At 36.4% G+C, this 70,482-nt stretch overlaps 7 protein-coding genes across 12 annotated transcripts in view; 1 reads left to right on the forward strand and 6 right to left on the reverse strand.

The window, feature by feature from the left end:
* The window catches only part of LOC125468332 (26S proteasome regulatory subunit 7-like), a 3,215-nt gene extending 2,269 nt beyond the window's left edge, over nt 1–946 (reverse strand). Inside the window, exons 1-5 of the mRNA XM_048563974.1 lie at nt 772–946; nt 539–620; nt 344–435; nt 174–251; nt 1–44 (exon numbers count right to left, since the gene is read on the reverse strand). The exon at nt 1–44 is cut by the window's left edge and continues 18 nt beyond it. Coding sequence (XP_048419931.1) covers nt 1–44; nt 174–251; nt 344–435; nt 539–620; nt 772–855 — 380 coding nt within the window. The 5' untranslated portion in view covers nt 856–946. The remainder of the gene's footprint in view (nt 45–173; nt 252–343; nt 436–538; nt 621–771) is intronic.
* A 1,881-nt stretch (nt 947–2,827) lies between these two features.
* LOC125468333 lies at nt 2,828–6,679 on the reverse strand. 2 transcript variants are annotated; one of them, XM_048563976.1, is made up of 9 exons: nt 6,443–6,679; nt 5,781–6,003; nt 5,610–5,674; nt 5,404–5,502; nt 4,856–4,903; nt 4,310–4,379; nt 4,103–4,174; nt 3,786–3,911; nt 2,828–3,220 (listed from the first exon to the last, which is right to left on the reverse strand). In XM_048563976.1, exons 2-9 carry the CDS (start codon nt 6,000–6,002, stop codon nt 3,077–3,079), a joined length of 846 nt encoding a protein of 281 aa, XP_048419933.1. In that variant the 5' UTR covers nt 6,003; nt 6,443–6,679; the 3' UTR covers nt 2,828–3,076. The 2 variants fall into 2 exon arrangements, with proteins under 2 accessions (XP_048419933.1, XP_048419932.1); XM_048563975.1 differs by having other exon boundaries at nt 5,781–6,678.
* A 2,101-nt stretch (nt 6,680–8,780) lies between these two features.
* LOC125468330 (O-fucosyltransferase 36-like) lies at nt 8,781–12,106 on the reverse strand. The gene is made up of 3 exons (XM_048563971.1): nt 10,651–12,106; nt 9,301–9,550; nt 8,781–9,181 (listed from the first exon to the last, which is right to left on the reverse strand). The coding sequence occupies exons 1-3, from the start codon at nt 11,970–11,972 to the stop codon at nt 9,005–9,007; spliced, it is 1,749 nt and encodes a 582-aa protein (XP_048419928.1). The 5' UTR covers nt 11,973–12,106; the 3' UTR covers nt 8,781–9,004.
* Nucleotides 12,107–14,976: 2,870 nt separating this feature from the next.
* LOC125468317 lies at nt 14,977–19,632 on the reverse strand. 2 transcript variants are annotated; one of them, XM_048563928.1, is made up of 7 exons: nt 19,361–19,632; nt 18,070–18,502; nt 17,917–17,979; nt 17,206–17,243; nt 16,719–17,037; nt 16,296–16,609; nt 14,977–16,171 (listed from the first exon to the last, which is right to left on the reverse strand). In XM_048563928.1, the coding sequence occupies exons 4-7, from the start codon at nt 17,235–17,237 to the stop codon at nt 15,370–15,372; spliced, it is 1,467 nt and encodes a 488-aa protein (XP_048419885.1). In that variant the 5' UTR covers nt 17,238–17,243; nt 17,917–17,979; nt 18,070–18,502; nt 19,361–19,632; the 3' UTR covers nt 14,977–15,369. The 2 variants fall into 2 exon arrangements, with proteins under 2 accessions (XP_048419885.1, XP_048419884.1); XM_048563927.1 differs by having other exon boundaries at nt 17,927–17,979; nt 19,361–19,631.
* Nucleotides 19,633–30,276: 10,644 nt separating this feature from the next.
* On the forward strand, nt 30,277–31,806 carry LOC125480876 (RING-H2 finger protein ATL3-like). The gene has a single exon (XM_048592110.1). It carries the CDS (start codon nt 30,574–30,576, stop codon nt 31,435–31,437), a length of 864 nt encoding a protein of 287 aa, XP_048448067.1. The 5' UTR covers nt 30,277–30,573; the 3' UTR covers nt 31,438–31,806.
* A 1,150-nt stretch (nt 31,807–32,956) lies between these two features.
* Nucleotides 32,957–34,507, reverse strand: LOC125468338. 3 transcript variants are annotated; one of them, XM_048563984.1, is made up of 3 exons: nt 34,205–34,507; nt 33,958–34,051; nt 32,957–33,718 (listed from the first exon to the last, which is right to left on the reverse strand). In XM_048563984.1, the coding sequence occupies exons 2-3, from the start codon at nt 34,039–34,041 to the stop codon at nt 33,290–33,292; spliced, it is 513 nt and encodes a 170-aa protein (XP_048419941.1). In that variant the 5' UTR covers nt 34,042–34,051; nt 34,205–34,507; the 3' UTR covers nt 32,957–33,289. The 3 variants fall into 3 exon arrangements, with proteins under 3 accessions (XP_048419941.1, XP_048419940.1, XP_048419939.1); XM_048563983.1 differs by having other exon boundaries at nt 33,958–34,047; nt 34,216–34,506; XM_048563982.1 differs by having other exon boundaries at nt 34,216–34,506.
* A 2,432-nt stretch (nt 34,508–36,939) lies between these two features.
* Nucleotides 36,940–40,634, reverse strand: LOC125468340 (ubiquitin-conjugating enzyme E2 34-like). 2 transcript variants are annotated; one of them, XM_048563991.1, is made up of 10 exons: nt 40,460–40,634; nt 39,889–40,020; nt 39,452–39,506; nt 39,104–39,142; nt 38,923–38,986; nt 38,727–38,788; nt 38,608–38,647; nt 38,435–38,462; nt 37,921–38,012; nt 36,940–37,482 (listed from the first exon to the last, which is right to left on the reverse strand). In XM_048563991.1, exons 2-10 carry the CDS (start codon nt 39,943–39,945, stop codon nt 37,212–37,214), a joined length of 708 nt encoding a protein of 235 aa, XP_048419948.1. In that variant the 5' UTR covers nt 39,946–40,020; nt 40,460–40,634; the 3' UTR covers nt 36,940–37,211. The 2 variants fall into 2 exon arrangements, with proteins under 2 accessions (XP_048419948.1, XP_048419949.1); XM_048563992.1 differs by lacking the exon at nt 40,460–40,634 and adding an exon at nt 39,724–39,776 and having other exon boundaries at nt 39,889–39,954.
* Nucleotides 40,635–70,482: the final 29,848 nt, after the last annotated feature.

Genomic DNA, 70,482 nt, shown 5'->3' on the forward strand with positions numbered 1-70,482 from the left:
TCTATATCCGTTGGGGAAACCTTGTCACCCAGACCCACAACAAACTGAAAACAAATTACACAGCATTAAGAATGTAACAAGAAAATCAACAGATAAAAGATTGAAAAATAGAGCAAAAGTAAAAAAGAAATAAATAGCTGTATGGAAAAAATTGATGAAAAAAGAGGTTAGACCTTGGCAATTTGTTTGACATTAATGACGTATTTAGCATCCTCGGAATTGGGATTGATAATCTTTGTACATCTAGCCACCTGGTTTCAACAAATTAATCAATGCCTCCGTATCACATTATAACACAAATCAGTGAGTGTATGGTTGCGTGTGTAACCAAACCGAAACGAACCTGAAGAGGCTGTTCCTCCTGCATCATCTGCTTGTCGGAAACAAGATCATACTGGCTGGGTGCAGCCAACCCAGTGTCGGACTCCTTGATACCTGTAAAAGCAATCAAATTTAACTCGGCCCATCCACAAAGCTAACCACCCACAACTAGAACTTTCAAAATTCGGGGCACAAATCGAGCAAACAAGCTACATACCGCGCAAATCATTGACCCTTTTAGCCAAATCCTTTACTTCTTTCTCTGCTTGCTTAATGTGCTTCGAGTACGGCCCTAATCCCTGCATATCCCATTAAATCACCACAATCAATTAGCGCTAATCAACGAAATTACTCTACGGGAAATTTCAGGATTATTAATTAGGGTTTTCGCTGAATCTGAAATCGGTGGGATTGGGGTTTGTGGAAAAAGAATTGAGTTGAAGAACTTACATAGGTCTTCATGATGACGATGTCGTCCTCGTCGAGGGGTCTAGGGTTCTTCTCATCCTTGATGTCTTCTGGTTCTGGCGCCATCGGAGAGTTTAGAGAGAGAAACTAGAGTGAGAAAGAGTAGAAGTTTGGAGATTGGGACTGTGCTCTGGTAAATGTTTCGTATTTCAATCGACCTTTTCTTTTTGTTCAAGCTAGCTATATGCCCAAATACGATACTCTGGGTTTTGGTCACGTGATCTGCGCGTGCAAGGATTGGTGAAAGTTCAAATGTTACTCTTACCATGTAATTATACCTTATTTTTAGGGGTATGATATCTACATATCTCTTTTTACTTATTTCACACTTTTTTGGTTTTTGACCGTCGGATCGAATGAATTGAAGAAGATCAACGGACAGAAATTAACAAGGGGTGTGTGGATAACACACCCTTATTTTTATACCATCTCAAGTGACATCTAATGCGAACAGTTATATTATTTAAATTAATCAAAATTTTATTTAATTAAAAACAATTTAAAAAACCTTGTGTAAGAATAGCATTGTTCTTGAATGTTTATGTATGTGGGCTGCGCTTGGCTTGAGTAGGACTGGAATTTTTTGTCAAGTTACCTTCGCAACTAAATTGTCAATCGTACGATATCAATTTTGTGTCAATTGATAATGGCACGGTATTGTACAGAATCACAATTTTAGGCACAATATTGGTATTTGATACCATTGCCAATGATATTATCGTACCGTACAATTTTTCTCATTTAGTTTTTCATATTTGCCCCTTGATTCAATCTCACGTTTGTGGTATGTAACTTATTTTGACAAAAGTTCTAATGGAGTTAACGAAAATGATCATAGTTGTACGTTTTGACGAGTTACGGAACTAATAGTCATGGATTTTTAGTTGAATAACTATTACTTCAATTGAATTAAAGTTGGGAGACTATCACTACAATTTCCTCTCTATTTTTATACAATTAAATCCTAGCAGTAAATTTGTAATTCGAGTGGTTAAAATTGTTTACCTCTACAATTGAGACTTTGTGTTCGAATCCTCCTCTCCCAATATCGTTGAGGGACACAGAATCTTCCCGCTTTGTATATCTTCAGGTTTGACGACATTGAAAACTCTAAATTTTCATGCTACTTAATCGAATTTCTTCCTGCTCAATCTAATGGCCACCTTGTCACATCAAACATAAGCATAAATTGGTCAAGTGTTCAACACAAGCAAGGAGCAAGGTTCTAAAAAATGCTAGACGCTAGTCGGGCGGCAGGCTGGCACCTAGCACCTAGGCGGGGTCTAGGCGGGCATCTAGGCAGCCTAGGCGGATTTAGGTAAATTTCTTGTATATCTTGTAAATAAGTGCATATTGACACTTACAAAAATTAAACTTGTATGAAATCCATGGATAAGATAATAAAAGAAGAACAAAATGCAAAAAGAGTATCCAACAAGTCCAAAATTTAAAAACACATTAAGCATATATGTCATAGTACCATAGTGAGGAGTATTGTAGGATGACACATGTACAATAAGTTCACAATTTAAAACCACATGAAATGCAAAATAGGAGGAAAATAAGGAAATATAGTAATGTAGATAGGATTTTTTTTTTAATTTCAAAAAAAAAAAAAAAAAAAAACCTCCTAGCCACCTAGCCCGCCTAGAGCCCAACTGATTTATAAGAAAACGCCTCGAGTTACCACCGCCCAGCGCCTAGGCGCCACCTAGGCCCTTTTTTAGAACATTGGCAAGGAGCGCCTTTTTGGTTTTTGTTACAAATTTTTTTTTTTTTTTTGTAAAAGCAATACTGACGAAAATAAGAAAAGTAACTCAAAACATTGAGTCGCATAAAAAATACTCTTAACAAATTGAACTTCGTCCTCCATGTTTTTGTTATAAACTTTTAACTTTAATCAAAACTTAAATTACAAATGTTGATTAGGACAGTTGACCAATAAAGTGTGTCAAACTCCTGCACCAAGTTCGAATCCCCATTCTTGAGTGAAGAGTGTTGAAACTCTCACAATAAGAAAACAAAAGGCAAAAACAAGAAGTCTTAATTTACTTATTTTTTAGATATAAATAATAATATTTAATAAGTAAACAAAAGGATGAATTGGAAAGGCAAAACTTGATATGCGGGTGCATTTGGGATTGGGAGTCCTCTTATTTCAGCTGGACCACGGATGCTGTCCATCCTCATAGTTCAAAATTTCCTTGGACCTTTAGGCCAAATGTTCAACAAAGGAAGAAAAAGAAGAAGCTTCTTTCCCCAATAGAAAACAAATGCAACGATGTAACTACATCGAGTCCCGGTACTTTAGAACGTCATTTGTGTTCAAATCATAGATTTTGCAGATATCCAATATAGCACATTCTTTGAGACCCTCGCGCTCGCCTCCATGGCAAAGAAGCTCCTCAAGCTCTGTCGATGGCTGCAAAACCTATTTACATTGAGCAACCAAACAAGAAATTAGTAAAATAACAGAAAACTGAATGCTGGTATATTTGACAGAGATCAATGTGTGTGAAATTAGATATTATATGCATTTGCAAAGAGGTGTGTTTGTGTATGTACAAGCAAAGCTTGCATCTGCCTCCAGGAGGGCCTGAACATGCGTATCTCACGTTTGACATACCACGTGTCGATCAGATCTCATACGGAGAGGGTAACCAAAACTTACAAGTAATTGATGGACAGCATGATAGCTCAATTTGTGATTAAATGACCAGTAGAACTCACTAGACTCGTACAACTAATAAAAAACCGGAAGATAGGTCAACTTGTCATCCACAACAAACCCTAAAAGTCTCAATTGTGCAAATGTGATAAAGGCTCTTGGAAATTAGGTTTATCTAACACAAACTGCGTAGTTAAAGGGATGCAATAAAAAACCTAGAAAACTACAATAATTTAGACCAGTACAGGGTTCTTTTAGGACTGCTGTCACAGACCGTTGAAAATCAATCGCGTTGTCTGTAATTGCAGGAAATCATAAAATAACTTACATAAGGAGAATTGAATCTCTCTTTGCTTCCATGCTGAGAGTCAATATGCTCATTTTTATTTCCATCGGTAGTGGAACTTGGTGCCACAGAGCTATCTGAGACTAGCTTAAGGAGCCTCTCGCTTCCCTAGAACATCAACATAAACAAAACAACAAAGAATATATAGCATATTGAAATATAGCAATATATAATGGAACAATCAGGACGGAAGGGGTAGATACAAATTTCTTCAACTGAGTGCTAACTCATTTGCTAATTTATTTTACAAAAGAAATCAGACTACAAATAATTTCATGAAAACACTGTATGCAACGGACCTTGAGAGCTCGCCAATGAGAATAAGTACGGAATAAACACCAGAAGAAGGGAATATTAGGCAAAGGCAAAACCTGCATAGAAAATATCAAGAATGTGGATTTTGTTGATCTGGCAAAAGGAAATGTAAATTGAGAAGTGCAAAAGAATTAAAGGATCAACAGATTGAGTAAAATCAGAGTTGAAAACTCAAGTTAACACATACGTACAGCACATGCTGATGTCAGAGGAAGCAACGTAACCGAACCATATAAATACTTTCTGTGTATGATAGATCCCCTGATAATCAGATAAACTTCATATCAGTAAAGTTTGATCTCATCATAGATTAGTATAATACATCCAATGAAGATTAATGCCATCTTCAGTATCCCTTCAAGAAACAAGCACCAAATGTACCACAACGTAGGAGCTTTAGGCAAACTAGTTCCCTAAGGTTAAATATTCAACGCCAAATTTCATATCACTCACTCAATGTTACATCATGCAAAGAAACACAAATTTCTGTTTCTTCAAAATCTAGGGTTTAGTCATAAGAACTTTTTAAATAAAACAATAAACATTGAATGAAAGCTGCTACTTGATTTCTGTTGGGTCAAGGAACGACTCAATGCATCAGTTTGATTTCATATAGATTCAGTGTTTCGGTTCTTGGTAAATATGAAGGACAGGAGAGAAAATAATTGATACCGTCAAGAATTGTGACAACATTTAGATTCAAACTCTAATTATCAACTTTGAAAGCAAGAGAATACCTCATGGCAATATATCGTAACCTCCTACGCACAAGTCGTGCGTTTAAGCTGCAAAACCCTAACATATGATCAGCACACCAGAACTTAAAACGTGAAAGGATATCACACAAAGAAAAAGTATAAATAAAACTAGAAAATCGACTGTTTATTCTTTTCACATTTCAACCTAGCACGATGACATACTTCGACTGAAAATTACTAAGTGTGCATTGTCAAGAGTTGTGATGGGAATAGGTTCTAAGTTGAAATGCTTAGTTTTTATTCCCATGAGCCTATCTAATAGAAAAAAGCACCACATAACTTCTTTTAAGTCCTCTCTATCAACTTTAATTGAAACAAAATTTCAGATCATCATGGGCTGTTGCATTTGCCGTTAAAACTAAATGTGTTATCTTTACAAATAGCAACGAATGAATAAACTGAGCTATTCTATATGTTTGACTGTTGGTTTTGTTTTCCATAGAAATCTAACAGAAAGTGGAGGAAGAAGTTAAAAACGACAGCCATTTTAAAAAGCAGGTTTGCAAGTGAGAGAAACAGAAATAAACCTGGAAGGGTATTTAACTTCAACACCTGTGACCTCATTAGAGATCGATTTTAGGAAAATCTCAGACGGCTTAACACGAGACAACAGCTTCAATCCCAATCTACACCATTAAAAGCTTTCTCAAGTTAAAAATACAGAAACAACCTTGAGTGGTGATATGAAATGAAATCACCAAAATATTTTGAGTGAGTTTGTAGTTTCATTTACCCATGAATCTTGTTCTTAAAACTTCCTCGAGGCGACTTCTCCAGACCGATCCAAGCTATGTTCATCTACTCACCGAAACACAAAACCATTATTTCCAAACAGATATAAGACAACCCAATTCAAAAATAAAGCAGCAAGATTTACAATAGGAAAATGGGTTTTGCTATGGACCTTGGTAGAGACAAAATCGACAAGGAGCTCAGCGTTGACAGCTAAAGGATTGGCAATGGCCTTGTCATTGGCATTGGAATTGTACTTCTTCCAGAGGTCTTTGAGAGTTGAAGGAGTCTGAGAGGGAGGGGAAGATGCAGAGTCTGAAACCAGAGGCTCAACGGATCTGCTGAAGCACCAGTTCCTCCCTCTAACCGGAAAAACTATCACTCTCGCTCTCATCCTTCCCAATTCCCACAAAGAATATGAACCCTAATTCTTGTACAGATATTGTTTTCGTGATCATTCAGCACATTAAAATTACCAAAAAGAGTTTTTTTTTTTTTTTTTTTAAATAACAAAAAATTGAATCTTTGATTTGGGTTTTTTTTTTTTGATTCAAATAAATCAATGGAATTGGTATATTCCAAGAAGGAGACGAAGAATCATTGAATCTTCATTTTCGACAGGGATTAAATGGTACTAATATTAAAATTAATTCAAAATTTTGTTTTAATCACAGACCAAATCAACGAAGTACAGGAACAGAAACACAAATATTTCAAATCAAATCGACAAATTAAACAATAAATCATACGATGATGCAATTCTGCAATGTAAGAGTTATAGGATTGAAAGTTTTGAGAAAAAAGAAAAGAAAGGAAAACCTAAATACAACCAACCAGCTGGGAAGCGACGAGCACCAAATACTGAGTCACGAGTCACGGACAGTGGAAGGAAGCGTACGGATGGTACAGGGAGGCGGAGGAGGGAGAAGTGGCGCCATGGTTGCGTGCGTGTTGGTGAAAATTGTGAGTTTTGTGATTGTGATTTGTGAGTGGGAGGGGAATTAGAATGGAAGGTTTTACTTCCTTTTTTTCCACGTGGACTATGGAATTTAGTCATTTTGCTATTATTCGGCCTAGTGTGTCGCTCCTGGGTTGATCCGTATTTTTGCGACATGTCTGCTTTATATAGAATATCGAGAATCGGACATAAAATGTTTACTTTATATAGAATTTTGAGAATCTGACTGTTTACTTACGAGAAAAGATATTTCGTTAAATTTATTCACTTTTTTCACATTCATGTTCACATGTGAGAAAGTAGGAAAATGTATGCGATCGTATCTTAAAATCCTTAATTAAATGAAAGTAATTGATCCAATTCTTCAATTCATTTTACTTTTCTGTTCATAGTAAGTAAGCACGCTATGAGATCACATGTATGTAATCGAAAAATATGTGTTTTTTTTAAACTACTTCGGATGTGCTTTATGAATAATTAATTGTTAAATAAAATTGTTAAACGTTTGATAAACTGGATTTTTAAAAGAGTTGTGAGTATGAAAAAAATGTAGGCGTTTGATAGATTTTAATATAAAAGTGATATAATTGTATATAATGACAAAAATAGACATGATGGTGTAGGCGAGGACGACGATAATTGGGTTTAGGGAAATGGTTGTGATGGTGGTGGTGCCAATAACGAGGTGTGGTAGTTGGGCTGCAGAGGTAACAATGGTGGTAGGGGTGGCGACAACAGTGATGGTGGCGATTGTGGTTGTGGTGGTAGTGGTGACTATTGTGTTTGTAGTGTGGTGGTGACAGTGGCAATGGTGGCAACAGTGGCAGTTGTGGTTGTGGTGATAGTTATAGTGGTGGCGCAATTGTAGTGTGATGCTAGTAATGACAATGGTGGTGTAAGAGGTTATGTTTTGTAGTGGTAGGTGGTGGTGGTCACTTTGTTCTCCAATTTTTGGACAAATAATGCCATTTTTTAAATTAATGAGCGTAATACAAAAAAAATATTCATTAAAGACTCAACTTCGCTTTTTATTAAACCAACTTTTAAAAGCAACCTACAATCTATTTTAAAAAGTTGTTGTCTGGAGGCCATTGCTTTTAAAATAAATAGGATATTTTACTTTTACCAAACATTTTTTTATTGCTTAACTTTACCGTGAAACAATTTTGGTGAAAAAAAAAAAAAACCAACTGGGCCTTAATTCTCTATTCTTTAGTTCTCCAATTCGTTTTACTTTCTCATTCATGTAAGTGAGAATGCTACGAGATTAATCTAGTTTCCAATTACCTCACATTTACAACATATGTCGTATTAAATTTATGCAAGTCCCCAAAAATCCAAATAGTAATTGATTATGAGAGCTTATACCATCTTCAAATAAGATGTCAAAAATACCACATAAACATATAATAGTAACAAATAATGTACTATTTTACTTCAACTACACAACTTTTACTATTTTTGCTTGAAAAAAAAACATAAATAAAACAATGAATTTTAGCATATCGAAAGATACTAGCAATATATTAAATTACCAAGTTAACTATCAAATCAAAATTTGATGTTTTGAATGTAACGATTCTTTTGGAGATGCCTTTATTGTACCCGCATTCTTTCACTTCCTCAATTTATAACTTTTCTCTCGTCCCAATAATTAAACATGTCGTATTTGTCTTTGCTTACTAATTACCACCTCACTCAACTATCCCTGCTTTTTATTTTATTTTCCAATTTGCAACTGTTTCGGATTCCAAATCCAATTCCAAAAATTCCAAATTCCAAATTCTAATTCGAGTGTTTTAATGCCGTTTCATCTCAAATTGGCACTTTTTTTTGGTTTTGGTCAGGCATCCATGATTTTGATACCAACTGATGCTATGTCATAATTAATCACATCTATTTGGTGTCACAAGTTTCTTTTAAACAAAGTTAATGCTTGGTAACAACGAAAATTCGACAAATTGGTCAGTGTAGTGTGCATGGTATGCTTCGGAGATAAATCAACAGTGGCATATAAATAAAAATGGGTGTGTTTAATACCCCCAACAGTTTCAAGAATTTTTCGACTAGGAATCAATGTACGTTTAGATCTAAATGTTTTTAGATGAAACAATAATATATGATGATGTGAAATTTTCGCAGTTTCAATACTTCATTTGCAAACAACACGTGCATAAAAAAAGATACGAAGTACTTAAAACTAACAAAAGACTGGGAGCAAAACCGTTCGCAATGACAATCTAGAATTCATAAAGCCGACCCCACTTAGTGGGATAAAGCTTGGTTGTTCTTGTTGTTGTAGATGCCGCTATCATACACTAATATACATTTCAATTAATTTCAGGTTAAACCTACCACAAACAGGAAAGCATACGACGTAGGCAGGTTAAACCACAAAGAATATCAACAATCACCAAACAATGAATATACTATTTTTTTCATTCATTCTCTGCTATGAAGTTCGGATCTTCACCTTGGCAGAGGTATTCATCACACAACGACGCTGATCCCCAATCCTTCCGGAGCCTCAAGATATCCTCTGTGAAGGTGGATCCAGATGCTCCAATGAAGACACTTGACATTGCACATATGGTCTTATCCAGCATAGCTTCTACCTACAAAACATAATAAAGGCATATAAGTTACACGGATCTTAAGCAGTCACGATCATCTGTATAATAACAGACTGCATACTAATGCGACAATCGAATGTTAAAATGGTAGCATACTCTACCTGAGCATCGCCCTCGATTCCTTGTCTGTATAATAAAGCATCCCATTTTTCAGCTGAATTTCGTGCGGGACGTTTAACAAGTGGTACGGTCTTTCCATTCACCACAACTAGTGACTGCAACAAACCAGTTTCACTTTCAGCGGCGTCTGTCGAAAGGTACACGACTGGTGCATTGGCCCTTTCTGCCACCCGAATGATGCAATCCGCAGCTTGGGGAATGGGGTAAAAGCAACTTGGCTGTTTATTATTGCTGGAAATAAGCAAGGAATTTAGAGGCAGTAAACAAATACATCCCAACAAAAAATGCTAATGGCGTGCACCCCAATCGTTTAATGCCACAACTCACAAGACGCAAATCCGATAGGTAAAAAGCACACCGTAATCAGACCATATACTGACGCTTTGAAGTCATTGTAAATTAACAAGTGACAACCAAAGCCCGCACATCGATCTCCCTAAAATGATCAATTGTTTCATCGTGAAGTCCAGTTATAGCCACGGTTTTGCACTTTTTGATGCCTGGAGATCAGACATTTAAAGTAGGAAGCTCGTTTAGATTTAGCCATTCCAAAACAGTCTGGGAATGTTTATCCAATATCACAGCTACCTCTAAGTCTTAGTTTGGTACTGAGATGATTCTCAAAAAAGTGGCGATCAAAAAAAGTTGGGAGCTATTTTATGTTTGGTAAACATTCAACTTCAGCATTTTTTTCACAGTTTTGGGTGAAAAAAAAAGCCAAAAACACAAAGCTGTAAAACCCAGCCTTAAAAAACCAGCTTTTTTTTTACATCTGTTTTACATAAAAATTTATCAAACACTATAATAATGCTTTTTTTATTTTTTCAAAAGCACTTTTACAATGGTTTACCAAACACTCAGCTGTTTTATTTCACAGCTGATTATTCTCACAGCAAAAGCAGTTTTTTTTTAAAGCACAACGATACCAAACCAGTCTTAAGTAAACCAAAATGTTTGCTTATATATGAACTCTTAAGTCCTCGTTTGTTAAGAGGACTTGCTTGGGTAGGACTACTCACTATAAGGTATATTAAAGAAATAAATGAATGATAACTTCCCTATTTTGTCCAAGTTCAAGGTTACGAAAAGTTACCCCCTTTACAAAAAGTCACCATTTTTTTGGATTAATAGAGATAATTTTTATCCGTGAGTAACTTTCGAACCTTCACAAAATAAGGAAAATAAGGAAGAAGACATCCATTTCTTCCTTAAAACGCCTTCAATATAGTGAAAAGTCCACCCAAACCAATCCTCTCTATCAAACAAGGCCTAAGTTTCTAACTCTATCTACATTTTATGGTTGAAAAACAATCAAGTGAAAGAGAATGTACCAGAACTTCAAAAACCCATGTCGCCGAAAATGAAGAGCCACGAAGTTCTTCCCAAGGAATGTCTGAATGAAACGCTGGGCAGTAAGCATTATAAGCCTACTCGGTTCGATCAGAGTCTTGCATTTGTGAGCAAGAGGACCCCTAGGCTGCATCACCCACTCCTGCTCCAAATCAGCAAAGAAAACATCCCCAATTGCAATAACATCATCATTACTCGAAAATTTCGACTGAACATCTTGCACAGTCCTCTTGGTTGGCTTCTTCACGTCCTCAACCCAAGCCGACTCGAGCTTATTCATCGACACCCCAGCTCCCTTCAGCTTCTTAACATGCTCATCGTCGACATAGCAAGGGTTCGGATGCGAAAAATAGCAGATAAACTTATCAATGTGGACGTGATTCTTCTTCTTCTCATCCAATTCTTCAAATGTAACCACAACCGTTCTGCCCAAGCATTTGTTAATGTGCTCAATGTCCAGCACCCTACTGAACTGGTAATCCACTTTGGGGCTGGGAATCACCAGAACCCGGTTCAGCAATGCGGCGAAGAACATGTGTTTCTCCAAGCAGATCAAATGGTTTGACATTTGGCCCGAAACGCAAATGGCGAAAAGATACTTGTTGGAGTAGGGTTTCCATTCAATCGTTCTTCTCTGGGAGAATTGCTGGTCCACAGCTCGACAGCGATCGCCGAGACTCGGGTTTTCAAAATCTCCGAAATCCCGGAAATCGGGCTCCGTGGAGTTTCCGGTACGGTGGGGAGATAGGAGGACTTGCTGGATGTCTCTATTGAGTGAAATCTGACGGAGGACGGCGGATTTGAAATCGTCGAGGAGCGGGATTTGGGCTGGATCGGAGTGATTGGAAGTGGAATTAGTGGGATTGCGGAGTGTTTGGTTCCAGAGATTGAAAAGGCTTACCTGCTGCTGCTTGAGCAAGTAGAGGGCGCGGAGCTCGGATTCCAGGAGCTTACCGGAGGCGGAGTCGTAGGGGGAGGAGGAGAAGTTTCCGGTGGTGAAGAGGAGGGATTTCATGTCGGTAACGAAGAAGAGGATGACGACGAAGGTAGGGACGAAGATGGCGAGGAGGACGAAGGATCGCTTGTTGAAGAGGTCGCCGAGTTTGAGGGAGGTGAAATGGCGTCGTAATTGGTGGTGGAAGTAGTGGCCGTTGTTGCTGTTGTTGTCGATGTCGTCGTCGGCAATGCGGAATGCGGCGGCGACGGCATCGGATCGAGGGGTGTGAAGCTTTCTGTCGTTTTGCTCGATTAGGTTTTGGCGATCGTCGTCGTCGTCCGAGGACGAAGAAGATGTTCTCTCCATTTCGGTTGGTGCTTTTGGCTTTTCGGAGAAGTGGCAATATGGAATGTCTGTGGCCGTGCGACAGTTGGAGCGGCGGTTGGGAAAGGCGCTTTCTTCTCGGCTGTTTGCTTGTGTGTGTTCGCGTGAGACTATCGGACGAGAGAGTGAGAGAGAGAGAGAGAGATGGGGGGAGAGTGGTGGAGTGAATGAAACGCAGAGCAGAGGGGGAAGGCGGAATCCCAGTGGTGGAGGAATGTGGGACGGAGCTGTCAATGGAGGGTGTCGGTGGACGAAAGTGACAACGTAGCGGCCCACCGTGCAGGTTGAGGTTGGTTTGGTCTACAGCCCATTCAATCAGCTCTCTATTTCTGCTGTGAGTTTCGTTGGTAGTTTGGTAGGCGAGTGTTTATTTATTTGCCTATAGAAAATGGTAAAAAAGTTTGAGATTTTACTTTAAAATTAATTGGTAAGTACATTAAAGGTCCTTTTTTCCATTTTATTCTCAACACACATCTTCATCTATGACAACTTTTTCAGTCAAACATGTGAACAACATAAGCGAAGTGACATGGAGGTGGAGTATGTATGGTCTTTGAGCTTCACATGTGGACGGGTTATGTGGAGCACATGTGGGGCAACTTTGAGCTTCACATGTGGGTAAACTACTTTGATACACATGGGTTATGTGGAGCACATATCGTCTTTGGGCTTCACATGCAAGGTAACTTGCTTTAATATTACGAATAAAACCGAGATTTCACTATAAAACTAATCGCTAAGATAGAAAGTAACACAACTTACAAATTAATGCATTGTCACTTTTCAAATCAACGTGAAATTCATCATCAATAAAAACGCTATTTGATAATAGAAAATATATACTTTTATCTCGTTGAAGCGTGTGAAGAAACATATTTTTTGTGCTTTTTCAAAAACACTTTCAATTGTCTCTCAAAAAAATCACTTGAGTTTGAGTTCTAATAAAAGAGTGTTGGATGCAATTTCAACGAGGCCCACCTTATGTAACTTATCACAGAAGAAATTGAGGATGGCAGTTTGCTTGTTAATAATTGTTTGAAATGTACATCACAAATCACATCAATTGCTAATATGCTAGTGGGATCGGGAAGGTGTGATAAACAACGCGTTCAGAGTCAAATCATTTCTAGTGGGATCCAAGGAAATAGTAAGCTCCAGCATTTTCTACAAGTTTCAATAATTTAAAAGACTCTGACACGTCTCACTAAGAGGACATGTGGCGGCCCATATAAATGCCGTGTGTCAAATGCTTCATTTGTTCATCACTCGCTCATTTGTAGAAAAATAATGAAGCAGCAGCAGGGAAGACTAGTGTTCAAATGGTGGTCAAGAGCTGGAGGCATTACTGGCCCTAGTGCACCAGGTTGCCCAAACAAGGCGGAGCTGCCGCGTTTTATGACGGTCAAAGCGCCCAACCGCGCCGCCGTTCATGGACATAGGTTGCCTATCCCTCGCGTCATTGATGTACGCTATGCTCCGTTTTCATGTTCTTTGTCTAACGAGAATTCATTCTTTAATGCATATATTTTCTTTTACGATTTGATATTTCATTTTAAAATTAATTGACAAATTATATTATTTTTTAATATATCGTGTTATGCTATGTTTCTTTAATAATGAGTTGACGTCCTGCACATAATTTCTATTTTATTTATTTATTTATCAGTTTTCTTGATATCCAAGTGAAAATGGAATAATAGGAAAATTACTATATAAGTCATTATAGGTTAACTTTTAGTGTGGACAAGTTTTCACATCCTCACACGTATTATTGTGTTTTAAAATTAAAATGTTAATCGTGAACAAATTGAGTGACGTGAAGTTCGTAATTGGACTTTATATATAGGTTAACCTACTCTCAAAGAAAGTTTAGAAAGTTTGAGGTTTTATCTTAAAATCAATTAGAACAAATTGACTGACGTAAAGTCCATGGTTAGACTGCACATCTAGGTTACCCTACTCTCCAAAAAAGTTTAGAAAGTTCGAGGTTTTATCTCAAAATCAATTAGAACAAATATAGGCTTCCCATATAGGTTAACCTACTATTAAAGAAAGTTTAGAAAGTTTGAAGTTTAATCTCGCAATCAATTAGCAAATGTGACGGTGCATAGCTCAACTCCTTATAATCTCTTTTAAGATCCTTTGACTTCCAATCTTTAACAATCCTTCATAGCCTCACATGTCTGTCTTACATATATATTATAGCACGAGACATGTCATGAAAGTTTTAATGAGCATATAACAGCATATTTATGGCACCTCTATCATAGCAGAGATGCTTTAAATATTCTGAGAATCCACAACCCTTGCGATGTTTCATGTCCGATGGGGAGTCTTTGTTTGTGGTTTGTAGGAGGAACAAGTACAGAAGGTGATAGAGAAGGGGAAAGAGGAGAAAGAAGAAAAGAGGCGGGAGGTGGAGAAGGCCGTCGACTCCAAACTCAACGGCAGCCGCTGCGAAGGCGACGCCTGACCTCCTGAGACTAGTGCTTCTAGTTCTAGTTAGTTAATCTACCATCAGCCTCATAAACCGTTGGTGTTTCATGTTGTATGTTACTTATATATGCTTTTATTTGTCTGTGTGGACAACTTATTATCCAACATAATGCGCCAAAGATGATTCTGTTGGATACGTACGATGAGGAATTGGATAGGATTAGGAGGAGGTAAGATTAATCTTACTCTTTCAATAATTATTAAATAATATTGATATTTTTATACTAAAGAAAGGGGGAATTCAAGTCACACAATAGATAGCCTAATTTGGTATCGAATTCGCTATTCACGAGATTCGAACCTAAGCTAAGACCCCTCACTTCCAAGTGAAGAGGAATACCACTAGATCGTAGTATTGGATGACAATAATTGAATTATATACTTCAAAAAGGGAAAAAGTAACTGTCATGACAATTCTGCATGGATGGGAACTTATCCAGCCTTCTACCATGAGGAAACGGATGGAGTTGCTTAAAATTAAAACGAGGAGTAGTTTATCAAATTTTCACCATGCGGTAAAAACAAAAGGCTGCGCAAGGCAGTAAAAAACACACCATATTACAGACTAAAAATGTGTAAAATTCGTAACCTAGTTTCAGTATATAAAATAAGATTACAGAAGCAATTCCTTGTTGGTACTGACAGAATTGAGAGAGCAGCCCCCTGAAACTCTAATACTTGTTTCAGCATCATATATAACAATCATCGTCAATGAATAAGTACTAGCTCTACGCGAGGACAGCGGTAGCCAAATTTAACGACTCTGACCGATGAACACCAACTGCTGCTTGGTAGAAGCCGATGTGACCAAATTCAGCACAAAACTTGAGAATCTTGAGGAACAACAGTTGCACTACAGTTTGTTGTGATTCCTCTCTTAGCACTAAGCTTCTTCTCCTACTTCAACAAGCCTCCCGCGAATCCACTTTTTAGTAGCGGCGGACGCTGGTTTACAAGGCGTTTCCTCTTCTCTGGACTGAACTTTGGTCCCGTTGAGTTGAAGGTTCTTGCTGCATTCACTGTCCCCATTTGGTTGCAATTCGTTGGGTTCATTGCTCCGATCCAATTGCTTTATTAGGTCCTCAAAACCAAACGGAGGCAAACCATATCCACTGGTGCTCGGTGGGGGAAGGTCCTCTTCACTATTTAGCATATCCTCCAATGGGGCAGGGTCCTCGAGAGCGTTCAGCATATCCTGCAATGGGGAAAGGTCCTCCTCAGCATCTAGCATATCCTCCGATGTGAAGTTGCCAAAGCTGGAGTCCTCGTTTGTACTCGATAAGGTTTTCGTGCCATTTATCTTTACATTACCTGCTTCAGTACGACCTGCAACCGCAGTGCATGGTTCCTCCTCACCCTCACTAATCACTTCGTATGATGCAAATATAGGTTCTTCATTCCCATGGGAGGACAAAGTTTGGGTGCCATTTACACTTCCATTATCTGCTTCAGCCCCAACCCCAGTATATGTCTCCTTTTCATCCCGACTAATCGCTTCATTTGACGCAACTGAAGGGTCTTCATTCTCGGAGGAAGAAATCTGTGCCGTCCCTATAGATTCAATAAACTGAATTGCCTCAGCTATAAGCTGTCGGGTTTCAATGAGGGAAGCTCGAGCAACAGGGCTCTTTGTTGCAGCAACCTCAAGGGCCATGGCTGCTTTCTCAGCTTCTGCAATCAATAACCTGTAAAATACCACGACAACTGATGAAACGGAAACCAAAGAAGGAGAGATGATTTTCAGGCTAGTGATTCCCTGTTAGGAGTTCATAGAGTTTTCCAACCAATCAATATACACAACGAACTTACCTAGCTCTTTCTACCGCTTCCCTTTTTTGGGTTTCAGCAGCTGCTCTTTGTGCTCTGATGTTCTTTATCATCTCCATCTTAGAACTCGCGAGAGGATCCTTGTACATGGGTGCTTTACTTCTCAACCTCAGTCGTTGCTTTTGGATTTTAATCTCGCTACTAGAGAAATTGGTTTTCTCACTAACTTTTTTCTTTGCAGGGATCCTTCTTGTGGACTCTGAACTACTACTTGGCTTCTTCTTTGGCTTTCTATCAGGTCCATACGATGTGTCGTAATATTTAGCCAAGGCAGAACACACACGGTCGCGATAATTCTGATACATGAATTATATAAGCAAAATACAATCTTAAAGAAAACAAGGCTCAGGTTCCTGCTACTATTACCAAACATGTAATAACAAAGATTACCATATTTGCACTTACAGGATCGTTCCATTTTGCAGAGATTGCTTGTGAAATCTTCCTTCTTTGCTCAAGAGACTTGGGTGCTCTCTTGCTTCCTTTTGGCCTACGCATAATTTTCCTTTGCTCAACACTCTCTAAATACTCCTCTGTAAGCTTTTCATCTAAGATCTTGTAGGAATCCCACTGCAGTTCCTCTTCACCATCGTGTCCTTGTCTAGAGGCTTCAGCAATTAAGTTCTGCCAGTCAAAGCAGCAATTTTCCTGCAATGATAGCTTCTCACGCCGCCTTTGCCACCCGATTCGCACTCCAAGCCCAATTTTAACTCTTGTCTCTTCACTATATGATCAATAAAAGCAAAGATAAATGAAATAGATATGAGGGAAAACTAAATTGAAACCTGTAATCTCAGACTTTTCGATACAAACTGCAAAGAAATTAGATGGCAAAGATGGTAGTGGTAAAACAGCACTCAAGTCCTTATAAACAGAAGAAAGAAATACCCACCTTTGAGCATGTCCAAGGTTCACCAACTTCATTTTGACCTGTACAGCCAAATATTGTTAGTAGAGCAAACAAATTTGTCGTTTTTCAATTGAGATGATGTTTATTATCTACAGAACCCGTTACCTCCATCTCATAAAAACACATAACCTGTTGCATCCTTGTAAACCATACAATTTTGGCAATACACTATCTTTCGATTGGCTACAAATTTAGTAGTATGTGCTTTAAATTAGGTTAGCGGTCAAGCATTAGCAAAGTGATCCTTCAATCAACAAGACATTTAGTTTCTTCATAGGACAAAGACCAGCTAACCTGCCCATTTGAAAGTAGAAGAGCTGCAAGATAGTTATCTACTCGGGGGAGATTACCATTATCCATGAAATAATAGGATTAGCAGTAAATCGAGCAGAATTAGGAAGAAGCTCAAGAGATGGGTCTTAGAATAAGATGGTTTGACAAGTCAATGACCTGTATATACAAATAGCTAATGTTCCCTTGGAACCAACGAGACTACGAAAGCTTTTTGCCTACGATAAACCTCATTGTTATAAGTATCATGCACTGACTGAATGGTACAAAGAGACGCAACCTCCATACATAGACAGTACCAAGCAGATCATTTAAGTTTATGTGTGAAAAGTTTTATTAGAGAGCGAAGGTTCGAATGTAGGCATTAAGATCATTCTATGAGAACATGCAAATTCTTCTTACATGACATCACCTTAGGATTCTGCATTGCAAGCCTTGTTCTCTCTCTGATCAGCTGAAGAGTTTCTGAAATATTGTACTAATAATTAGCGCATGATAAGCAAAATGGATGCAGATAGGTAACGCAAAAGGCAGATTGGATAATCATATCACTACCAGGACTGTGCTTTCTGCCTTTGTTCCATGGCGTGTTCCCTTTATTAGCATTAGAAATCCTCAATCGCCTTAACTTCTCCCTTTCATCCAATTCTTCGGAATCTTCACTTGAAGGCTCGGGCTGACCTGTCCAGGTGCTCGAATCCATGGCCAGCTGTGAACCTGTCGAAACCCATGTGTGCATTCTCATTCTGAACCAAATTTTTGGATTCAAGAGTAGCAACTGCCTTAATCCGGAGACTTCCCCTTGGGATGTTAATGTGCCCCAAATTGAAGTTCAATTTTATAGATATACGAGAGAATTTCGAAGCAGAGGACAGTTTCTTGTCATTTCCGAAGGCGAATGGACTTGAAATTACTTTACCATGAAGAGGGGTTTGAGACCTGAGTGTACTGAGATGAATTTGGAAGGCAGGCTGTGCAGCAGCAATCTCTGCAAACAAGGACAGGCATTATAAGAGATACTCTCAAGACCACAACAATATCAGCAAGTAGCATTTGCATAAACATCAGTCCTTTAACAATTCAACATTTTTTATATACACACATAAAATGTTTCTAGCCAGTAGCCAAACAATCTAAATTCTTTAACAAAGGCCTCATTTGGTATTTAGGACTGGATTGGAGATCTCAGTGGATTCAATATATGTTGAAGGAAGAAAAGGATGACAGCTTTCGGATTTTGTCCAGGTTGAAGGTAGAAGATGGACTAGTCATGAAAGAAACTTATCCCTGCCAATCCGACCATTCATGTGGGAATTGGAAGGGATTAGTTTCCTTTGTTACTAATCCATCTTCTACCATTTCCAACAAAAAGAAAATGTCTTCTACGTTCAACTTGGACAAAATTTGGAAGTTGTCATCCATTTCTTCGTTCAACATACATTGAAACACGTGACTTATCCAATCCAATGCAATCATTGACACCGAAGGAGGCCAAAGAGTTGGGAATCCATCAAACTAACATCCACAAATATCAATAAGAGTATTTGCATAAAAATCAGTCATTTGACAATTGAACACCAGCACACGCAAAATGTCACCAGCCACATAATTGAAATTCCTTAAATACCCTTTACTGCGAAATTCATAAAAATAATATCAGCAAATTTAAGTGCAGCAGCCAGCAGGTGCCATGGAAAAGCTCTAAGTACCATGAATCAGTAAATTTAACCACAAACTGAAAAAGCTACAAACAGTTCACTGAATTCGACACAAAGGGTTTCTAAAACTGTAACCAAACACATTCAAAAGCACAAGATATATGCAGGAAGAGACTGGATTAGAGTACCAAGTGAAGGCATGGGAGCTCATTCAGCCAATTTCAGACTCAGCAGCAACTGTTGGGCACAGCCAGCATTTCACCCGAGCTTACCGAACCAGAAAAGCAGAAAGCAAAAGCCGAAAAGCAGAAGCAGAGAAGTGAGGAGGGTGGATTGAGAATATGGGTGGCGGGGAAGGAAGAAAACAGAGGGTCTTTGCCACTGCGAGAGCCACAGACGCATACACTGTCTGATAACGGTGGCAGCAAAGAACGGATAACGAATGAGTTTAAAAATGAATGCAGCCCATTTGATGATAGATATTTTGGAGAGATTTCACTCCAGTGGCCTTTATGTGCACACACTGCGTAGGCGCTGGGCTGCTTCTGTTCTGATATTTTTATGCGGGCTTGTAATTTGAGCCCATTGGTATGCAAAAGTGGCCTTTTATGTTCATTGACATTGTTATGGACACCCAAAACAAAAGGTACCCAATTTTCAATTTAGCCTTCTATTTTTTTTTGTTAGTACGACGCGAGGGTAAGTTTGGCTAAGCTATACAATGAACAACCTAATATGATATCGAATTCGCTATCTATGATATTTGAACCTAAGACCTTTCACTTACAACTTACAAGTGACGAGGAATATTATCAGAGCGTAGTACTAAGTGACAATTTAGCCTTCTAATTCTAAATACTAGCTTACGCCTATTTTTGTTCTTAAAATGGAATGAGGGAGGAAGAGAGTGAGAGAGAACATGGGAGTTGGGAGAGAGGGGAGAGAATTTTTTTTTTTTTATGTTTTTTATTTTTAATTAGAGATATGTTAGAATCACATGTAGGTGAGGCTTAAAAAAAATAAAATTTTGGTTGTGTGAATTACATTACTACCTATGTTTTTTATTTATGTACTTTGATAAGAGGGTTAGAATGGTAATTTTATAGATTTTAGCTAACAAGAGGGTTCTATTAATATGTAGTTTAGATACATGATGATCAATGCGTCGTTCATCATAGACTGAATTGCTAGAATAGTATCTCATATTTGGTTAGCATGGAATTAGGTTCTTCCCATTGTATAATTTGTATTTGTAATAATTGAATCATTGAGACTATTAATGTTTGTAACTGTAACATCACGTGACCTGTTAATGTTTGTGTTTTAAATTCATTCAACTTTATAACAGATGAAGACGCAATTATTTTAGAATATACTATTTAAATCAGTGAACACATGTTTAAATGGCAAATCAACACTAGAGCCAATGTATACAGTTGCACCTACCCTTTTTATTGTTGCACCAAAACACAAAGTTGCCCAATCTTCTTTTGATGTTCCCCTTAAAGGGATACGGCTGCCATGCGTGAAGAAATCCGATAAAGTCTTTCAAAGAGGCCGAGCCAAGGCCAACTAGGCAAATTGACGTGCCATCTTTTTGTATGCGAGAAGAAAAATTATTAGTCTACAACTGCATCTTATAAATTATTAACAGCTTATTGGCATGTCACATAGTATCTAGATAGGAGAAATGTTTACATACGATTTGGGAATCACATCAATCATATGGTCCAAATGCAAAAAAACACGTCTACCTCACTCCCCTGTTTTTCAAAAAACTCTTTGACGCTAGCTCGGTTTCTGGACAGAAGAACTCCTCCACAGATAAGTGGGGTAAAAACAAACTTAGAACAAAGCCTAATAAAATGCAATGCAAACATGAAGCATTGTAGTCAAATTTGTGTGTTTAGAGATGAATAAAAGGTTTTGAGATTAATTGATCTACTTCTAGGTATGCTATTTGACCTTGACTAGTCCAACTCCCATCAAAGATTCTTTGCAACTTGAATTTGTTCTAGTTTTAAGAATGTAAACCAATTAACATGTCTCATATTTGGGATGAGGATCCTCGGATACTTAGATCCTCACATCCTAACTATTTATTGTATATCGTATGATCAGTTTTTATTAGATATTATTTACGTTTAATTTTAAATAAAAATATTCAAAATAATTTATAACCTCACGATATACGATGAACAGCTAAAATGTGAGGAGTCTTAAGATCCTCACAATTTAAATCCAAATGGGATCCAAATCCCATATTTGTACGCAGATTCATTGCCCTCCCACTTCCCGTGCCCTCCTGTTTGTGTAGTCACAATTAAGCTACATCAACATTTTATATTACTATTCTTTTTTGTCTGATTATCTCTATAAAAAAAATAACATAAAATATTAACGAGGCTTACCCGTGACTACATAAAACAGAAGAGTATTTGTACATCATGAGGTAGAATACAAGTATGGTCAAGGCTTGGGGTTGGCCACCTTCACGAGTTTCCAAGGCAGCAGCCTATCCTTCCGGAATCTTCACGAGTTTCCTCTCCTTCCTGGTCAACTTCAACGTTCCTGAGCACAAATGCTATTCCAAAACCTCCTCTCTCAACCATCACGTTAAGGATTTGGAAAATAAAAAAATTAAAAAATAAAAAACTATCACGATAAGAAAAGCTTAACGATCATAGGTGATTTAGTACTATGATTTAGTGATAAAACTCTTTATTTGTAAGTGAGAGGTTTTAGGTTCAATTCTCGTCAAAGACGAATTTGAACTACATTATTACTGGCTCATTGTGAGGCTAAACTCACCTTTTTTTTTTTAGTATAGATATATCTTTTGTTTAAAAAAAAAAAAAAAAAAAAAAAAAAAGATCATAGATAGTGAAGAGATTTTTAAGCATATGAACTCTAAGATAATTATTTTTTGGGAATTGTTATTAGCACTCCAAAAATCTCATTTGGCACTCCAAACTTTCTATAATTAGAAAGAAAAACACACTTGTGAGAAGTGTAGAATGAGATTTTTAGAGTGCTAATAACAATTCCCTATTTTTTTAATTTTTTTACGCACTCGCGTACGAATAACAAGGAGCTGAAAAAGTGCGAATTAAATTCAATGACAGAGCCCACATGAGGGCATTGGCTGCAACTAACTCCAATTGTTACATCTCGGCTCGAGCGGGACCACTTCCTGGGCCCGCTCCACCACCATAGCACGATATTGTCCGCTTTAGGCCCCAACTATGCCCTCACGGTTTTGTTTCTGGGAACTCACACAAGAACTTCCCAATGAGTCACTCATCTTGGGAGTGCTCTCACGTGCTACTCGCATAACTTCGGAGTTCTAATGGAATCTAAAGCCAGTGAGCTCCCAAAATGCCTCATGCTAAGTAGGGATGAGAATATACATATAAGGATCACTCCCTGGGCGATGTGGGATCTTACAATCCACCCCCCTTAGGGGCCCGACATCCTCGTCGGCATACACGCGATCAGGGTTAGGCTCTGATACCAAATTGTCACATCTCGGCTTGGGGGAACCACTTCCTAGGCCCGCTCTACCACCGTAGCACGATATTGTCTGCTTTGGACCCCGACCACGCCCTCACGGTTTTGTTTTTGAGAACTCACACGAGAACTTTCGAGTGGGTCACCCATTATGGGAGTGCTCTCGCGCGCTGCTCGCTTAACTTCGGAGTTCCAACGGAACCCGAAACCAGTGAGCTCCCAAAAGACCTCGTGCTAGGTAGGGATGAAAATATACATATAAGGATCACTCCCCTAGACAATGTGGGATCTTACATCAATAACTTCCAATATCTCTTCTTTAAATTTTTATACGACCCATATAATAGCTAAGACAAACAAATCAAGGAGACCATTTATTAACATTTTTTTTAATTAAAACATACCAAAATTACAACTTTTCCAAAACAAAGAGAGCTTTTTAAGTGATCAAAATTGTAAAGAATTCACATTATATGAAAAATGAATGGAAATCAATGGTTTAATGATGGCTTGCTTATATACAATGAAAGACGTATTTGATTTTATTGATGATGATGTTGTGATACATCGTTCTAAAATATAAGAACATGTAGTTACCAATTATAAATAAAAGTATATTTAATTTTCGGAAGAATCTTATTCGTGATCCCAAAATGTAAATTTCTGATTACGTTACTGATTAAATTCATTAGCCAAGTTTAACCATCGCGTGCATGGTTGCTTCCATCTTTCAAACTATTCGTGAATAAATGGAAGATCTGGTCTTTGAGATTATGCAGATATTGTACTCACGTACGTAGGGGTTCATCTATTTTTTCACATTTCTTGCTGATGAAAAAGTTAAGTTTCCTAAGACATTAATGAATTAGTACACTCCAATTCACCCACTCCACTGTCAAATTTATTTACAACTTTTTCTCTAACATGTCATTTCAGTCAATAATGAGATCTGGTTGTTGCATGGGGGGAACAATGAAATCTGGTTTTATCACATTTCTATATATATATATATATATGTATGTATGTAGAACTTTAGGAACGTTGTCAAAAAAAAGATATATATAACTTTAGGAACAAAGAAGAAAAATATGTAGATTACACGGTAAAAGTTTTGTTGGCTCCGTTTCATAGTCCTTTTGTCTTTTGTTTCAATTTTCATTCATTGTACTAGTGTTGTAGTTTTCATTTTAAGAATCATTTTATATATACATTATTCAACGTCTCTCTAATTATATTGAAAATGAATCTCACATTAATCGGAAGAGAGATCTTATATGAGTTTATAAGTAAGTTGAGCTACTCTTATATTGCCAGTTGATTTTATTCTGAAACCTTAACTTCCTTCGTATTATACATCATTCCTCCACTCTTCCTCACTTTATCTCTCATTTCTCCCATATATTTTTCGTGGTTTTCAACATTTGGTACATGAAGTTTTTTTCGTCCCAGAGTCATACCTAAAATGTTAATTTTGAGACAAAGTCTCATGCATCCGTTAGTTTGGCTGTTAAGTCTCCTGTTAACTGATGATGTGGCGCCCATATGGATAATGACTGGATGTCACGTGTCATTAAGGGATCCACGTGGAAATTAAAAATTAAAAAAAAAAAAAATTGGTCATCTTCTACCTTTCTGCTGTCGATCTTCTGGATCCCAAAACTACAACCCTTGCCTCTTTGGCCTCTTCTCCGCTCGCCGCCTCTGAAATTCAAAGGGCTCTGATTTTGACTGCCTGCGCTTTCTCACAAACCACACCATAAACCCTAAAATAATCAACTAAAAGAAAACCCTAGAAGAAAAAAATTCACAACCGACTTCGCTCGATGTTCACCCTCTCGAACGAAAAACCAAAACCTAGATCGACAAAACCTAAAACCCAGAAAGAAAAATCAACCAAAATCATATTCCAAAATTCACGAGTGGCTTTGCTCGATCGTTACATGTTTTGAATGAAAAACCAAAACCCATAAGTCCCTTAATTACTCGCTTAGTCGTCAGTTTTGATTGCAAAGAGACAGAGAGATGCCTCACCCTCACCAGCCTCGCTACATCAGCCCGAATAATCTCCAAAAAGCCATTTTCTGCCACCTTGGTCAATCCGACGCATAGGCGCGCCTCCGACAGAGCTTTCTTATCCAAAACCCAGACGCAAACGGTGGGGTACTAGTGCGCAAGCGTGGAATCGCGAGCCTCCTTGGCCTAGTAAAGCTTCCAGAGTAGGGTCGATCTGGTTGACCCAATTTGAGACACAAAGAGAGAGAGACAGAGAGATAGAGGGAGAGGAAAGTGAAATCGTTTCACAAAAAGAGAAGGGTTTGGGTGGGTGGAGTCAAAGATGGAGGGGGAAGGGGTGGATGTATGACGAGTCAAAGAGGAGAAAATTGAGGGATAAGGGAGCAAGGGATGGTCGGAGGAGGTAGAAGACGACCAATTTTTTTTTTTTTTTTTGAATTTCCATGTGGACCCCTTAATGACACGTGGCGCCCAATCATTGTCCACATGGGCACCACATCATTAGTTAACGGGAAACTTAACAGCCAGATTAACGGATGCATGAGACTATCCCAAAATTAACACTTTAAGTATGACTCTGAGACGAAAAAATCTTCATGTACCTAATGTTGAAAATTATGAAACTTGAGGTAGTAAACTGAGATTTACTCATTTTTCTTTCATTTTAACAAAAAAATTAATAACAAAACAGTTATCAAATCCTTCTAGATTTTTTAACTTTTTCAGTAATATGTGTATGACTAAGCCCTAGTTTGACATTGAGGTGATTCTGAAAAAAAAAGCTGGGAGCTTTTTTATGTTTGGTAAATATTTAGCTTCAGCTTTTTTTCACAATTTTGGGTGAAAAAAAAGCCAAAAACACAAAGTTGCAAAATCTAGCTTTGAAAGACTAGTTTTTTTCACATCTGTTTTACATAAAAGTTTATCAAACACTATAATACTACTTTTTTTTTCTTTTTCAAAAAACACTTTTACAAAAAGGTTTACCAAACACTCTGCTGCTTTATTTCACAGCTGCTTATTCTTACAGCACAACAGAAGTAGTTTTTTTTTAAAACACATCAATACCAAATTAGCCCTAAAACCTTAAAGCTATGACCCCTCAAGCTATCAAATAAAGCCTTGCGGCCCGGTGTCAAACTGCTTTGGCCTCTCCCTATGACGGTGATAGTAGAAGCAGCAGCAGCAGGAACTTTTGTAGGCATATATATTCCTGAGTAGTCTTTTTAGTTACATATACTTTGTGAACAAAGTTACGAGTGTGGTACTCATTTCTCTCTGTGTGTTTCTGCTTTCACCAATGAATGACATGAATGGCTATCATTAGTTACTAACAAAAATCATTTCATTTCAATTATTATGTCCATCGATCCCATTTATTTCTTGCTCAAGCGATCATCACTATTAATTATATTCTAAATTCTGATTAAAAGCCTAAAATTATGGCTGCCCTACATTCCTATTGGCACGCTATCTATTGATTTTATCTTAAGTGGATCAATTACAGGAGCTAGATTGTTGAGTTTTTGTTGCTAAGATTATAGCTCAGCTTCTCAAGTAGTTAAAAACTACAAATTTCAACATAATTGTAAAAACAACAACCCGAAATACTAAAAGTAGTTGATTTCACACACCCTATTTAGTCTTATACATATCTCTCTTATTTCTAGCAATCAGATTAAATAAATTAGACAAAATAAGCGATAGAGTTGAACAAGGGTGTGTGCATGAGAGGAGCAAATAAGTGTTTGTGTGTATCGTATCCCATACTAAAATCTTGCATAACTCGTATCTGAGCTCACATAGCTGAAAACAACCAAAATCCTAAATCATACTACCACCGAGAATCAAAGCCGCTCGGCCATATGATTCACACCGCATCTAGTAAAAAAGAATCTGTTAGAACTAATGAGAGGAATTTTATATAGGAAAACGAGAGAGTACTGAAAAAAAAAAAATTGACGGTTCAGATCAATGCAGGGATTCTATCTGGGCAGCTCACATCCCTTTATTACATGCACGCGTACGAGATTTATTGACAAACTTTTATAAACAAATTAAGCACATAGTATGCCCACAGCCATGACAACTCAACTGCATCGTGCAACTTACCCACGAATGATGCGAGTTTGCTCTTTTATCTCGTACCTAAACACCAATTAGGATGACTAATTAGTTTTTTTATATTTAATGATATTTCTCTTTCTAATGTTAAAAGAAATCGTCGCTCATTATTCATCTTAAACAAAAGCATTACCAAGGACGAAAGAGAAAATAAGAGGAACAAAAAGTTGTAAAACATTTGACTCCGACATCAAAAGCAGCTGGTATTGAGCTAACTTTCCGGATTAGAGATTAGGGTTTAGGTGTAATTAGTTGCTTTGAGATTTGCGTTAAGACTTAAAACATTGCTTAGAAACAGAACATATGAATAAATCATGTGATAATGCTGGGGCAGACCCCACACCAGTACTTTTCCCAATAATCTAACAATTCGAAAAATAGACATGTTGACATTTGAAGTAAAGATGCACTGTTGATGTGGTGTATTATATACACTACTGTAGGACGCGTTATACTATTGTTTCGAACCAATTTACGTAATGTTATGTAAGTTAACTTTTTCATTTGACGATCTATAAGATGTTTGGATATTGACACCTAGAAGTCCCTTCGTATTGTAATTTCTTCTCTCTTGCTACTCAATAATGTCGAACCAAGTTCTTCATTCCATAGAGAAGGTGCTGAACAGACAAACATAATCCACCAAAGTGGTTGAAAAAGCACAGCTTTGGACGTAAAATTTACACTAACCACCAACTTAGCCACTGTTGCAGCATTGACCAGACCTATTTTGCTTCTCAAATGTTCTTCATCAAATTCAAAATCTACAAACCTAAGCTTAAGCGGTCAAGTTAATTATTAGTGCTCTCCAACCGATGGTCAAATGACGGTCAAACATAATTTATTATTTAAATTTAAAAACTACAACAACTTAAATTTAAAATTACAACAACTTAAATTTAAAAACTACAACAAATTAAATTTAAAAACTACAACTAAAAAAAAAAAAAAAAAAAAACAACTTAAATTTAAAGTCCATAATCAACATCATCTTCATCATCCGCCATTGTAGGAGTATAGTCGGAGGTAAACAACTGTCGCCGGGCCATAATTTTCCTCTTTTTTTATTTTTAATATTTATATCAAAATATGCCTTACTCATTGGACTGTAATCCTAAGCGTTCCTTTGCATATTCCTATCACCCATCTCTTCTGTATTTGTTTTGCCCAATTTTGCTTCGCCATTAATTGCAATGAGGCCACCACTTCCCTTTGAGCGGCGTAATCATCATTTGCCTTGCCCTTTTCCTTCAACCTGCCTTGTTTCGTCTCATAGCCCTAGGTATGGAACCTTCACCCGAAGATGGATTTTCTATCCTTGTTTGTTGAATGGTAGGAGATCCATCTTCATCCCCATCTATAGATGAGGATTGAGTTCCGAACACCGGCGTAGAAGCTACTCTATGTTGAGGTGGATCTTCAAATAACACCCACCCTTTACAAAGTTCCCAACAACCGTGAAACTGAAAGGGTTTGGAGCTGCCATCTATATACAATTCCTCTACTTGACGTACCCAGAAAATATAATTACAAAAATTAAAGAAAATTAATTTATGAACTTAAATATAATACAATTACATATAATTACAAAAATTAAAGGAAATTATTTATGAAATTAAATGTAATATAATTAAATATTTAAAATAAATTGTGAAAACACTTACTTTGCCGTAGTAATTGGCGCCACTTTCATGTCTACTTGTGGCTGCTAACAGTGCTTGATGCCATTTATTCAAACTTGGATGAAGATGTTTCTTCCATCTTGAAGAACAACTTTCGTGGTTTCGGGTATTCAGTGGAGTGGTGCCTTCGTAGAACTCATAGTATTTTTTGGACACACAAGTCCAAACAACTTCACTTGTTTGAGAACTCCCCCTCACACTATCTTCCAAGACCCATCTATAAGCCCTGCAAAGAGGTTCATCTTCTTTTCAGGTCCAAGCCCTACCTTTCATTGCAGATGAGGGCATTTAAAAATTATTGAAAAATTTGAAGTAAAGATTATTGGAAGAGGTAAGAAAATATGAGAATTGAAATGGTATAGGAATGGTGAAAATTATGTGACAAAATGGTGTAAGAATGACTTAGATATTTATAGGAAAAAATGAGAATTTTTCAAAAAAAAATTTGGCCCAAAAAAAAAAAAAATTCAAATCCAACGGTAATTGATGTCAGCTAGCCGTTGTATTTAAATTTTGTGGCCTAGCCCTAGCTAGCAGGCTGATTCATTTGGGCCAGCCGGTTGGTCATTTGGCTCTTTTTTATCCAATGGGGCCCACGAGCCCTTTGGCCTGACCCTTGTTTGGAGACGGTTATCGAACTATTTTCGGCCCTCTGGACCTTTCGGTTAGAAATGACCTTAGTATGACATGAAAAGTTAATACTTGTTGTGAATGAAAAATAAATCCCCAGTTGCAAATCTGACGCCATTTTAATTTATTTATGCTAAAAAACATGATAGATGTGATGTCACAACCAAGTTTCCTAATACTGATTAAAGAAGAAACTCACATATTGTGACGATATCCTCGTCGCATGAAAGTTCTTTGTCAGTACAAGTCTACAAGGGTTTATTTTAAAGAAAACTAATGAAAATAGTTTGAAAACTTTAAGTTTTAAACGTTAAAGACAAAATAAAGGGTAAAGTGAATAGTATTAGAATTGATATTTTAGTGTAAAAATGTGATTTTTCGTTAAAGTGAACAATATCGAAAGCTTTTCGTTAAAGTTCTCCTTATTTTAACTTGAAAGTGAAACAATGGGAGTAGGATTCTCTCATTTTTTAATCTCTCTCCCCTTTCATCGACTCCTATTTAAACAGTTACGATTACGCTACGTCTATATCTTATTTTAAATTTTTTATATAGACAAAAAAAATGAAAAGAAGAATGTAAGAGGAGGAAATGAAAGAAGATGGGTAATAGAACGGGTAAAAATCCTTCTCCGGAAAAATGAAGTCTCAAAGTGAGAAAGTGCCAGAAATGGCGTCAGAGAGGTGGAAAGCACTGAGAAATGGACATTGAGTTGAGAGGTGGGGTTCGAAGTTGGTCCTTTCTTTTGGAAAATGATCCTCGTCAGATCTTTTTTTTTAGAGATCTTAGTAATTCCGTAATTATGATTATTTATTGTACATTGTGAGATCATTTTTTATTAAGTGCTATTTATATTTAATTTTAAATTTTAAATTTTGTAATAATTTTTAACTGCTCGACGTACGATCATGATTAAGAGATTCCTAAGATCCCAAGATCCGGCGAGCATCCTTCTCCCTTTCTTTCTACCGTCTGTTCTCGTATTTGGACCCAATGGATAGGTTGCAGTCGTCTTCCATATTTTCTCACCGTCCAGTCTTCCCCACTAAAAAGTCAAGTCTTCTGAGTCATCCTGAAACCTGAAAAGTAGAGGTGTAAATTACAAATGCAACTCTCTCTGTCTCTCTCTCTCTCTCTCTCCACCTACGTCGCTTTCGCGAGTTTCAGAACAAAGATACTTCATCCTTCCTAGTCCTCCCGTAGAACAAGTCCAACCTCCTTTCCCATTTTGCCTCTTCAACTGTCTCTCTCTCTCTCTCTCTCTCTCTCTCTCTTTCTCCCCCCTCACATATTTAAGCCCCTGATTCATAGAAAATTGAATTCCAAGCAAAACACAAATATTTCTCATCTGGGTTCTCCTCATTTCTTTAGAATCTCACTACCCTTCTTCAATTTTTTCAATTTTCAAGTAAAGCTCTCACCTTTAGGTTCAAACAGAAACAATGGGAGACTCCACTTTGCGTCGAACACTCGACGACTCGAATGCCGTAGAACTCACCGGAAAAATCATGATGATCGCCGTGTTGGTTCTCTTTCTGGTAGTCGTCTTCGTCCTCTGCCTCCACCTCTACGCCAAATGGTACTTGTGGCCGGCAGACGACGACCTCACCTCGTCAGTTCGCGGCCAGTCCCGACGCCGTCGCCGCCGCTTCGTTTTCGCTCCCGGGCAGGATCCAGTTGCCGCAGTGCGGAAAGGGCTCGACCCTTTAGTCCTCAGGTCCTTACCATTAGTAGTGTTTCCTTCCGATGACTTCAAAGACGGTCTCGAATGCGCGGTTTGTCTCTCCGAGCTCGTCCACGGCGAGAAAGCAAGGCTGCTCCCGAAATGCAGCCATGGATTCCATGTCGATTGTATCGACATGTGGTTTCAGTCTCACTCCACGTGTCCACTCTGTAGAAACCCTGTTGCTCCTCAGAGCTCTGTCGGTTCTAGTTCTTCTGCATTGGAAGGGAGTGCTGGTGGTGTTGAAATTCAATCACCAGCTGAGAATTTGGCATCTGGGTTTTCGATTGAGGCTCCGATTTTCCCAACAAATGTGTTGTTCTGGGGGAACCAGAGCCGGGTGAGCTCCGGACCGGGTTCGGATTTGGAGGAAGAAGGCCCTTCTTCACAACCCAGCCCATCTCCATCATCTTTGTCATCTGCAAGTAATAGGCCGGATGGGATGTTGGTCATTGATATACCAAGCGAGACACCATCTGCTTTGCCTTCGCCTTCGCCTTCAAGTAACAGTTTCGCCGGAGAGGACTTGAAGTCACCGGTGCCGACGCGGTTGAGATCACTGAAGAGGCTGTTGAGCAGGTAGGAGGATTAGTCCCTGCAGTCCTTGTTCTGTGGACGTTGAACAAGGAGGAGGGAGAGGAGGAGGCAGAGTTAGAAAAGAAGCTAGATTTAATGTTTGCACATAATTTGATAAGGAAAGTCTTAGATGTGCAATCTTTTGCATCCCTGAGAATTTTGGTTTAGGGTTCTTATGGAGATGAAGACATAGGAATTTTTATACATAGGAATTTCTATGGGGTTTTAATTGGTAATTGTTCTTTTATTCTTGAAGAGGTGGATCTTGAAATCTCAAAAAAGTTGTAAAATATATGTACCGCTTAGTTACTTTAAAAACAAAATAATGTAGGCTCAATTTTCTTAATTATGCCTTAAAACACTTTGTTTTTTTTAACCTATGATTCTATGAAGAAGAAAGGAAATGAAATAGCAATTGAAGTTCTTAACTTTCTATTGTTTGGATGTTCCTGAGGGACAGGACTCACCTACACCCGGGGCTAACAAGGTGGCGTTTTGAACCACTAATAACAATGTCATGTGTTTTAACTCTCTCACACGGTGTTCTGGAGGTGTAGAAGAGTGTCTTATTCCTGAGAGGAAGTTTCTCTTTTAATTCCATAAAATTTTCCAGATTAGTGAGAATCCAATATCATCCCTCTTGTTATGTGTTTTAACTGCCTTTTCTAACCACTTCTAAGGCTTCTGTAATCATTAAACAACATTTTGTGTTGTTATTATGCTTTCAGTTTTTGAGACCAAACAAATGCTAGAATGGCTTGTGATCCATGTGTAGTTTAGGACCTTAGGTTGTGTGATGCAAGTTGTACCTGCAAATCATCCTAAATGGTTCCTTCTTGTAAAGTACAAGAGGGATACGTGTTCGGAAATAATCTTTCTTGTAACCGGTTACATATTTTCTTGCGTTCTGGAGAGAATCGGCATTGTAAACGCTCATGTATCTTTTTGTTTTTCTCTCTCTAATCATGTGATATTCCTTTGTGTCTATTTCTCTCATCACGTTGTAGATATACAACCGAGCCTCAATGACATACCATTTCTCCCCCGTTTTTGGGATGACGAGGCTCTTTGTGTCTTAACAAATTAACAGGTGCACACGTATGAAGTAAGCATCATTTCAGATGTATTAAAAGCCCTCATTTGCCATACCATTCCTCTATCACATGAAGGCAAGTTGAATAACCTCAGACACTTTATGTCCTTTAGCAGAAGCAGATTATTGTACATGAAGCTCTGTTGGGCAAGTACATAGTTTCCCTCCCAAAGTTAACTTTAAAAATAAAAAAAAAAGGAAACTATGATTTGGCTTTCCTGCAAAAAATATTTCACTTTTAACTGCTGAGCATGAAGAATACATAAATAATGAGGATGCAGTTGAAGATTGAATGAAATATAACACTACAGACGCTTTCCAGAGTGATACAAACTTACGTGCAAACGGGTGTGTATCCCCTCGTGCCTATCTCTCCCCTGACTTCGACTGACACATGACATGAGGCGAGAGATAAGCACAAGGTGCGAGAGCATAAATCATCAAACGTCACTTCTTAATTGCTTCCTTTGATCACTTACAAAGGCTAAGAAAAGGAATGCATATATAGAAGGTTAAATCGACTTGGTTGTTAAGTATTCCAAGTCCTATTTTACAGCGTTCTCACAAATGAAACACTATAACATTACATCTAAAGAACAATCTCTGAGCAGCTTTTTCCATGCCTTGGATGATTCAAAGCAACCAAGACGGCTTGAATTCCCGGTTTTCTTCCATTTGATGATCCAACTGCATTTCCATCACAGCCAATGCAGAATCCATAAGTTCAAATCCTTCATGGAGCAGAAAGGTTAACAATTTCAATTTTCTATTCCCCAACTTCTTCATGAAAATTTATGTACACCAAATAAACTGGCCCATAAGTTTTTCCAACTTGAGGGCTGCCATTCTTGTCAAGGCACACATAAGGCATTGCATTGTCTTCTCTCTTTGTGGGGTTGAAGAGACTGGCAATAGGCCCCGACATTGGACCCCGGTGCTTGCCATCCGTAGCCTTGCCGGTGCCATACACTGGACCGGAAACATTAGTCCGCTTCGCATTAGAAATATGAGATACGGTTGCTGGTTTTGTAGTAGTTTTGTTCAGTTTCTCTCCTTTCAACCACGGAAACAGAAACTTTTTCCATGATTTCTTCTTCTTCTTCTTCTTCTCTTGTCCCAGTCTTCTCTCTGCACCTTCTTCTGATGGTGCCTGGAAGTCTCCTTCTACTACATAGTGCTTGGCTTCTTCCAAAAACTGATCGAATAAGAATTAATTAAAACCAGATGAAATTAGTAAATAGAATATTTTTTACATTGAATACAAAACTGTTCTCCAGCAAGAAAGTGACACGCTTTAGATTTCAAATCAAACCCTGTACACTACAATGGCTAAAACGACAGTAGCTTTTTAAATTTATGTCCTTAAAAGGTGAATGCCCAAAATATCAATATTACGAGACTCAACGTTCAATGCTAACCAGTTAATAACCTAACCTGATAAAAGTCGGTATGAGGATCGAATCCATTGCTGTGATCACGATCCATCGCATATTTTGGATGCATAGGAGATTTCTTCATACTTGTCTAACTAAAATGAAAAATAAAAAGATAGTTAGAAAGCGTTTACTCCTGCAGCCGAGGTCTTGGGTTGAAATTCCTCTTCTGCGAATATCGCTTTGCTTAGAAAAAAAAAAAAAAAAAAAGATTTATAAAGATAAGAAAATGAAACGAAATTCTCAACTCTTTTGCTACCCTTCAGTTGAAGAAGAGCAATCAATCAAGCAGAAAGCTATGAAACTACATTGAAGTGGTCCATTTCTACTAACAAACATTGATCAAAAAAGGCAAAATCCAACCACCCTTTTACAGGAAAACCCACATCAAAATATTCTGCTTTAAAAAAACCCAGAAAATTTTTAACTTCTGAAATGGTGGTTGAAATGGCAGTGTTCAGACTTGAGAAGGCACCACAGAAAGCATTGATCAAAAGATGCTTAAAACGGCTCACTTGATAAGTCAAAACGTATCGAACGGATAATCACTTTAAAGGCAAAGTTTCAGCTGGCAAACCCTAATTAGTGTTAACCACTATTTAATGACCCTCTATTTTTTTTTTGAAAAAAAAAGATCAATCGGTGGTTTTACCACGACAGTCCTCTAATCACCATCATGTGATTCATTACAGTGCTTCTAATGGTCTCATGTCATCATATATTTAAGAATGATGTCATTGAAACTAAATTTGTACTCAATGATAATGTTGTTAATGATTAGATTATTATTAACCATTGATTAATGTGCTTGCTTCCCATTATTATTGCATCATTTAATTTATAAATTTAATTTAAAATTTATTCTTCATAATATATCGTGTAATTAATTAATCAACCCTCAACCCCGCAAGTGGTGTATAGCCCTGGTTTGGTTTTCGCCTTCCGCTGCAACTAACAGTGTCCTGATTTCAAACTCACTCGTTTTCGTTTTAATTGTTTAAATTAAAGTAGTAACACTACCTATAAAAATAATGAACCGTACCTTTTTGTCATGGGGACTGAGTCATGATTCACGCACAATGCCGACAAACGCGTAGCAGGTTTCCGGGCCCCCCGCGAGAGAGAGAAGCGAGCGAGAGAGAAGAGGGGGTGGTGGGCTTTGGTTTGTGGGGGTGGTTGTGAATGTCTGGATTTATTTGGTGCAAACGTTTAGGAGGAAAAGGTAAGCGTGCAACTTGGCGTGCAAGCAAGGGGAGCTTCGTTTTGCTAGCCCACAGCGAAACAAAAACAATTAAGAAATTAGGGATTTTTTTCAACTTAGCATCGAACTTACTATATATCAATTATTCTTGCAAATAGAGTAGAGTGAGCATCCGTAGTTTTAGATCGTTTCACCCAAAGATGTGAAAAACCTGATGCAGTGTCCGCTAGATTAACATGTCAGATGACGGTTTATCATATTTTTAATGATGCTTCAAAGCCATTGATGCAGTGCCCTACAAAATTTTTCTTCCTCCTTCTTTTATGAGGTGGCGTTTGTACTTCAATTGATTATTTATAACATCTTTCATTAAACGGGGGAATTAAGTTAATATTAAGTTATAGTGATCTTTCATTTCATTTTTAAGTAAAATATTTTAAGTTCGACTCTCGTGAATGACGAATTTAACATTAAATTATTATAGTTGACTGATTGTGTGGCTGAATCAAAATCTCCAAACGTTTTTTAACGTTTATGCAAAATCAAAGTTAACAAGTTCTCTGCTATATGTCATACTCGTGTTACTTAGTTCTTGTGCAACCTTATACCCGTTCGGACCCAAATATACTTAGTACTGGTTTAGTATTGAAGTGCTTTTATAAAAAGTAGATATAAAAAAAAACTGAGCTCAAATATTTAAAAACAGCTTATTTTCATAGTTTTGGGTAAAAAAAAGCTGAAAACGTGAAGCAGCAAAAATGAACTTATTCTCACAACATAGCAGAAACAGTTTTTTTCAAAGCATAGCAATTCCAAACCAACTCTTAACTGCATGCTCAAAATCTGAGAAGCTTCATCCTGGCCAAAGCAACGTTCAACCACACTCCTTCTCCACGTACCAGTATTAGTATCAATTAAATCTACAACCTTTTCAGGCATCTCGTTTAATTCTCACACTTTTTCCATTCCCAACTGAGTAATGATATTCATATTATGTTTTTGTACCATATTTTCATATCACTTAGGTGATATTTGATATGGACAGCCACATCATTTGAATTAATCATATTTTTAAATTTAATTTATTATTTAATGAACTAATAATTAAGAAAAACTAGTTAATTAAATGATGATTGTGGTATACGAAGAGTTTTTCTCATTCTTTTCCTTGGGTTTTGCAAAGTTTTTAAATGATATGACTGTCCACATCAGATGTCACCTAATGTGGTATAGAAATGTGATATAAAAATATGGTATGAATATCATTACTCTTCCGAACACGACTTAGAATTTTCAGCCATTGGAAAATGCCCTTCCCATCCCCATGATGTGCAACGACCCTAGGAGCATCCATGAACGAAGAATTCGGAAAATATTTGGCTTTCAAAATTTGGGCACCAGGAATTCTTTTGCCAACATGGCAAGGTTAAAAGAAAACTTGCGATCATGCTCTCAATTTCTTTAGCCAAATTCACTGGGAGCTTGAAGCACGACTTTGCATGGTTTGCAAGTGCCGAAGCCACACTTTTAATAAGGACTTGTTTTCCAGCTTGGAATAAAAATTGCTCAACCCACCCCTTAAACTGATCCTCCACCCTATTCCGAACCTCTTGAGACACCAACTTTTTCGATGCACCAAAGTCTGCCTTTAGGCCTAAATACTTACCAAACCCCTGTTGATATTTAATATTCATCATTGCCATCATCTTCTCTTTAATATGTTGAGGACATTTAGGGCTAAAAACTTGTGTGAGTGCGCATGAATGAGAGTAGCAACCAAAAGACCGAACCGAAACTCCACTCGACAGAAGTTGAAATAACATCACAATCATGTCATGTTTGAACACAGGCAGGCAAACAAGGACCAAACATTGACATAGAAGGAAAAACATCAGCCAACAGATTCAACTGACCTTAAGTTTCAACCTCCTATACAAAATTATATTAGATACAGAGACAAAACCCTAAAACGAGTATTTTAAACAAGTCCCTTGACTCGCAACAGCTTTTATGTCCACGTACCCCAATAAATTTTCTACTCGGGACGTAAGATATTAAAGTTGAAGTAGCGGCAGCGCCATTACAACGCCAAAGACCGAAATCAGCAAAACCATCATCCAGGTTGGGACTGACTGCCTTTTCTTATTCCCCGCCTCCTTTAAGGCATCCACTCTTTTCATACCTCCTGTTGAATCATCAACCTTCTTCAACAAGGGCCTCGAATTTTCTTGAGATGGATCAGACGACACCTGCTCTGTAGTAAGCTGCTGCTGCTGCTGGTTATACTTCTCCACATACTCGGGAAAGATTTTCTGGAATGTTACACTGTTTCAACAGAAAATTGTCAGACAGTACACTGAAGATTGAAAGAGAATCAGATGCAAGGGGGGTGAAACACAAGGGTTCTGTGATCAGCGACACCCTTGATGGTTCTGAACAATGTTCTTTACTAAGAAAAAAAAAATCTGATGTGGTCTACTAGGGACGATATATACATTCTACACAAACAATAGTTGTCTGAGCAAACTGATTTGACACCTAGTATTCTGAACTCACCTAATTCAAGCAAATTTTGAACAGAAGTACAAACAACACAATTGGCAAGTGGTATTAACCAATGCAAATGCAGATGGACATAAAACAGGCATGGGCCACTCAACCACAAACATATTCGAACGTTATTTTACTTTAGCCCTCAGTGTGGCTTAAATAATCTGAAAATAGAGACTATAAAACAAGCTGTAGCTGATCCAGTTAACTTACTTCTTAGAGTTAAATGCAAGAGAAGCTTTTGCCAGACGTTTCTTCTCAGCAACAGTAGTGTTCACACTGCCAGTAGTAGGACTGGTGTCCATCTGCGTGAAAAAGGATATATCGAAGCATTAGATGCTTTAAAAATAACAAAATGATGTGACATTTCCAACCAAAGTAACTATTAAGTCTAAGAAAATTGGATTTTAAAATAATTAAATAAACCATGTTCAACATAAAATGATTTGCTTGAACTACTGAATACAGCAGGAGGGCCATAAATTAGCACATTTCATTTTACTAAAGATACGGCTACCTGTACTTCCAAACAAGTTAAGATTCTACTAGGATAGTATCAATAAGTTAGTAGTTTCATTAAGCAACTTATTCATTAGGAGAATCTGATGGCACATTAAAAAAAAAAAAGTTCCCGATAGGCCTAAAAAAATACAAACGAAAAGGAACAACAACAACAACAACAAGGCGAAAAATAAATTAGCATGTCAAAGAGCCATAAGGGACTCACCATAAATGAAAGAAGCCCCGTGAGTATGCTGCATATTTGAAGAATGGATGTTAGTGAAATTACAACTTACCACAAGTATTATATATGTAATTGCGAATTGCTAACAAAGAGAAAGCGTACAAAAACATGTAACATAACAAAACAAGTTTCTAATAAACCCAGATGTGTCTAACCTTGACACGGACCACATTGGATTCCAACTTTCAGGATGAACTGCAAACGTACCAGATGAAGTCCATTACTTAAAATACATAAAAAATATTCTCTTCTAAAAGAACCACACAAAACTTACAATCACTCATAGATAAACAAATTTTCTTTTGAGTCATGAATCTTCCATTTGGGGTAGTCATGCTGCAGACAGCAAGGAAAGCGTAAGACGCAATTAGAATCAACAATATAAACTTATAAGGTAAACAGGACGAAATATGTCATAAATATTCACAAATAACATTTCTGGAGAAGTTTGGCATTCAAAAAGTAGATACCTGATTCCTGGCGGTTTAAATGGGTACTCTGGAGGAAACTTGATCTTTCCATAGTAATATCCACCTACAATGAGTAGAGAAAATTCAAAAAATGCGCAAGCATTGATATCATAAATTATTTATGCTAAGAACCCAAAACAACATATCAAAATACAATGGCAGTGGGGAGTTTAAGACAAACCTGCAAAAGGTGTTCCTTCACTTCCCTCCAAAACGTAGTCTGAAGCATAAAAAATAAGCAATAAGCATTAAAATCCTGAACTAAAAAGAAACAAGTTACACTATCATATAGATACCCTACCAATGCAGGTAGAAATACTATAGACGCAAAGGATTATGGAAAGGAGTTAATTAGACAGCAAACAGGCTTTCCATGTTTCACTTAGCATTCTGCACTTCCGGAAATTACAACACGACTATGAGTATGGTGGCACATTAACCTCTCATGGCGGTAGTCACTCATGAACTTGACATAACCAATAAAAAGATAAAATACCCAAAAGTATGAAAACTGTGTAAATAAACTTACGCCATTCAAGAATATCATTTGGGTGAGGACGAGCCACGATATGAGAAACTGGTTCCTACACATCCGAAAATAAAACTTTTAACAGCAACCAGAGTAAAATAATAAAGTTCCAAGATAGCAAAAAGGAGACATCATTTCTTTAACTAATGCACGTATATTTGTTACAGTTATCAAATTTAGCAAGAAAAACAACATTAATCAATCTGTTCAATAATGCAACAAAACATGGAGAGAGGCCAAAACCCTTAACACAATAAGATCCAGAAACTAACCATATACTGACATTGCAGTGAAACATCAAAATTTATACCCCGGTCAAAAAAAGCTAGATAAAACCACAAAGAACATATGAAAGAGAACAGAAGATAAATTGAGTGCAATGAACAGAATACAAATGAAAGCTGAAAACAAGTTCAGATGAACAAAAGAAGTTGTACTTTGCAGAGTGCTCTATATTCTTTCTGGAGGCGCTTGATACATGATTTCTCTGCCATCTCACGGAAAACGTAATAAATAAAGCACTATTCAGTACTTAGCTCCTTTGGTTCCAAATAATTAGTACCAGTCCTCTGATAAAATAAAAGAAAGTAACACAAATAGTTAGATTCTTGTAAAATAATCAAACACTACATATTAAACTAACAATGTATTAAATTAGAACAATTCCCAGAAAGAAACACACATTAAAAATTACTGAATCAGTTAAATAAACAAGTCTGTTAATTCATTTCAAGATTAATTTCCAATTTAGGGTTTAAACAAAAATCCCAAAAAAAATTCGCCAACTTCAATTGCAATTTCACCCTCTATTAGTCAAATTACACGAACAACGAACCTAACCCTAATTTCAACTGCCAAAACTTCAAACCTTCAAATTAAATCAAACAAAAAATTATGCGTTTAAAATTCGAAAAATCGAAAATTACAAACTAAAAAGAAAAAGAAAAATAAACAGCATAATTGAAGAACACAGATCGGAATCAGAAGGGGCCAAAATTTGGGGCAAACCTGAGGAGATCGGCGATTGGGGATAAACAGGAGACCGCGATCGCACGTCCAATGACAATTGCTGCTTGAGATTTTACGAATCGCAGCCGAGAGAAGCCGACCTACGACGTCGTATCCAGCGGTTTCCCAGTTAAAACGGTGTTTTTCAAAGTCGTTATTTGTTGAGTCAGTCCCCGCAGTCACAACTCTTACCCTTTGATAGGCTATAGCATAGGGACCACAACTCTTCCGATCAAGTTCAAATGACTACTATATCCCGGATCCTCCCTACAGCGAATGAGGTCGGTAGGTTGCTTTATAAGGGTAGTTTTGTAAATGAATGTGATGCGTGTGATTTTTTTGATTGGGTTTTTCATTTTTTTGGTGAATTTTTATTTTTTTATTTTGAGTTAAGGAAACTCCAGTTCGATGGAATTTAACAGTTGGTATGTTTACGCATGCTTTAATGTTACATTATTACGTAATGTTATAATTGTCTTTTACAATGTATTAATAATGTTATAACAAAGGTACGTCATTATATTGAAACTAACCACGAAAATTCAGTATGTTATCACTATAATTTATATGAATCAAACATGAGAGACATTTGTTATGGCAAGTTTATTCAACATGAACTAGGAGACAGGTTTATTTAATACGAAATAGGGGAGTGACACATGTGATGCATATGGTGGGGGTTAAAATGGAGTTAACTTAAGGGTATGGTTTGTTTAAAAAAATTTAAAGGTGTGGAACATGAAAAACGCATAGTGTGTTATTTAGTAACTTGCCCTTAAAATTCAATTATATTATATTATTTGTTGCAGTTATATTTAGAATAGGAATGTGATTGTGTAAATCCTAGTGTATCTAGGGACATCTTTGAATATTCATTTTAGTAGTTATTATTCTATTAGAGTTGTAATTCTATAAGAGTAAGGATTTAACATATCCTACTACTATAAATAAAGGCACAATCATGTGATATAACCCACACCTCACAATTAAATCTCTCATCTCTCATCTCTCAATTGTCACCAGCCCTCTCCTTCACTAGTCCTAAATACAGTTCACTCAAATAGGCCTACAAACCTTATCAGCACACTTTTGCCACAAGCTAAGGAACTGAAGGATCATAGGCGAAGGTTTTTTTCTACAAAATTCAAAGGCTTTTATTTGTTTTCTGTTAATCAAGTACGCTTTAAATAAAGTAAAATATTTGAAACGACTACGAAGCATGAAAACACTCCCCATAAAGTAAGATATTTGAAACGTCTACAAAATTTAGTACCTCATAATCATTGTTCTAAAAATCCTTCCCTAGGCCCCGTCTAGGCGCTAGGTGGCTTATCATCGCCCCGATTAATGTCTAGGCGTTTGAAAATTAAGAAGGGACGCCTAGACCTGCTGAGGCACCAACTTAGACTGCCTAGGCACCCGTCTAGCCCGCGCAGATCTGCCTAGGTTGTGACTTACATAGACAGAAAATAGATAAATTTCATTTTGCATATTATTTTTTTCAATAAATTGTAAGAGATTTGTTGAATACTTAAATGAACACACATTATATGTTTGTTCCCCATATTTTCATTATGTTCCAATACTTCATAATATATATGTCATTCTATTTTGTAGTTTATATATATTTTAAGTATAAACATACACTTATTTACGCGAAATATAATAAATTTACTTAAATTCACCTAGTCCGCCTAGGCCTCGCCTAGCTGCCTAGGCGCAAGTCAGGCAAGCTCTAGGCCCCAGCTCGCCTCCTGACTAGCGCTTAACGTCTTTTAGAACACAATAGGCTAGCAATAATGTGATTCAATTTCTCTATTTTTAAACACGTTCAAAGCATTTTAAGAGGCGTGTAATGCTAGTTATAAAAAAAGGTATTTCACAGACGGATAATAATATGATTAAATTAGTTGTCAAATGATTGTTACAAAGGTGATTCATGCTTTTGGTGTCACCAAGCTTCAATAAAAATATTTGGACAAAAATGCCCCGAAGACAAAAAACTTCAAAGGCATCCCAAAATAATGCATCAAATAAGGCAGAGGCACTTTCATCATTTTAATAGTGGTTTTTTAATAATTAAATTTTTTGTATTAAAAAAATAAAAATTAGCACATCAAAATAGACTAGCAATAATGTGATTCAATTTCTCTATTTTTAAACATGTTTAAAACATCTTAAGAGGTGTGTAATGCCAATTATAAAAAAAGTACTTCAAACGCGGATAATAATATGATTATATTAGTTGTCAAATGATTTTTTTTTATTTTTAACAAAGGATATTATCTACACTAAGGGAGAGGGGAGTGTGCTTAGCCTTGCAATGGGCTAGTAATAATGTGATTCAATAAGTTGTTTATTAAATATTATTTTCTGTGATTAAATTAGTTATCAAATGATTGTTTTTTGTTTTTCGTTTTTTTTTTTTTTTTTTAACAAATGATATCATCTATACTAAGGAGGAAGTGGTGGGCTTAGCCTCACAATGGGCAAGAAATAATATGATTCCATCAATTGCTTATTAAACATTATTTTCTCTATTCTTAACGTAAATTCTATAAGACTGATTTTATAATGTAAATTCAGTTGCTTTAATTAGTTTATGAGGGGTTTCTTCTAGCATGATCCAAGATTATTCATTTACTTCAAATATTTGACTTTCTTTTGTCAATTTATGCATATAAATACATTTAAAACGTGTAAGTCGTGCGTAGCACGCCGTGATCCAAAAAATGACTTCTGCACTCGTGCGAGTGCATGCATGAAGGCTAGTATGTATGTGTGTGTGTGTGTGTGTGTGTGTGTGTGTACACTTTTCATGCATTATGCAATTATTTTTTTGCTATGTGGAATTTGTGAGTCAAAGCATATAAATAAATTAGAAGCAATTTAGGGTTCTTAAAACCCTAGAAAAGTTGAAAAAAGAAAAATCTGGGAAATATGTAGCATGGCTGTTGCTTGTCGCCGCTAGGCACCATCGCCAACCACTGCAGCTGGCCTGCATTCCATCCTCGTGGAGCACACATGGGAACGACGTCGTTTGAAGCCTTAGACCACATGACAACAGCTTTTTGGGCTTTGCTGCTCACGCCAAACAACCCAGGCCCTAGGCCTGATAGGGTAATTACCAGCCTGAAGCCCCCAGCCTAAACCGAGAAGGCCTGAATGCTTTCTTGGTCTTATCTCACGCGTCCCTGGCCTAACTCCAGCAACTTAGAGCTGCTGGGCCTTTCTTGTCCCATGCTCAGGCCTGCTTACAGCAGCTTGTTGCTTGCTAAGCTTCACCCCAACTTTGGCCCAACTCGACAGAAGCTTATGCTGCTAGGCTTCACGACCCAAAAACGTAGACCCCAGCCTCGGTTGGGCTTCCCCACACCAACCTGCAGCCCAACACAGGATGGGCCTACACTCGTGCCCTGTTTTTGGCCCAAAACAGCAGAACTTGCTGTTGGACTTACCCATACCACATAGCCCAGAGGCCTGCAACCCTCCTTGAGGACCACTAGCTTGCAACCATGCTGCAGGGCCTATCCCCGCAACGTCGTCAGCCTTTTTTTTTTTTTTGGCTAGGCCGCGTTCTCTTTTTCAACCCAATGCCAATTTTTGGCATTCCCCGTGTTATAAGTCATACCCAAATATTATTTGGGGTACTTTGGGTTACGCCAATTAATTCTAATTTAATTATCCCTTGGCCTATCACTAACCGAAGCTAATATGACCCATTTGTCATTATTTTATTTCCACGATCAATCCCGTTTGGTCCCGATCTATTGAATTAATTAAAAGTGACTAGCAGTTCATTAATCTGATTATTAATCCAAAATTATTGACCTAAAGATCACTTTTGAACATTAACGATTCAATAATTTATTTTTCTACTTTGAACAATTGACATCCTTTCGTAGTCCTGAAGTTCTCACACTTGAGTTCCCTAAGCAACTCAAATCCACTACACTTAAATTAGCATATTGCATTCTGTGTTCTTGCATGAACCTTTCCTTTATGAACTAATCGTTCATAAAAGTAAATTGAACTTGTAGTTTCATATTTAGTGCCTTTGAAACCCAAAGTTTCATTCAAAACTTACCACATGAAACCTGTAGCTTTCATGCTTAAATTAAACCAATACATGTTTACAGAACCCGAATGTTCTACGATGTATGTCTACGGATTACCATATGACTAACTACGTTTTGTTGTACCCTCCATTTTAGGGACATGTTGAACTTGAACAAGCTTGATTTAACCGCTTTGGAAGTATCTGGAAGAAACTACCTGAAGTGGGTTCAAGACGTGAAACTCCACCTTACTACAAAGGGTATTAGAGCCACCATCGAGGAACCTACCTATGACAACCCCGTTGACGAAACTGAGAGAGCTACTGCAATGATCTTCATTCGAAGACACATTAATGATGCACTGCAAACCGAGTACCTTGCTGAGGAGGATCCACGCACCCTCTGGTTAATTGTTTTAATCACTAGAAAGACATTTACTTGCATGAAGCAAGACTGGTAGCATTTACGCTTCCAAGAATTTAAGTTCGTGAATGAATACAACTCTAAAGTTTGTAGAATCTGATCATTGTTTAAGTTATGTAAAGATGGCTTAACAGATGCAAATCTCCTGGAGAAGACATATTCAACCTTCCATGTCACCAATATTGTCATGCAATAACAATATAGGGCACAAAAGTTCACCAAAATTTTGGATTTGATTTCTGTATGTTTCTCACTAAAAACAAAACCAGCTTTTGATGAGAAATCATCAAGCTCGACCCATTGGCTCGAACGCTCCGCCTGAAGCGCATGCGACCAATTCTAGCCGCCATAAACGACGAAAAGTCGTAATGGCCGTGGTAATGGGCGACAAACCCACCCACGGGCCCAAGGTCAACAAGATCCTCTCCAGATCCTTTTTTGGTGAGGATCCTATGGATCCATAAATTGTGTCTGTTCATCGTACATCGTAATGTCAGTTTTTGTCAGGTCCTGTTTGTATTTAATTTTAAATAAAAATATTTAAAATAATTTCTAACCATATGATGTACGATGAACGGATATGATTTATAGATCTCCGAAAACTTCACAAAGAGGATCCGGATTCCATAAAAGGTGCCAGCTTTGCATGGTTTATGAACTCTGCTTTTATAAGTGTCAACCATGCATAGGTAAAGAAGGTGCAGATTGAGACGCTTCAATCCCACAGCTGTGTGCCACCAACTACCAACTGCTTCACTCTCTGGTCAGCTTCTACCATATTGTTTAAACACTTCAGATCCAATACTGTCCTAATTCTAGTACCACTGCCTTATCACTATTAACAGTATAATAACCACTCTTTTAGCTTCCCAAAACACAATTAATATTACTATCAATATCAAAATCATGTGCCTCATCACATGACCCCAATTACCAAAAACAAATACATCATCATCCTTTTTCAACAAAATCTGCAGCATGCATCAGTCAAAGTTTGAGCACATGATCCCACTCGTATCAGATCCCAAATGAGAATTTTTTGAGAAACTATAAATACAATTTTTTTTATTTTTCAACATACTCATGTTCAATTGTGTTTGTTATTTTTGTGTAATTTATTCAATTCAGTAGTCAAAAATAAAAAAAATGTGAGTGATAGGTGTTTTTTTTCAACTTTTTTTCCAAACAAAATTTGGTATAAATTAAACATTTGTTATCCCATCTAATCATAAGCTTCTTCCAAAATATCCATCTTCACTTCACTCACTCTAAAAGTTATCAAAAATATGAAGAGTTGGTCTAGAATTCTGGCTGCTTTGGCTCTTGCAATTTCCTTGGTATTTTCGACATGGCCTAATGTTGCAACAGCAGAAGCGCGTCCATTGGCTTCTGCTTCGGCAGCTGCATCAGAAGCAGATTTTTCAACTTCGTCACAAGGTCTTAAATATTTGGAGGCAGATAAGAAGAACCCTAATAAGCAAATTCGCTCAAGCTTTAGAAGGATTCCTCCAAGCACTCCAAATCCCACACAGAACAAGTAAAGTAAAACTACTTACTACTGCTTTCCGCGTTTTCATGCCTCTCTCTCTCTCTCTCTCTCTCTCTCTCTCTCTCTCTCTCTCTCTCTCCACTATTTGATGATTTCCCGTAATTGACCTCAACCACCATGTTTTTGTTGCCAGGTCTAAACCTCCGTGAGATTGTTGAAAGAGGGAGAGTACAGAAGAATAATAGTATGCAGCTAGCTTCCTTTTTTGTCTTTCATTTTTAGGCTACTTGTAATGCAAGTATAATTTTGCTACCTGAGGTTTTGTTAGCTCTAACTTTTGAGTGTAAATTTGTAGTCTGTTTTTAATGTATATATAGAATAAGACCTTTATATTTATGGTTACAAAAAGGGAACTTTTACATATACCCTTAGCAATCTCGATTTGAAGAGTATGATCAACATCAAACGTTTTCTCCTCAAATTGGATTTTGCACTAAGATAGGTGTCTTACGTGAAGCGAATTTACCTTCATGCGGCGTTCCGTTTTATGTAAGTCCTTCTCTTGATTTAAGTCGGTAGGAGCCTATGAGGTTAACCAAATCAACTATCGTGATAATAATTTTCTCATACTTTGACCAACCTAGTTTTACATAGAATCAAGAATTTTATTGGTATGAATTATAAAATAAATGATTTCAAACCTTTGGTTCAATATGGTCTGTATTCAGTTTTTCTGCTCAAATATTGCGTACTCACATGTTCTATTTTCTCACCATCTTATATTTGATTTGTGACTTTTTAGATATAAAGCCGGTAAGAACTATAACAGTTGGATCGGCAAGCAACACTCATTTTTATAACTAATCCAATAAAATTGGGGGAAATACACAGTATTACAAGATCCAAACTCGATGTTCTCATCTTCATCCAAATGAGTATCAGTACAGTAAGCTTCCCAGCAGCTGTTCAAAACCCCATCTCCACGTTGTCATGCTGTGGATAGAATGAAACCACTACCTAGTGACTCACTAATAGTACTGTTATAACGTGCTCGATCACATGAGCCCTGTTGAAAAATATATCAAAGTTTTATGTGAGACAGAGTTTAGCACATGATCCATTGATATCAGATCCACAAAACAAAAAAAAAAAAAAAAAAAAAATCCTATTTTTGCAAGAGAAATCTAGGTCTAAATAAACGACTACGGAGCATCATAAACGTCAAGAGTTAACTTTCTTTGTTTCTCTTGGGTGAGAACTAACGAATAAAAAATATTGACCATCACGTGATGAGTAAATTAGGGATAAAAGTACACCGAAAAATACCACAAATATTTCTATCCTGGTCTGGACTTCTGATTGCTCTTGCACTGTCCATGACCATGTCAGCCATCCCTCAAAGATTTCCATGCCACTACGAAGACTCAGTGTATAAGACGTACTGGAATTTTTAGCCGTTATACTTTGGAAATGACAGCTGCTATAACTATTCTTCAACACCTCTTGACAAAAACGTGAAGTTTAGTCAATCAATGTTATATATTTGTAATGCCGCTAACAATTCCCTATATCTAACAATATGACCACCAATGAGTAACCGGCCAGTAGTCTCCAACTCCCTTCCGGTTTGAGCAAGTGGAACTGGGTATGGGAGCTGGAAGGCGGAAGGACATCAAACACGGAATCTTGAGTATAGAAATAAATCTTTTTAACCTATTAAGCTACAAACTCCTTATTCAGTGCATCTATACTTGAGTACTCATGAGTGTCAATGTGATATTATCACTAGTAATTTTAAAAAGAAAATTGGGGAGGGGAGGGGAAGAACAAACATCCATTAGCACTCTTAATTTCAAAAAGAATATAATTACCACAATATCCAAGAGCTTTTTGAAAGAATTAGCAGAAAAGATTGAAAAAGAAGTGCTAGCTTTAAGTGCTTTTTTTAAGGACCCAACAGATTGAAAAATTCAAACTTCATAAGTCTACCAATAATTATATCAGATAGAATTTGTTGAAGTGAGTCATTAGTTAGTCTTGGAATGTAATTTGGTTTCCTAGATTAGAGAGATTCCTTCCTAGTTTAGGATGCATTCTCCTTCGTTATTCCTTGTGCCACAAGGTGTGGATGTATATATTTTGTCTCCGTATTGGAGAGAGAATAATCAGTTAACCAAAATATACAAACTTTATCTTGGCATCAGAGTCGGGTTTTTTGACCTGGTCTCTTTCTCCAACCCTAGAACTATCTGTACTGCTGCATCCCAAGACAAGGGATAGACCTGCAGAACGTCCAGGAACCAGGAACACAGAAAACCAAAACACAAGCTTGCTGCGATGGCTGGAGAAGGAGCCGTTATCCCACTGGGAAAGAAGGCCGAAGCCGATCCTGGCTTGGCTGCAATAGCAGCCCATTACAATGAGCCAGAAACAATTACACCAAGGCCCAATGGGTCTGGAAATACCACTACCGTGGCCGCTGCCCACTATGAAGGGCTTGTCATTCAAACAACAGCAGCCCACTATGTGAGCAACAACACCGTGGGCCAGAAAGTACTTATGGAACCGGAGCAGTCTTTGGATCATGATAATATTGGGCTGCTGCTGGACAGAAAGTACTTATGGAACCGGAGCAGTCTTTGGATCATGATAATATTGGGCTGCTGCTGGAATTTTCAAATATGAGTTCCTCCATTGAATCCAATGACCCAGGTAAAATGAGCACTGCCTTAATTGCTTTCGTTGATCACGATGCATGTTAGGTCATTGATTCAGGAGATACCGATCATATGACTTACGATCAAACCCTCTTCAGCTCTATGGTAGCACCACCAAGGAATAACATTATCACAGCAAACGAGGGTATTGCCTCGGTTATAGGGGCGGGCTCTGTAACACTCACCTTTAATCTCCCTTTATATAATTGTTTGCTTGTGCCCTCACTCTCTATCAACTTATTATTTGTGGGCCAAGTCACTGAGCAATTAAACTGTGTTAGGTTATTTTACATTCGTAGGGAATATCACCGACTGATGGTCTATATTAGGTTATTTTACATTCGTAGCTGGAAATCTTATGGCCTAGAGGAGTAAAAAACAAAATGTGGTGGTGAGATCATCAGCAAAGGCCGAGTACAGAGGAATGGCTCATGGAATTTGTGAGCTGTTGTGGCTTGCGAATCCTTCTCACTTAGATAGGGTTTAAGCCACATGGGTCTATGATGTTGTATTGTGATAATCAAGCAGCAAGGGAAATAGCTAACAACTCAGTACAACAGGATAGAACCAAGCATGTGGAGGTAGATAGACATTTCATCAAAGAAAATCTAGATGTAAAGTTGATTGATAATCCGTTCATGTAGACAAAGGAAAAGTTGGTGGACATCTTAACATATGCAGTCTTTGCAAGAAGGTTTTCTGACTCACTTGACAATTTGGGCCTAAGAGATATCTATGCACCAACTTGAGGTTGAGTGTTGACATAAGTCATTAGTTAGTCTTGGAATGTAATTTGGTTTCCTAGATTAGAAATATTCCTTCCTAGTTTAAGGATACATTCTTCTTTATTATTCCTTGTGTCACATGGTGTGGATGAATATATATTGTCTCCATATTGGAGGGAGAATAATCAATTAACCAAAATATACAAACTTGATCTGATTTAACATTCCTAGTCACTAATACATAATTAACACTATGCTTAGCAGAGTTTAAGAACATGTATTGGCCACAGTTGTTACTTAAATATATGTAAAATATAGTTTAGCATAAGATTCCTTTGCTATCAGATCCATATTGTTTGAAGCCAGTATTTATGTATAAATTAAAGGACTACACATCCTAAACTGCATAATAATCTTCGTTCACAAACGGTGACAGAGAGGAAATAAAGGCTTGGTATGGTTCTCTAACTGTTTTGGCTCTGGCTTTTGCTGTGATACTATCAGCTTGGCCTAATGGAGCAATTGTAGATGCTTGTTCGTTAATTACCACTACATCAGTCACTGCTCCATCCTCACAAGCCCTCAAAGATTTGCAGGCAACCAGGAAGACCATAATAATCAGGTTGGCTCGTCCTTACTTTGGGATCAATATTGGAAATCGCCAATTCATAGCGATTTATAAGATAGCCGAGAGAAGAAGTGCATAACCTAAATAAATAGAACCTAACATTGTCATGTTCTCATTAGGAAGCGGGATACTTAGCTTTCGTTCAGAGCGATATCCCGCTTCCCCTGCTGCTTACAATTGCAAGTGGTGCAATTTGTAATGCAATTACAACTTTGATATCTAAGGTTCGCAACTCTGCTATTGGAAACAAAATTATTCATAGTTTTCTCAAATGTATTACAGAACAATGCCATTATGTTGTAACTTTGACAACCCCAACTTGAACAACATGAAAAAGCAGGGGTGAAGCTACAGTGGGGCATGGAGGGGCGACTACACTTCCCCTCTTCGGAAATTAAGCCTAGGACCGATGGTCCACCCTTCTGGTCCTTTTGTAAAATTTACAACCTTGGGAGGGTGAGAAAATGACGTCATTTTGGGACTGGGCTCCATTTAAAAAAATTATCAGGCCAAAACGGCATTGTTTTGTGCTTGCTAAAAAAATCTAAAATAGAATGGCATCGTTTCTCCTTAAAAAGAATTACTTGAAAACCAAAAAGTAATTTACATTAGGGGACGAGTCCCCCATTAACCCTCACATTCGACGACAAACTCTTCACCCATTGGGTCTAGCTCATGCCTCTAGTAGCTAGGCACCTTCTAACAGAGCAGTAGCTTCCAAGCCAGCCCCCAACCCCTCTCAACCGTAATCACCAGTCCCCTACACATTTAAGGTAAACCTAATTTTTTTTCAAAATCAAATTACTAATTAATATATTTAATATGAAATTTTGCTTAATTGATATAGAATTACAGCGTAATATGGTTATTGATAGGAATCATATGATTATTGATGAATTGAATTGTTGATCATTGGAATTGTCGAGTTTTGATGAATTGAATTGTTGACTAAATGAATAATTTATATGATTATTGATTTATTGAATTTGTGGTTTTTAATTAGTTATTAGTCATAATAGATTTTAGTATTAAGAGTCTAAGACTTTTTTCCTAATTATATAGTCATGTAATGGAACGTTACTATAAGAAATACTGCTTCATTCTTCCTTCAAATTTTTCGATATTTTGGGTAGTTCACAATAAAATGAGGTCACTGAGTTGAATATTGGCTAATCTTCCTACAAACCTTGGACTAAGACCTTGAATCATTAATTATAAGCCTACTTATCATGAAGCAATTAGTAGACACCATCTACAAAATCATCGTCATCAACCTAAAACCCACAAAATGCCAAGGACAAAAGTGGGGACAACAGTCGATGTTTTATCATTCGTTGGTTTAATACTTTTGAGTGGTTGGTGAAAGTTCTAGGATGGGTACTAGTTTAACCTAGAGGGGGGTGAATAGGTTCCAACTTAAAAAATCCAATTCAATTTTCAATTAATTTCCACATCACAACATGTATCAAATTATCCTACACATATGCAGTTAAAACAATAAATAAAATGTGCACATAAGATGTAGAATTTAACAGGGCAAAACCCACAATTGGGAAAATCTTCGGGCTTCCAAGTCAGGACAAACACTAAGAGAAATGAATACAAAAAGGACTTACAAAACTCATCTTACTAGACACTCGACTAAAAGGAAGTTTTGTCTTTGCGCCTTTGCTACTCAAACTCTCTTCAAACTTCGAGTGGAAGTGACACGACACTAACGCGGCCGTCAATCACATTCTCCTCAAACTTTGCAGATACTAACGTGATCATGCAAAATGAATGTATGATGAAATGATTTTTTGAAATTAAACCAATTACGAAAATCACAAGGCACATTTTCATAATTGATTTCCAATTAAAGAACAAAGAAAATTCATTGATCAAAAACTAATAATTTCTGTTTGAAAAACATATGAACTCAAATATGATTTTTCTTGAAAACATAACACATTGCTCTCGGTTGCACTTTCCGAAACTTAGTTCACGAAACACCTGAAACAATAGGAAGGCATATAAAATGCCGTAGTCCTCAAACATATCAAGCAAATATGATTTAATACAGTGTGTGTTATGCGCGGCAGCAACAACCAAAACATAAAATCATGTTCTGATGCACTCGGTGCTAATGCTCTGTTAATCTATTATGTGTTATGCGGCAACCAAACAAAACCCTAATCTAATGCATGTTGCATCAACCAAAACAAAAATTATGATATGATGATCATTTCTAGAACCCTAATGCATGCTCTCGCAAATAAATGACTGCTTCAGTGCATATATATGTTGTGATGCAGCAGCCGCATCAACGAAAACCCTAAACTGATGTATATATATAGGCTCTGGTAAAATAGAGTGAAGGAGACGTGATCAAGGCAAACTTAATTTTTTATTAACAAACCAGATAAAAAAATCAAGAGATATTATTTGTTTTGAGCTGATAAGTGGGAAAATCCACCAAACATTATCTGTGTGCATTAAACAAATACTAGAGAACATGTTGCCACCTAAAAAAGATAGGCTTTAATTAATAAGGCCTTAATTGAAAGTCAAATATGCAAACCTAATCCATAGTTCACGACAAAAATAAGGATTAGTTAAAGTTTAAGCTCATTTGTAATCCTACTTAAAACTACAGCCCCAAAAACACTTAACGTAAACCATAATTTCATGAGATGCTATGCATGCAAACATACCTGAGTAAGTGTCTCCGACACCCTTGGTATTCTTGTGATCAAGAGCACAAGAGACAAATTTAGACAAAAACAAACAAAACTGAAAACATGCACTAGTTTAAGACATTACAGACTTAAGCGTTTTGTTAAGAATTGCCAATTTTACTCTAACAGTTGGAGTATAGTATAGTAATAGATGTTGCATTTTGCTGTTATTACTATGTTTTTAAATGTGATTTGATGAAGTAGGAAATGTTGACAGTTATGTCTTCACTAAGAAAGAGTTTAAAAATTAGAAGAAATGACCCAATAATTTTTGAGATCATGAGGAAGGTGTTGGAAGTCTTCATAATAAAGCTTCACAACAAGCTAGAGATTTGATGATACAAACAGACCATATTGAAACATTTATGATTAAGCAAACCAATGAATCGTTGTACAAGATGGTTGTACCACAAAGGTCTTCCTTTTTGTGACCATAATGAATCGTTGAAATCAAGCAATATGGGTAATTATTTGGAGTTTATGCAATTTCTTCCGATCATGATGAGAAAGTTAGGAAGGTTGCATTTTAGAATGCTCACAAAAATCTCAAGCATACTTCTTGCGATATTCAGAAAGATCTTGTCCATGCTTGTGTTGTTGAAACTACTAATGCAATCACTAAAAATATGGAAGGAGTATTTTTTTTGTCTTTTGGTTGATGAAGCACGTGATGTTTCAACTAAAGAGCAAATAGCGATGGTATTCTGTTATGTGAGCAAAAGAGGAGACAAACGTAAAAGGTTTTTACGTCTTCAACTTATCTCCAAAAAACTAGTAGCAAACTTGAAGAGGACATTGGGAGATTGTTTGCTACAACAAATTTGAGTATGTCTAAGTTATGAGGTCAAGGCTATGATGGAAATAATAATATGATAGGTGAGCTAAATGGTCTAAAAATAAGGATTTTGAATAAATATCCTCAATCATTTTATGTTTATTTGTTTTGCACACTAACGTCAACTAGTTTTTGTAGCCGTAGCTAATGATAACGAGAATGTTACCACTTTCTTCTTAAATGCTAGTAGTTTGGTTATTATTATTGGATTATTGTGTAAGCGACGTGATGCATTTAGAGAGAAACAATAAGAACAAATTAAGAAATCTCTTGATATTGGTGCTCTTAAAACGAGGAATCAAAAGAGTAATCTCAGGTGTCTTTGTGACACGCTGGAACTCACATTATGGTACCTTAGTTCATATTATTGCTATGTTACACCTTGTGGTGGATGTGCTTGATTAGATTAAAGGTGATCACAACCAAGCTAATATAGGTGAAAAAAAAATAGATTATTCAAAGAAATACAAACATTTGATTTTGTGTTTTACTTTAAATGAGTTATCACAGGCATTGCAAAAGAAAAATCAAATATTGTGAATGCGATGGCGTTGGTAGATGATGACTTTGAAGACTTGGTTTATGATGTACAAAAGTTTTATGAGGAAAATGATACTGATGTTTATAACATGGATGATTTGCATTTTGTATCTAAAAAATCAAAGCGTAAAGCTCAAAGACTCACAACCTCCACTATTATCGTGTGGATCTCTATTTTTAAGTCCTTGATATGCAACTCAAACAATGATCGCTTTAATGAGGTAAACACCAAATTGCTTCTTTGCATGACATGTTTAAGTCCGGTGAATGTTTTGCATCTTTTGACAGACAAAAAATAGTTCTTCGCATAATTTTATCCTCAAGATTTTTACTGTGTAAACCTCATGATTCTTCTAATTCATCTTGACAATTATATTCGTGATATGTAGATGTATAGTAAGTTTTCATCATTGAAATGAATTAGTGGTATTTCAAATGAATTGGTGAAGATCGGAAGGTGTGAAAGCTACAAGTTAGTGTGTAAGCTTCTTACATTGGTCTTGGTGTTACTGGTTGCAACCGCTTCGGTGGAGAGAGCGTTTTCGAACTATGAATATTCTCAAAAAACCACTGCATAACAAAATGGTAAATCAATGGTTGAGTGACAGTTTGTTGTTTACATTGATAGAGATGTTTTCGCTTTTATTGATAATAAGCATATTGTGGGACATACATGACATAAACCCTCGCTGGCAATAATTGTAACTTGTTTATGGGCTCGTTTACATGTGATTTTAAAATGTCTGAAAGCGCTTTTGGTTAAATTGATTTTGAGTTCCAAAATCACTTAAAGTGTTTTTCCAGGATCCACTTGGATTTTTACCAAGGATTGGTATAAAAAACATTTTCACCAAAAGCGTTTTCAGTTATTTTAAAAACACATCCAAATGAGCCTTATATTAATACATTATGAACGACATTGATATTGGCTACTATGTATAAGAATTTGGTTGTCTACATTTTTCTGAAACCTTTTTCGCTTTTAAATTTTGCACCTCCTCCCAACATTTTTCTTTTGTAATACTTGTGATAACTCATTTATAATTCCCAATATAAGTTTCATAAAAAAAAGGGGTGAAATACAAATCAAAAGTTTGTATTCTTTGAATGACCTATTGTTTCATCCAAATTAGCTTGGTTGTGATCACCTTTAATCGAATCAAACACCTCTACCATGAGTTGAAACATAGCAATAATGCTAACTATAGTATCATAATGTGAGTTTCGATGTAGATCACAAGAATGTATGAGACTACTCTCTTAATTTAACCCTTTTCCCGTTTCAAGAACACCAATATCAAGAGCTTTCTTAATTTGTTGTTGTTGTCTCTATATGCATCACAATATTAACACGATAATCCAATAATAGTAATCAAATTACTAGCATTTATGAAGAAAGTGGCAACATTGTCATTATCATTTGTTACGATTACAAGAACTAGTTGAAGTAGGTGTGCAAAACAATGGACATAAAATGCTTGATGATATTTGATGCGAAAATTAACTTAACACACAAATTAACCTTCTTTTGACAATTGTAGTATATAAGTGAGCAGGGATCGTTCTTAAACTGGGGATTAGGAGGGATTGCTAAACACTTTAAACTGACTCAAATAACTAAAACTAAACTTTAAAACACTTAACTCAACTTAAAAGACTCAAAACAAGTTCACAAGACTCAAAATAAGCTAAAAACACTCAAAACTGCCTAAAAACACAAACTGGGCAGATTTGACTCTAAACACAAATTTGGACGAATTTTTGTTCTAACTTGACTCAAAACACTTGAAAACACAATCTAAAACATATTCTAACTAGTTTGACACTCTAAACTAAAGCGAAATTTGGTTTTGGACGAAAAATAAGTAAACGAAACAAAAACTAAAATTAGGCAGATTTGCACGAATTTGGTGAAACTAGATGGATGATGGGCTAGCTAGGAGGTCTTTCTCCACACATGACATACTTGCATACAAAACAACCTCTAGTTGCTTATTCAATGAATCATGAACCTCAACACCCCAAGTTAATTAGGTACGCTTAAATGAACTCTCAGATTTTCCTTAGGTCATTGAATTGAATGGAATTAGCGCATTGCAATCAAATTATTCCTCAAAGGTTCTCTACATGAAAGCGCATAATAGAGAAGCAATCAAAGATCATTAATTTCTATGAAAATCATAAGTGTTGATGAGGCATTCGTAACTATGAAAGCACATGATACTTATGCCAATAATTTACTTAACATGATTGTGACCAACAACCTTAACTACTCATGAATATAAGTTCCCAATGATTAGGTGAAGTTTCCTTATACCCTAGCATCAGATTTATGCATGCAAATTAAGTATGCACTCTCAACCCACATACATAAACAAGTTTTAATTCAACTAGATAAGTAAATTGAATTCACAATTCATGAAATCACAACTGGAACTAATCAAATCATAATGCAAATATAGCCATGGTTTCGAAATTCCCCCTAGCTAGTTCCCCATACTTGCAAAGCAAAGATTCTTGAAATTAAACATTGAAAAACACAAGAAAGATTACACCTAAACGTTCAGCAATTCCAGGTTGAATGACATGCACGGCTAGGCTTCCTTTCCTCTTCCTTGCTGCGGCACAAGTTGTGGGTGGTGGATTTGGGGGTTTTGAATGGTGTGTTCTTGTTTAGGATGATGAACAATGGCTAATTATGGTGGTAGGGTGCGGCAGGTTGTGTATAGAGGTGTATGAAGTGGATGAAGGATGAAGAATGAAGGCTAGGGTGTTGCGGCCCAAGTTTCTGAATAGCATAAGGGGGTGATACGAAATTGTGGCTGAAATTATGTTTATATAGTCCTAGGGTTAATTAGATTAGGGTTACACTTAGCAGCTTTATTGGATTAGGGCCCTAGGGTTTGGCAATAGGTGATTAAATCCACTTAGGAGGGGGTTTGGCCCAATTAGTTTCATAAAAAGGATTTGTGTAACCCAAATCCACAAGGAATGTGGCCCTAAAAATCAGAATCAATCAAGGATAGGGCCTAGAGGGTGCGACACATATTGGAGGGAAGGAGGGCATGGATTGCAAGGCAAGGCAAGGCCTTCTAGAAGGGAATAAGTGCCAACTTTGTAGGGTTTCTAGAAAGAATGAGCTTTGTGGCTGATTTGGGACTTCTAGAAGAGAATGCTTCTAGAAATAGGTTCTAGAAATATCTATTTAGGTCCCCTTGCAATTAGGATTAAAGCATGATAAGGTTAGGATAGGATAAGACAAGATAAGGTTTTGGATAATGTTGGATAAGGTTATGGATAATGTTTCCTCTTTTGAGCTATTTCCTTATCCACTTTGTCTTAAGTTTAGTTCCTTCATCTTCTCATCATATTTCTAGCCTTTTGAACTCCAAATTCGTCCATCCATGTTGGCCCATATACAAGCTATCCACTTAGTGCCCAAAACTGCTCCAAAATGCACCAAAATGCACTTTCTTGGTACTTTAATCCTTTGGACCTACAAACACACGAAAATGAGTTGAAATACTATATTAACTAAGAAATAATAACACAAATGCACAAGAATAAGCTAGCTAAGTCGCCTAAATATGCTCCTACAATATTTGTTCAAAATTTTTGTTTTAAGATCATTTAGTTCACCTCTCATATTACTAGCTCCATCATAGCCTTGACCTCGTAACTTGGACATACTCAGATTTGTTGTCGCAAATAATCTCTCAATGACCTTTTCAAGTTTGCTACTAGTTTTTCGGAGATAAGCTGAAGACCCAAAAGCCTTTTAATTATATCTCCTCTCTTTTCACATAACGGAATACCACTGCCATTTGCTATTTAGTTGAAACATCACATGCATCATCAACCAAAAGACAAAAAAATGTACCTTCCATATCTTGTGTGATTGCATCTATAGTTAGAATGGCACAAGCATTTACAAGATCCTTTTGAATAGTGCAAGAAGTATACTTGAGATTTTTGGCAGCATTCTCAAACACAACCTTCCTAACTTTCTCATCATTATCGGCAAAAAGTTGCACAACCTCCAAATAATTAACCCTATTGCTTGATTTCAACAATTCATCATGGCTACGAAAAGGAAGACCTTGTTGCAACAACCATCTTGTGCAATCAACGCCACTCAATAAAATGTGATAATTAATACGAGCTTCATCGATTTTCTTCTTAATAATAAATGTTCCAATATGTTGCTTTTGTGTAATCAAATCTCTAGCTTGTTGTAAAGCTTTATTATGAAGACTTCTAGCACCTCCCTCATGATCTTAAAAATTTTCGGGTCATTTCTTCCAATTTATAAACCTTTTTCTAGTGAAAACATCACTAGCAGCATTTCCCTTTTTATCAAAATCACATTTGACAAAAAAAAATAATGGCAAAATGCAACATCTCTTGCTATACTATACTTCAACCACATAAAAGTATCAACCCAACAGATGATAAAACATCAAGTCATTCCCCATTTTTTTTCCTTGGAGCTTTGTGGGCTTTAGGTTGATAGGGGTCTTTTTGTAGATAGTGAATATGAATTGCTTCACGATCATTAATCTTATAATCAATCATTCGAGGTCTTAACCCCGTTCTGCAGGAATATTAGCCAATATTTCATTCAACTAGTAACTTCACTTTGTTATGAACTACTCGGAATTCAAAGGAGGATTTGGAATAACCAGAATAATTGAAGGACTACCCCAAAGATTTGAAAAGAGACAACCCGAAAAGTTTGAAGAAGGATTTAAGCGCTGTTCGTTATAGTATTGTTTTATTACGTAACTGTATAATAGCAAAAAAAAAAAAGCCTTAGGACTTAATTCTAAAGTCTACTATGACTAATATTTAATTAAACCAACAATTCAATTAATCAATGATCAATATCAAATAAATTATTCAATAATTAACAATTCAATAAATCAATGATCAATATTCCTATAAATTATCAATAATTCAACTAACAATCAATAATTATTCAATAACCATATGATTCATATCAATAATCAATAAAAATATTACGCTATAATTTAATGTCAATTAAGCAAAATTTCATATTAAATTATTAATTAGAATTTTTTTTGGGTCAAATTAGTAATTAGAAAGAAAATTAGGTTTACCTCAAAGAGGATTGAGGACTAATGATGGCGGCTGAAGGGGCTGGCGGTTTAGCGGTTGGCTTGGAAGCTGCTGAGTTGCAGCTACTCTATTGGAAGGTGCCTAACTGCTGGAGCCAGGAGCTGGACCTAGTAGGAGAAAAGAGTAGAGACAATGGCGTGGGGATTGGGGAAGTGTTTTGTCATCGAAAGTGAGGATTAATGGGGCACAAGTGGTTCCTCTTATGTGATATATAATTTTTTATGAAACTATACCGGTCAACTTTACTAAGTAGAAATACGAGAGAAGTTGCATACACTTTGAACTCTTTGCAGAATCAAAGACCCCACAACGTGCATTCTATCACCGGTTGGCTAATTCCAATTAGACTAAACTTCACAATAGAACTAGCTGTCAATAAACAATATTCAGGGAACAATGCATGTAGAATCTTCATTGCTTGTTGAACAAGTAATGGAAACACTTCATTGCTTGTCAAGCAAGTAATGGAAGCATATCAATATGATTAGAATGAATATCTAGACTCACAACCAGAACCAAAGTCTTGTATACAAATATATTACCATACATTATCCATCTACTTTTTTCATCAGTAAAATTGTATTTGCACTAATTGGTGGGAGAAAACACTACACAATTTGGCTGAATATTTCGAATTCCAAATACATAAAACACCAAGGTGGAGATAAAGAAATCATGCAAAATAACACAAATTTAATCAACCTTATAAGTATGAATCATTTAACTCGCAGCAATCGGCGAAGCAATAATTCCAGATTTTCCTGTTTTGAGCAGATCCTTAAATTTCCAACACAATTCTGTATTGCTTCAAATCTTGTACATAAGAAGGGAAGTAAGGACAAAATGTCAAAAACAGGATTAGAAAATGAATTTGATGCATAAAATCCAGACTTACGAAAATCTAGAAATTAGGAAAAGAACAAAGAGCTATTGAATTCAAAAACCCAGAATCTAAATTTTACCATTAAATTTCAGAAATTTATATTTATCCATGAAAAAAATAATAAAACTTGCTTCTTGTGAACTAGAATTCGCACCAAAACGATTGTGACAGATTTGCAAATGCAGTTCGATTTTGCTGTAACGGCGGCGTTTTAGGTGTTAGGGTTTATTAAGGGTTTAAACCAAGTTTCTTGACCCGACCCAATGTGACGACTGACGAAGTTGAGAGACCGGTTAGGAAAATCATCAAAGCAAATTGGTGGAAATAGAATGTCCTAAACAATCAATTTTTCTCACTAGGCTGGTCCTAACTTGAACATGAAAAGTGACAACACAACAAGATTGGACGAGACAAATGGACAATTGGGCATTCCTTGGACAGCCTAGCAGCCTTGTCGGGACTACTGGAAGAAGGTTTCATTGCTGTTTTTTGTTTTTCTTTTCTAATTACAAGAGATATTTTCACTCTAAACTAGACTAAGGAAGTTGAATAGGGCTTGAATTCATAATGTACTGGGTTTAAACCCCGTTGGTTCCCTATTCTGACATCTAATTTAACAAATATATTGTTTGAGAAAAGAAAATGTCTAATTCACCAGGACAATCCACTGCTTGTATGTAATTTTGATTGCTATTTATAATCGTATAAGAATAAGATATCATAAATAAGAGCATCTCTAATTTATGTAGTGAAAATTACCCCTCTCTCCTAAATATAATTATTGGAGAAGTTAACTTTAAAACTTTAGCCACTTAGTACTACGGTCTAGTAATATTCCTCTTCATTTGTAAGTGTAAATATATTGCTTGTTCAAAAAAAAAAAAAAAACAAAAACTTTGAAACTTCAATTTATTAGATTACAAAAGAGTCAATCGCCTCCCACATGGAGATTTGACAAAACAAATTATGATTTATATACAAAGGGATTAGACTGAGGCCTTTTTGGATAAAACTTCATATCTCTATCTCCAATTGAAGGGTCCAGAGGGCCGAAAATAGCTCAAAAACCTTCTCTAACCGAGGGTTAGGCCAGAGGGCTCGTGGAATCTGAAGGGCCCCAAAGGGGCTGGAGGGCTAGTTGCATGCAGCCAGCCAGCCAGCCAGCCCAGGGGTGGCCAGAAAATAGAGCAATCCTGTTGGTTATAACCAACAAGATTGCTTAAAAAAATTGAATACAATGGCTAGTTAGCTAGCCGTTGTATTCAAATTTATTTTATTTTATTTTTTGGTTTTTTGGGCCAGTTACCGTTGTAGTTTTTAGATTTAAGTTGTTGTTGGATTTGAATTTAAGTTGTTGTAGTTTTTAAATTTAAATAATAAATTATTTTTGGCCCCTAAAGCTCTTTGGCCCTTGGTTGGAGACGGTTTTTTGTGACAGGGTTAAAATGAGCCCTATGACCATTTTTGGAGACGGTTTTTTGTGACGGAGGCAAATATGACCCTGTACTGTTCATTAAAATATTAATATCTTGGAGAAAAATGAGCCATCTGGCCAGCCCTCAGATGGGGATGGCCTTATACCCATTCCAACCCTTGGAGTAAAATTCAAATTTTAGGTTCTAAACTCATCCCACCTTGCTCCAACCCTTGGGTCAAATATGTGTTTCAACTCAAAGCCCATTTTTGGGGCAAATTTCATCCAGGATTCCCTTTAGGTTAGTGGTCTGGCCCACCATATATGTGTACTTTATTTTAGTTTTATATTTATAAATTTATTGAATCCAATGGCCTAGATCCAATATGAATAAGTCCAATGGTAAAAAAAAAAGATCTAATGGTCCAAATTTAAATCTAATGACTGAAATAATTTAAAAAAAATGTGTTTCATATTCTTTCATGATATCGGTTTAGTGGTAAATATTTTTAGATTAAAATGTTCAATAAAATTAAATTAGGATAGTCTACATAATTTTTTTTAAGTTACTTTAAGAAAAAAATAATCCTAAATTCATTCTTTAATAATTTCGGACTAAAAATTTAACCCAGAAAGGTTGGAGCAGAAAAACTATTTCTGGGTTTAAACCTAAATTTTTCGGTTAAAAATTTTAGATTTTAACCAAAGAGTTGGAGATGGCCTTAGACTACAGGTGGTTAAATTATGAACAATTTTTGGTGTTGGACCATTTAACCCATTTCTTTGAAACTTTATCGTTACCCTACCCAACCATGGACGGTTTTCTATTATTTATGAAGATGATATACCATGATAGTTATGAACACATGAGCATATATAATACGTCGAGAATAAAAACATGTGATCATTTTTGCTTTTTAATTTTTGTGTTTGAATCCTTTAAACGGGTAATATAGGGAAACTAAAAATACAATAAATTCATTAAAAAAAAGTAATTAAATTTGACATGAAATATATAAGCTGATGTGGACATGAGTTAAATGAATATTTTTAGTTTTTCATCTTACATATGGTATTATTAAAAAAATGATTTTTTTTAGGGATTAAAATGAAGTTTTCTATAAATTAATTAAATTACAAAAGAGCCAATCGCCACAAATGTGTAGCAAAAAGCTAGGTAGTGTTCATTATGTTTGGAAATCCCACATGGAGATTTGAAAAAACAAATTACGATTTATATACAAATAGTTTCTGAGACTTTGATGATAAAACTTTACATGTCTTAAGCTACAATTGGTTAAATTAAGAACAATTTTCGGTATTGGACCACTTGACCCGTTTCTTTGAAACTTTATCGCTACCCTACCCAACCATGGACAGTTTTTTATTATTTATGAAAATGATATAATATGGAAATTATAAACACATGAGCATATAATATATTAGAGAATAAAAACATGTGATCAATTTTGTTTTTCAATTTTTTATGTTTGAATCTCTTAAAAGGGTAATATAGGCAAACTAAAAGTACAACAAATTCATAAAAAAGTAGTAAAATTTGACATGGAATATATAAGTTGACATGGACACGAGTCAAATAACTATTTTTAGTTTTTCATCTTACATCATGATCTTTTTTAGGGTTTAAATGAAGTTTTCTATAAATTAATTAAATTACAAAAAAGCCAATCACCACAAATGTGTAGCAAACAGCTAGGTAGTGTTCATTATGTTTGGAAATCCCACATGCAGATTTGAAAAAGCAAATTACGATTTATATACAAATGGTTTTTTTTCCTATTTAGACCGTGACCTTTCAGAATAAAACTTCACATCTTTTAAGCTACAATTGATTAAATTAAGAACAATTTTCGGTATTAACCCACTTGACCCATTTTTTTTGAAACTTTATCGCTACCCAACCATGGACGGTTTTCTATTATTTATGAAGATGATATAATATGGAAATTATAAACACATTAGCATATATTTTATGTAGAGAATAAAAACATGTGATCAATTTTGCTTTTCAATTTTTTTTTGAGTTTGAATCTCTTTAAAGGGTAATATAGGCAAACTAAAAATATAATAAATTGATAAAAAATAATTAAATTTGACATGGAATATATAAGTTGACGTGGACATGAGTCAGATGATTATTTTTGGTTTGTCATCTTGCATATGGTATTATTAAAAACATGATCTTTTTTAGGGATTAAAATAAAGTTTTCTATAAATTAATTAAATTACAAAAGAGCCAATCGCCACAAATGTGTAGCAAAAAGCTAGGTAGTGTTCATCATGTTTGGAAATCTCACGTGGAGATTTGACAAAACAAATTATGATTTATATACAAATGATTTTTTTCCTAATTGGACTGAGGTTTTTTAGAATAAAACTTTACCTCTCTTAAGACTACAGGCGATTGAATTAAAAATATTTTCAGTATTGGACCATTTGATCCGTACTTTGAAACTTTGCCGCTACCCTACCCAACCATAGATGATTTTCTAGTATTTATGAAAATGATATAATATGGAAAATTGGAAATTATAAACACATAAGCATATATTATACGTAGAGAATAAAAACATGTGATGATTCTTGTTTTCCAACTCAGTATTGAAGAACACGCATCAAAAGTAATACTATTTTAGGTTATTGCATATTGTTAATTCGTATTTTTTTCTTTTTGCTATAATGCAAAGAAAATCCTTTCCTGGCCAGTTGTTGGCATGTAGGGGGAGGATGATTATCTCCCCTCTTATTCTTTTTCTTATTTTCTATCTTCCTACTTGTATGGTTACGATTAAGCCACGTCAACATTTTATATTGACTTTTTTTATAGAGACAATAAGACAATAAGAAAAAAAACAAAGTATAAGAGGAGAGAAGGAAAGGGGATGAGAATAGAAAGGAGGAGAGTCCTACTCCCACGTCGGATGCATTGTTGTTAGCATTTTTAGATCATCTCCAACCCTTGGCCTAAAATCTAAAATTTTTAGCCCAAAAATTTAGGTTTTAACCAAGAAACAGCTTTTCTACTCCAAACCTTCTGGCCTAAAATTTTAGCCCCATATTATTAAAGAATGAATGTAGGCTAATTTTTTTTTAAATTAACTTAAAAAAAATATGTAGATTATCCTAAATTAATTTTATGAACATTTTAACCTAAAATATTTAAATTCCGATAAACATTGAAAAATCACTAAACCGACACATGAAACTCAAGAAGAATATGAAACACATGATAGAGATGTATAAACACAAGACACATGAGCAAACACATGGTTTTGGAAGATTGTAGAAAGAAAAATTGGAAGAATTGTAGGACAAAAGTGAGTTTTGTGTGGATGTTTCAACAACTGTATAGGTATTTATAGAGTTTTTGGATGAATTTTGAGTTAAATAATTTTTTATAATTATTTTAACCGTTAAATTTAAATTTAGGCCGTTAGATCTTTTTTTTTACCATTAGATTTGATCATATTTGATCTCAGTCGTTCGATTCAATAAATTTATAAATATAAAACAAAAATATTAACTAAATTAAATGTGGACTTTGAATGTAAACCGTTGATTAACCAAAAGAGCCGTTGGGCTCAATTTTATTGGCAGACAAGTGGGAGATACAATTATGTGGGTGGGGGCTCCACCACTAATTTTGGCCTAAATCTAGCCTAAATTTGGCTTTTTTTTTATTTTTTTATTTTTTTTAAAGGTTTTAGGTTTAAATTAGAACTTGGGTTGGAATGGATTTTTGGGTGGGGGAAGAAGGGAAGTTATAGGTTCTAGACCATGGGTTGGAGTTGGCCTTATCAAATAATTAAGGGAACTTTAATGAAAAGCTTCTGGTATTGTTCTTTTTAACGAAAAACCACATTTTACACTAAAAAGTCAATCCTGGTACCATTCACTTTACCCTTAATTTTGTCCTTATTGTTAAAACTCAAAGTTTTTAAGCTCTTTTCATTAGTTTTCCTAATAATTAATGGTTAATGAATAAGTGACAAAGTAGTAGTTGATATGAGATAGATCCTGTCAAACTTGTGTGCTTTCCACTTTCCAGCTTAAAATAGCATATCTAATGTCATAACTTAACTGTCAGTGTCACTCCTCATCATTTTATTGGTAAAGAAGATGCATATCTATTATCTAACTTAACTAAACTCCTTTCCAGTCTGGCAGGGTTTTGTAGCCCCTTCCTTCCATAATTAGTTGTATTCTAGGCTGGGTGTAGACATGTAAATTTCGTTGCATACGAATGATGCATCGCAAAGCTCCATGTAACATATGACTCATTACAAATGGACAAGTCATCAATGACATGTGGCACAAATCAAGCAAAGGAAGCTTAAACCTTCCCAGAATTCGGCCAAAGAGAGAAAACCTCTTTTAGAAAAAGGGCAAGGGTTCAAAATATTCTCAAAACCGCAAGGTTCTAAAAGATGCTAGGCACTATGATAAGCTCATATTTATATATATTTTATATCAAATTCACTTGTCTTTTCTTAGTTAGTTCCTTATATTTTTGAGTTATTTACTTTGTTTTTATGTTTTGTAGGATTTGTCAAGCAAAGAAAAGAAAAATAACACAAGTGAAATTTTAAGTAACAAATTCGTCAAAACTGCCTGTGTAGGTCAGCTGACTTTGGAAGCAAGTTACGGACAGCTCAGAATGAATTAGACAATGACCCTTATATGCTTGGAAATCTACGGATGTCTATTTTCTGGAGCTTTTCGCGGATTGTTAATATCATTTTTCTAAAAGAAGTTATGACCGTTTTAACACTGAAAGGTTCCCAAGAGGCTGAGCAGTTTGTAACTGACAAGAAAGCATTGAAAGCAATAAATTCAATAAATCTAGTAGCCAAAACTGATGCATTCAAGAACAAACCAGCTGACACCTATTCAAATATCAGAGGAAATGGAATTAAAGATGAGGATTAAGAGGGAGTAATTGGCATAAAGGCTACCCAAGGAGTTACAATTGTTTTACATTTCCTCTCACTTATTATCATCACTAAATGGCTATTAGTGGGTGAGTTAAGGAGAAGAAAATGATGCAGCAAGAATTGGTTTAAAAGTAGCATTGGGGAAGGAAGGAAAGATGAGAGAGCTTTAGTCGATTTCTTTCGGTTCTATTTTCTCAAACTCATGTCTATCTTTTGTTTTAACTTAAGGATTGTGTAACTAAATTTTTAGTAGTTAGGGGTTGTTTGAAGCCCCGAATATGATTGCAAGTTTGTTATGACATTTCGTTTGAATTACTTTTATGAATGGATGAAAATTGGTTCACTACTTGTCTCATTGACGAATTCTTTATGTGTTTTCTATGGATGCATACTTAGTAAGCATATCTAGGATTCTAATGCTCTAAATATGTGTGTGCCTGCCCTTGTCGAATGAGGACCTACATATGTTCTAGAGTAGTACGTGTTAATTGCGATTAACATGTGAACCAATTTCTAGGATAAGTAAGACAACGCCAGTACTTACGATACCTTGTGATGACTCAAACTCTTTTCATTTTTAATGATTTCTATTTGTTAAATCTATGAACACGCCATTCTAGATTGCATGGTAGGGACTAAGTTAAGTTGAAAACGCCATTCTCTTAACATACCACATAAGAAAGAGTAATAGGTTGAGTTCTAACATTGAGCCAACTTGAGCATCTTCATCCGAAAATAAAAGGAATTTGAATGAAACATAACATGTTTGCATGATTATTTGGTGGTGGATAACAATTCCCCTAACTTGTTTTTCTTAATTTGCGAACTACTTAAAATCTGTTTTTGTCTTTTTTTTGTTCGATTTAATTTAAATATCAAATCAACTCCAAAAATCCCAAAAATTTGTGTGAGTATAGCTCTGTGTGTCTAGTATATTCATATAAAATTTCGTAGACTTTAGATAAGTGCAAGTCGGTCTAATAATTAATTTTCGGTGGCTGGTCAGTAGGGACAACAGCCCAGTTTTTGTGACATTTTAAGTAGTTAGATAAAACAATCTTCTGCGGGAAAGACCCTTATTTTCATATGCTACAATTGACAAATCTTAGTGTTAATAAGGAAAATCAATAGGACATTTCTGTGCTACTTTGTGGTGTGCTTTCAATCCTATCACACTAGTTGGGTAGTAGGTTGGGCCTAGCACCTAGGCGGGCGCTAGGCGGATTTAAGTAAATCTATTATATTTCATGTAAATAATTGTTTGTTTATACTTAAAATATATATAATTTCATCATAAACTATAAAATAGAATGACATAGATATTATGAAGTATTAGAATATAATGAAAATATGGGGAACAAGCCTATAATGTGTGTTCATTTAAGTATTCAACAAGTCTCTTACAATTTATTGAAAAAAATAAAATTCAAAATGAAAGTTATCTATTTTATGTCAAAGTGAGTTGCAACCTAGGTGGATGCCTGGGCAGGTGCCTACGGTTAGGTAGGCGCCTCAATAGGTTTAGGTGCCCTTTCTTAATTTTCAAATGCCTAGGCATTAATAGGGGTGGTGACTAGCCGCCTAGCGCCTAGGTGGGGCCTAGGCGGCATTAGGTGGGGATTTTTAGAACAATGCAAAACCAGAAAAAAAGTTAAGGCATCTTCATTAATTGAAGATTGCTCACAAAATAAAGCCAATGGAGTAAAGATGGCTGAAATTAAGACACAAAATATCTCTAAATTCTCCCATGGACGAATTAGGACATAAATCAAAGCCAAATCCACCCAAAGGCAAGCCTTGAGAAACTTATAAATACAAGGTCTTCCCACAAGTATAAGGGTCGAAAAAATTGCACATTGAGAAGAACCTCTGCACAAAGCTTTGAAGACTAATATGTTACCAAAGCTCTCTTCAAAGAACGTTTAACCAAAGCCGAAGCTTTCTTTCAACCAAAGCTGAAGCACTCCCTTGAAGAATTAACACGCACTTGTGCCGATTCCTTCAAGACTTTGTTGCAAGCTCAAAACTTGTAACGACGTTCGTTTCAATATCAAGTTGCCAAGACCCTTGAATCAACGAAATCCTGCATCAACATCACCCTTTGCCATAGCTTTGAGGTGAAGACCATCCACACACCGTTTCAAGCCTAAAACTTGAAGCAATCGTTCAATCGTTTGTCCGAGATGAAGTCATCGCGAACCTTGAATCGACAATCAACCATCTACATCAAATTTGAAGACTGAATCAGAGGAAAATTGTAAATAGAGATTGTAACTCTACAAATTCAAATCAATATAAATCTACTTTGTACACGTGTTCTCATTTAATTCGTTACAGAATTTTCGTGTTCACAAATTTGGCACACCTAGTAGGATCTCTCTGCCTTTCATCACTGTCTTTAAACCCGCAAAAAGCACAAATGGCAACAAGAAATGATCAAGTTATTCTTGCTACCAACATGAAGAACAAGGGCATCCTTGTCGCAAATGGTGGCACTTTGTGCGTCACATCCCGAAGCAAGGCAAGAACTCTCTCTGCCGTGCCTTCCACCCCTCCATCAACTTTGTTGAAGGAGCAAGAGCACCCGAGGTATAAACCTGTGATCACTCTGGCTTTGCTAAGGGCGCTAAAGGAAGAAAATCTGAGAAGGTACTCTGAGTCTTTGACTTATGACGTTGACTCAAACAGCTCGTGTCCTGTAGCCATGCAAGTCATGACTAAGCGGAGGAGAAGCTAGACTAAGTAACAACGCTTATGGGATCTCTCTTTATCCAGCAGCTGCAGGAGATGATCACTAGCATCATCAAGGTACAGTATCAAGGAAGCTCGCATGACTCTGTTCTATACTTAAAGCCTTACTCTAAGAAGATTGACGCCTTAAGGATGCCAAGAGGTTATCAGCAGCCAAAATTCATGTAATTCTATGGAAAAGACAATCCTAAACAACATATTGCCCATTTCATCAAAACTTGCAACAATGCTGGGACAGAAGGAGATTACCTCGTCAAGTAGTTAGTGCGCTCACTGAAAGGTAATGCCTTTGACTGGTACACCGACCTCGAGCCTGAATTCATCAACAGTTGGGATCAACTTGAAAGGAATTCCTTAACCGTTTCTATAACACTCGCCGCACTGTAAACATGCTAGAGTTGACGAGTACGAAGCAAGTGATGGATGAACCTGTCGTCGACTACATCAACAGATGGCCTCCATTAAGTCTGGATTACAAAGATCGACTTTCTGAAACCTCTGCCATTGAGATGTATGCTCAAGGAATGCACTGGGGGCTACATTACATCCTTCTAGGCATAAAGCCAAGAACATTTAAGGAACTAATAACTCATTCCCATGACATGGAGCTAAGTATCGCTAATCATAGGACGAAAGAGCTAATCATCGACTTCAAGAAGGACAAGGTGTTTACTCCGAAGGTAGACAAGACTAGGAAGAAGCTTGTCAAGGAAGCTTTTACCATCAACATTTATCCCATCAAGATAGGT

This window comes from the organism of the source record quoted next, unplaced genomic scaffold (genome assembly GCF_019419815.1).
Source record: "Pyrus x bretschneideri cultivar Hongxiangsu unplaced genomic scaffold, Pyrus_bretschneideri_v1 Contig37, whole genome shotgun sequence".
Classification (NCBI taxonomy): domain Eukaryota; kingdom Viridiplantae; phylum Streptophyta; class Magnoliopsida; order Rosales; family Rosaceae; genus Pyrus; species Pyrus x bretschneideri.

Excerpts from the sequence above, each read along its gene's own strand:
- LOC125468338 (XM_048563984.1), bottom strand. The coding sequence starts at position 34,041 with ATGAAGAAATCTCCTATGCATCCAAAATATGCGATGGATCGTGATCAC. Across the intron at positions 33,719-33,957 it reads CTCATACCGACTTTTATCAG|TTTTTGGAAGAAGCCAAGCA; the intron begins GTTAGGTTATTA and ends TTATTCGATCAG.
- LOC125468340 (XM_048563991.1), bottom strand. The coding sequence starts at position 39,945 with ATGGCAGAGAAATCATGTATCAAGCGCCTCCAGAAAGAATATAGAGCA. Across the intron at positions 38,789-38,922 it reads TTTAAACCGCCAGGAATCAG|CATGACTACCCCAAATGGAA; the intron begins GTATCTACTTTT and ends TGCTGTCTGCAG. Across the intron at positions 38,463-38,607 it reads CCAATGTGGTCCGTGTCAAG|CATACTCACGGGGCTTCTTT; the intron begins GTTAGACACATC and ends TCAAATATGCAG.
- LOC125480876 (XM_048592110.1), top strand. The coding sequence starts at position 30,574 with ATGGGAGACTCCACTTTGCGTCGAACACTCGACGACTCGAATGCCGTA.
- LOC125468333 (XM_048563976.1), bottom strand. The coding sequence starts at position 6,002 with ATGAGAGCGAGAGTGATAGTTTTTCCGGTTAGAGGGAGGAACTGGTGC. Across the intron at positions 5,675-5,780 it reads TCGATTTTGTCTCTACCAAG|ATGAACATAGCTTGGATCGG; the intron begins GTCCATAGCAAA and ends TTCGGTGAGTAG. Across the intron at positions 4,380-4,855 it reads TTACGATATATTGCCATGAG|GGGATCTATCATACACAGAA; the intron begins GTATTCTCTTGC and ends TCTGATTATCAG.
- LOC125468317 (XM_048563927.1), bottom strand. The coding sequence starts at position 18,259 with ATGAGAATGCACACATGGGTTTCGACAGGTTCACAGCTGGCCATGGAT. Across the intron at positions 17,038-17,205 it reads AACCTTGGACATGCTCAAAG|TGAAGAGACAAGAGTTAAAA; the intron begins GTGGGTATTTCT and ends TTGATCATATAG. Across the intron at positions 16,172-16,295 it reads GAAGCGGTAGAAAGAGCTAG|GTTATTGATTGCAGAAGCTG; the intron begins GTAAGTTCGTTG and ends GGTATTTTACAG.
- LOC125468330 (XM_048563971.1), bottom strand. The coding sequence starts at position 11,972 with ATGGAGAGAACATCTTCTTCGTCCTCGGACGACGACGACGATCGCCAA. Across the intron at positions 9,551-10,650 it reads CATGGGTTTTTGAAGTTCTG|CAATAATAAACAGCCAAGTT; the intron begins GTACATTCTCTT and ends GCTTATTTCCAG. Across the intron at positions 9,182-9,300 it reads GAATCGAGGGCGATGCTCAG|GTAGAAGCTATGCTGGATAA; the intron begins GTAGAGTATGCT and ends TATGTTTTGTAG.